Genomic DNA, 72,089 nt, shown 5'->3' on the forward strand with positions numbered 1-72,089 from the left:
GATTGGGCAGGTAGCGCATATGACAGGAGGTCTACTAGTGGATATGCTTTTACACTTGGAAGTGCCGTGGTGAGTTGGAGTAGCAAAAAGCAACCTACAGTTGCTTTATCCAGTACAGAGGCTGAGTACAGGGGTGCTGCCATTGCTACTTGTGAGGCTATATGGTTAAAGAGTCTCTTGGCAGATTTATGTGAGCCTCTTGATGGCAAAGTTGTCATACATTGTGACAACATGAGCAGTATGCAGTTGGCAAAGAATCCAGTATTTCATGCGAGGACCAAACACATAGAGGTCCATTATCACTTTGTCAGAGAAAAGGTGCTGGATGGTACAGTTGATCTTCACTATGTGAAGACTGATGAGCAGGTGGCTGATATCTTCACGAAGCCACTTAGCAAGGAGAAGTTTGAGTACTTCCGGACTATGTTGGGAGTACATGGGATGAGCTTGAGGGGGAGTGTTGAGAGTGTTGATATCCCAAGCTCATCTACATCTTCATCGGCAGTACATCATGAGCTTGAGAGGGGCTGTTGAGATTCAAGCTCGATGTCAGTGTGAGCCAGCTATGCTATGTGCTGGCAGATTAGGTAGGAACATGTGTGAGACATAAATGACCGCGTGTCCAGCTGGTCATAGTGTGTGTGGACATTACATTAGGTTTACTTTGTAGTGTGGACATAACACTATGTTGTGTTCTCCTTTGTGTGTGTGAGAGAGATGGTGACTATGGCTTCTCTCCTTCTTTATGGTTGATGATTATGGATTAGGGTTTGCTTCTCTTGTGTGTGTTACATCCTGCTTCTGTTTTTTATCATGCTGTACCTTTGTTGGAAAGTAGAATCAATGCATTAGAGAAACGGGTACATGTTGTAGAAAGTAGTGAAGAAAATGTGCGAGAGGCTCATGAAGATTTTTCTCAAACAATCATGGAAAAAATTGCTGGGCGATGTTTTAGTAAACCCTTGTTTCATGGGCTGTATAGGCTCAAATCTTATGACGTGTGTGGAAGATTCAGCAAATGTAGTTTTTGATGAAAAGGTAGTTTCAGATGCAAAACTATGGCATGCTCGTTTTGGTCATTTGAACTTTGCTAGTTTGCTGCATTTGCAGAAATTTGATATGGTTGCTTCATTGCCCCCTCTTGAGGCACCATTGAAACATGTTTGTGAAGGCTGTATTTTGGGCAAAATGCAGCGTTTCCAAAGGATGGTTCTGTGCGGGCCACTCGCAAATTACAACTTGTACATAGTGATGTATGTGGGCCTATGCAAACTCCGTCATTTGGTAAACACTTGTACTTCATGACTTTCATTGATGATTACTCAAGGCATGCATGGGTATATCCACTAAAGGCAAAGTCCGAAGTGTTTTTGTGCTTCAAACAGTTTATGCTTAGTTGAAAATGTATCCAATTGTACTATGGGCACCGAGGGGGGGGGGGGAGTACATGTCTAAAGAGTTTGATGCATTTCTGGCTAGTCGTTGGAAAAAACACCAATGTACATTGCCGTATACCCCTCAGCAAAATGGTGTTGCTGAGAGGAAAAACAGGTCACTTATGGAGATGGCACGATGTATGGTCAAGAGCCAAGCTTTGCCACATGCGTTTTGGCTTGAGGCTGTCATGTGTGCTGCATATATACTCAACATGTGTCCCACTAAGGCCTTGCAGTCTATTACTCCATACGAAGCTTGGCATGGCAGGAAGCCCTCTATTAGTCACTTGCGTGTCTTTGGTTGCTTGGCCTATGCTTTAGTGCCTCTACAACAACGTAGAAAATTGGATGATAAGGCTGTCAAAAGCATTTTTGTTGGTTACAGTGCTGAGAGCAAGGGTTACAGATTGTATCATCCGCAATCAAAGCATTTCTTGATTAGTCGAGATGTTGTTTTTGTGGAAGATGCTGTGTAGCCTTTGTTATCATGTACCAAAGAGACAGGTGTGAGCTCACGGGATGTATTTGTTGTTGCCTCTATTTACAGGTGGGAATTCAAATGTAAGTCCTAATGATGCAAATACTCAGCCTATGCAGATTTCAAAAAACGACATCATAGATCAGCCTATTTTTGATGCATATTTACAGGATGTAATTCATGAGGATAGGGCTGAAAATGAGCAGGCTAGAGGTATGCCTAAATGGCTGGTGCAAACCTTGCGTGTGATAGTAAAATTGATACACCTATATCTAGTCGTACTCGTTCAGGTTTTCAGCATGCCTCTTATGCATCAGATTGTTATGCTTTGGCTGTGTCTAGTATGTGTGAAGAGGAAGAACCTCTTTCATTTGATGAGGCACAAAAATCAGAAAATTAGTTGGCTGCAATGCAAAGTGAATATGATGCTATAATGAAGAATGGTACATGGTCTTTGTGTGATTTGCCTATTGGTAAAAAGGCCATTGGATATAAGTGGGTTTTTAAGTTGAAACGAAAGCCAGATGGCAGTGTTGATCGCTATAAAGCTAGACTTGTTGCAGGGTTATGCTCAAGAAAAGGGCATTGATTTTGATGAGACCTTTGCTCCCACTTTTGTATGACTACCATTCGTAGCATTTGTGCATTGGCAGCTCATAATGGTTGGAATGTACATCAGTTGGACATAAAGACTGTGTTCTTGAATGGAGATTTGCATGAGGAGGTGTATGTATCGCCTCGTGGTTTTGTTCAAAGCTGGCAGGAAAACAAAGTGTGCAGGTTGACAAAGGATTTATATGGTTTAAAGCAAGCTCCACGAGCTTGGCATGAAAAGATACATGCATATTTGACTGTACATGGTTTTCAGAATAGTCCAACAGAAAGCACTTTGTATGCTAAACGTGTGGATGATGTACATCTAATCATTGCTCTCTATGTCGATGACATGCTGCTCACAGGACCAAATGAGAGTCATATTGCTGATTTTAAGGCTGATTTGAATGCCTCTTTTGAGATGTCAGATTTGGGGCATTTGCATCATTATTTGGGGATACAATTTAAGCAGTGTGATGGAGATATTGCTTTGTGTCAGACAAAGTATATTGAGAAACATTGTTGCGGAGATTTGGCCTTGAAGACTGCAAGCCTATTGCTACTCCAATGGAGACAGGTTTGAAGTTGAGTCTTCATGATGCTGGAGATCACTTTGATGTCACACTCTATCAGACAGCTATTGGTTGCCTCATTTATGTATGCATTACGAGGTCGGACATTCAATTTGCAGTCTCACAGGTGAGCAGATTTATGCATAGCCCAGGGTCTCAGCATTGGAAGGCAGTTAAAAATGCATCTTTCGCTACTTGAGTGGCACCATACATCTTGGGTTATTTTATCCCAAGGGGGGATCGTTGCCGTCAGATTTACATGCTTTTTTGGACTCAGATTGGGTTAGTTGCTATGACACAAGAGTGTCCACAAGTGGTTTTTGTTTCATGCTTGGTAGCTCATGCATATCTTGGTTGAGCAAGAAGCAACCTACTGTGGCCACTTCTAGTTGTGAAGCTGAGTACAGGGCAGCTTTCACAGCTACGGTTGAGTGTGTGTGGCTCAGACGACTTATGGCTGACTTGGGTGTTGGACGACAGGAGTCTGCCACCTCTATCTACACTGACAGTCAGAGCGCATTGGTAGTTGCGAGAAACCCCAGTTTTTCATGCTCACACAAAGCACATTGAGGTGCATTATCACTATGTCAGGGAGAGACTCTCAGCAGGAGAGATCAGCTTGGTCTATGTGCCAACACAGGACAACCTTGCCGATCTTTCACAAAGGCGCTTCCTCGTGAGAAGTTTGAAGCTTTCCGCAAAGCTTTGGGCTTGCTCCCCTTTGTGGACTGATCTACTTTGGGCGTGGCACTTCCCTATACATGAGTGTCAGCTCTCGTTCACACCATCACTCCCAGAGGGGATTTTGTTGAGATTCAAGCTCGATGTCAGTGTGAGCCAGCTATGCTATGTGCTGGCAGATTAGGTAGGAACATGTGTGAGACATAAATGACCGCGTGTCCAGCTGGTCATAGTGTGTGTGGACATTACATTAGGTTTACTTTGTAGTGTGGACATAACACTATGTTGTGTTCTCCTTTGTGTGTGTGAGAGAGATGGTGACTATGGCTTCTCTCCTTCTTTATGGTTGATGATTATGGATTAGGGTTTGCTTCTCTTGTGTGTGTTACATCCTGCTTCTGTTTTTTATCATGGTATCAGAGCCAAGAGCTCATTAGCTGAGTTGTGAGAGTGAGTGAGAGAAGAGAGAAGAAGAAGAAAAAGCTGCGAAGGAAGCCATTGGAGCTTGGAGCAAAGGAAAAGCTGTGGAGCACACACCGGCATCAGATCTGAGAGCTAAGGACCATTGGTGAGTGTAGCAAGACCCCCTCTGCGGATTGCAGGTACCAAAGAGCAAGTTAAGTGAAGATTGAAGGGCATAAAGCAAAGGAAAAATTCTGTTTTTTTCTCTAAGCTTTCATGGAAAGCTTGAAGTGAATGTATACTCTTGGCAAATGTATACACAAAGGCACATGTATTTGGGCTTGCAAATGTATTAGCAAAGTGGGCACAAGCAACATACAGAATCTTGAAGCAGATTGATGCATACAGATTTGAGCAAAATCAAGTGAAAGTGAGTTTATGCAAAAATTTCTGGTTTTTCACAAAAACAGAAAACATACCCCCCGTGGAGGATCAATTGCAGGAGCTAGAGGCAAAATTGAGCTAAACCCTTCATACCCAAGGTAGATTAGGTCATTGCTAAGAGGCCTATCTATTCAATTGTGATTTCCCCTCTCTCTACAGCCCTCTGGAGCAGGCGGTGCATGAAGATGCAGAATTCTGGACAGTTTTCAAAGATTTCATCCTAATTCACTCATTTGGACACCAAATTGAATGCTTTAAAGCTTGGAGAGTTTAGCAAATACATTGCTAAGGCCTTGTGATGCTTGGTTGCAGCTCATTTCATGTATTTAGAGCTCATTGAAGTGATTTATCAGAGGTGTGCAGGTTTGCAGAAATTCTGTCCAGAAACAGAGCATTTTTAATCAAGGCATTAATCTTTGCCTATATCAAATTGGCCAAATTCCTCTGGTACAAGTAGAGTCCTATGAGTTGCTAAACTTTTGAATCAAAAATTTTTGGATTTGGAGAAGATTTGAAGGAGATAGAGCAATTTTAGTGAGAGGTGGTACCTGACAGGTGCAGAAAAATTCAAACCAGAGGTTACAAAACTTGGTGGTTCTCATTCCCCTTGAAGAATTGGATCAAACCCTTCTAGGATATGTTGGAGCAATGTGTTGGGAAGCTAATGCAAGTTGAATCATTGCATTTGGACAAGATTGGAAGGATTTAAAGCATAATCTTGACTGGTTACTGGCGAGAATTTTCTGGCGAGAAAAAAACCAGAAAATTTTTTGTGAAGGAGTTTCATTTGATTTCAACTTTGATCGAGTGTACATTGTTGGTGAACCATTGTGGGATGTTAATGCACACAATTTGCAAGAATTTGATGTGATTTGGAGAGATTTGGAGCATTACAGGTACTTCGTACATTGTAATCGAAAGGGTACATCTACTCTATTTTTTTGCAACAATGGGAGATGGTCCGATACAGATTGTTGGCGAGAAGCTTGATCGCACTAACTTTCAAGTGTGGAAGTTTCGAATGAAGAGTTTTTTGAAAGGCAAAGGTTTATGGAGTCTTGTCTCGGAGGAAGATCCGGAGCCATACTTACCTCCTCAACCAAATAATGCTCAGTTACTGGCTCACAAGCAATGGGTAGAGCGATCTTCGAAGGTGTTACATTATTTCTCAATATGTGTAACAGATGCCTTGCTTATTCACATCCAAGATGCAGATACACCGAAAGAAGCATGGGGTATCTTGTGCAGAATGTATGAGACAGACACTGGTGCCAGGAAGATACAACTAAAGCAACAGATTCACAGTGTAACACGAAGGAATCGGAGTATACATGAGTATGTTCAGGAAATCAAGGGTTATGCTGATTCCTTGTCATCAATCCATGCCCCAATGGATGATGATGATTTGGTTGCACTCACGTTGCGTGGTTTAGGCAAAGAATACAAATCTTTTGACACTTCCATCTCAGTAAGGTTGGGAGGAATGCCAGACTTTAATGAGCTTGTGTCATTGCTCATTGTGGAAGAATTGAAGCTTGGCCTTGGTGGTATGAGTGTTACAGGTGGTGCATCCTCGTCAAGCAATGATGAACATGCAAGAAATCAAGCTTTTTACTCATCTAGAGGCTTTCGAGGCAGGGGGAGATTCGCATCACGTGGACGTGGTGGTAATGGTCGTGGATGGCAGGATAGGCCTCCACAGCAGAATTTTCAGCCTTCATATGGTGCTCGAGGTGGTCGTGGTTATGCACCTCAGCGAGGCAGAGGTAACCCCCGTGGACGAGGACGTTGGCAAGGCCAACAAAATTCTATGCAAGATGTGGAATGCCATTATTGTGGCAAATATGGTCATATGGCGAGAGATTGCTTTCGCAAACAGAATGATTTGAGAGGGGGAAGAGCACAACGTGGTGGTCATTATGGTGGAAACTATGCACAACATGGTGGCAACTATGCATCAAGTAGCAATGATGGAACTGCAAATCATTTGTTTGCCATGAAGCATGTTGTGGGTTCTATGACAACAAATGCTGAGAATGATGATACATGGTACATGGACTCAGGAGCATCAAACCATATGACATGTCATGGAGAATGGTTTGAGCACATGAAGCCGATGGATGTCAAAGGCTATGTGGAAACAGGTGATGATACCCAGCATGTCATTACACATGTTGGAAGTGTACCATTGGTCATGCATAATGGTCAGACAAAGTCTATGTCAGATGTGCTGTATGTGCCTTCGATCACTAAAAGCTTGGCCTCAGTTGGTCAAATGGTAGAACAGGGATTACAGGTTAGATTCAATGAGCATGGATGCTTCGTTGAAGACTTTAAACATGGATGTAGAGTGATTGCTAAAGGCAAGAAAGAAGGAAGACTGTTTAAGCTGGATGCTGGAATTCCAGAGCTAAAATCAGCCATGTTCTCAAAGAGCAGGAATGTGGTACAGGATATTGATATGTGGCACAAGAGGATTGGCCATGTAAATATACAGAGATTAAAGAACATGCAAACAAGAGGCATAGTCAATGGATTGCCTAGGTTCAAATATGATGGACATATGCATGTTTGTGAAGCCTGTCAGTTTGGGAAGCAGGCAAGATTGAGATTTCCTAGAGAAGGAAATATGAGTAACAGGCCACTTGAGATCGTACATAGTGATGTATGGGGTCCTGCACAAAACCCATCTATCAAAGGCAGTCTATACTATGTTACATTCATTGATGACTTTAGCAGGATGACATGGATATATTTTCTCAAAGAGAAGAGTGAAGTATTGGAAAAATTCATGGATTTCAAAGCTTTTGCAGAAAAGCAGTATGGCTGTTGGATTAAATGTCTGAGGACAGATGGAGGTGGTGAATACACCTCAAAGGCCTTTGAGCATTTCTTGAGGAAGCATGGAATAAGGAGACAATTGACATGCAGGTATACACCTCAGCAGAATGGTGTGGCTGAGAGGAAGAATAGAGTTATATGTGAAGTGGCAAGGGCGATGCTTAATGAAAAGAGCATGCCAGATTACTATTGGGCAGAAGCATGTGCTACTGCAGTTTATATATTGAACAAAACACCTACAGCAGCCATTCATGGAAGCACGCCAGAGATGCGGCTCACAGGTTATAGGCCAGACATTGGACATCTTAAAGTCTTTGGATGTGTAGCTTATGTTCATGTGCCTGATGAAAGAAGACGAAAATTGGATCCTAAGGCAGAGAAATGTGTATTTGTTGGATATGCACAGGATCGCAAAGCTTACAAATGCTATAACCCTCAAACTAGACAAGTAGTCATCTCACGAGATGTTGTATTCGATGAGCTTGCTAGTTGGTATAAAGCCAAAGATGAGGGAGTCATTGACACACTTGAGGCGAATGTGCCTGTGAACTTGCCATCACAAGCAAGTTCTAGTTCTACTACTATGTCTGGGCCAGCAGCAGAAGCTGAGAGTAGTAGCAGTGTACGTCCATGGTCAGGACGTTTGAGGCATGAGAGTGTAAGCACTGGCAGTAGTGCTATGGATAAAGGCAAAAAGAAAGTCGAAGGAATTGGAATCACAGGATATGAGTCATCCAGTTCTGAAAGTTTGGATGAGGAGCTTGGCATACCTGTATTACGCACACCTGGTGCTAGACAGGACAGATATGTGCCACCACATGCTAGAGTTACAGGTGTACAGAGTGACCCGCATGCATTGCAGAGATCCCAGAGGGTCAGATATCCTGTTGACAGGTTGACATACAGAGATTTTGCTATGCACTATGCATACATGACATCTATGGTGAAGCATGTGGAACCTACATGCTATACAGAGGCTGTTGGAGAGCATGTATGGGAAAAAGCAATGGATGTGGAAATGGACGCATTGGTCCATAATGATACATGGGACTTGGTTGCACTACCAAAGGATAAGAATATTATTGGATGTAAATGGGTTTACAAAGTGAAGTGCAAATCTGATGGTTCTATTGAAAGACATAAGGCAAGATTGGTAGCAAAAGGTTATGCACAGACCCATGGATTGGATTATGATGAGACGTTTAGCCCAGTGGCTAAGATGGGCACAGTGAGAGCAGTCATTGCTATGGCTGCAGCTAATGGCTGGGAAATGCATCAGATGGATGTTAAGAATGCATTTCTGAATGGAGATTTACAAGAGGAAGTATACATGGCACAGCCAGAAGGGTATGTACACCCTACATATCCCACTCACGTATGCAGGTTGAAAAAGGCATTGTATGGTCTAAAGCAAGCAGCTCGTGCTTGGAGTGATAAGATGAGCAGATATCTTATCTCACTTGGTTTTCAGACTTCTACAGCAGATTCTTCACTGTATGTGAAGAAGACACAGCATGGGATTGTTTTACTAGTCATCTATGTGGATGACTTGATTATCACAGGTGATCATAGTGCAGATGTGATGCATGTCAAGAAAGCTTTGAGTGGGCAATTTGACATGAAAGATCTTGGTGAGTTGAGATACTTCCTTGGCATTGAAGTGGTGAAAGATCATGGAGGTACTTGGTTAGTACAACGCCAATATGCCTTGGATATGTTGGCAAAGTATGGCATGACAGGGTGTAAGCCTATGAGTACACCATTGGAGCAAAATGTGAAGTTGCGGGCTGATTATGGCGAGGAATTGGATGATCCTTCCATGTACAGGAAGATGGTTGGTAGTCTCATATACATGACTATCACACACCCAGATTTGAGTTATGCAGTGGGGCTAGTCAGCCAGTTTATGCAGAGCCCCAGGAAACCACATTTGGATGCAATGAGACGCATCATGAGATATGTGAAGACCACAGCACATTATGGTTTATTCTATGAGAGTGGTAAAAGCTTGGACATACATGGCTACACAGATGCTGATTGGGCAGGTAGCGCATATGACAGGAGGTCTACTAGTGGATATGCTTTTACACTTGGAAGTGCCGTGGTGAGTTGGAGTAGCAAAAAGCAACCTACAGTTGCTTTATCCAGTACAGAGGCTGAGTACAGGGGTGCTGCCATTGCTACTTGTGAGGCTATATGGTTAAAGAGTCTCTTGGCAGATTTATGTGAGCCTCTTGATGGCAAAGTTGTCATACATTGTGACAACATGAGCAGTATGCAGTTGGCAAAGAATCCAGTATTTCATGCGAGGACCAAACACATAGAGGTCCATTATCACTTTATCAGAGAAAAGGTGCTGGATGGTACAGTTGATCTTCACTATGTGAAGACTGATGAGCAGGTGGCTGATATCTTCACGAAGCCACTTAGCAGGGAGAAGTTTGAGTACTTCCGGACTATGTTGGGAGTACATGGGATGAGCTTGAGGGGGAGTGTTGAGAGTGTTGATATCCCAAGCTCATCTACATCTTCATCGGCAGTACATCATGAGCTTGAGAGGGGCTGTTGAGATTCAAGCTCGATGTCAGTGTGAGCCAGCTATGCTATGTGCTGGCAGATTAGGTAGGAACATGTGTGAGACATAAATGACCGCGTGTCCAGCTGGTCATAGTGTGTGTGGACATTACATTAGGTTTACTTTGTAGTGTGGACATAACACTATGTTGTGTTCTCCTTTGTGTGTGTGAGAGAGATGGTGACTATGGCTTCTCTCCTTCTTTATGGTTGATGATTATGGATTAGGGTTTGCTTCTCTTGTGTGTGTTACATCCTGCTTCTGTTTTTTATCAGATTTGTTGCCATATATATAGGCAGTGATGTGTGTGAACACACTTAGGACCGTCGGGGTACTTTTTCCCTCTTTAGGAGGTTTTTTCCCCCGGCTTGTATATACACCCATCATTCTAGGGCTAACTTATCTTTTGTACATTGACACAATCTAATACATTGTGTGTTGTGTGCATTCTTGCTTCTTCTTCTCCAAGCTTTGTGTGCTTTCCTGTAACCCTAATTCCAACATAATAATGGGCTAGGAAACGTTTTCTCTCTTTAGGAGCTTTTTTCCCTCTCTAGGAGTTCCCCCCCTCCCCCCTCATCGTGTATGTATGCACTCTTATGAGTGTGTGTAAGTGACCTTATCATGTCACTTCACTCATTCTCATCAATCTACTTTGAGTGTTGTGCTTCCATACATCTCTCCTTACTTTTGTTGAAAGAACGGTAGAGGGGGAGGAGACACACACACAGGAGAAAACCCTAATGTATATTGCAAACCCTAACCATAGAGGGAAGCCATCTCCACTCTCACACAAAGCATAATGCCATAATCCATAATCCACACAACACACAATGAGTTGTGTCCACACACATCTAACCCTAGCTAATGTCCACACACTATGACCAGCTGGACACGCGGTCATTTATGTCTCACACATGTTCCTACCTAACATGCCAGCACATAGCATAGCTGGTTCACACTGACATCGAGCTTGAATCTCAACAGCCCCTCTCAAGCTCATGATGTACTGCCGATGAAGATGTAGATGAGCTTGGGATATCAAGACTCTCAACACTCCCCCTCAAGCTCATCCAATGTACTCCCAACATAGTCCGGAAGTACTCAAACTTCTCCCTGCTAAGTGGCTTTGTGAAGATATCAGCCACCTGCTCATCAGTCTTCACATACTGAAGATCAACTGTACCATCCAGCACCTTTTCTCTGACAAAGTGATAATGGACCTCTATGTGTTTGGTCCTCGCATGAAACACTGGATTCTTGGCCAACTGTATACTGCTCATGTTGTCACAATGAATGACAACTTTGCCATCAATAGGCTCACATAAATCTGCCAAGAGACCCTTTAACCATACTACCTCACAAGTAGCAATGGCTGCACCTCTGTATTCAGCCTCTGTTAGATAAAGCAACTGTAGGTTGCTTCTTGCTACTCCAACTCACCACGGCACTTCCAAGTGTAAAAGCATATCCACTAGTAGACCTCCTGTCATATGTGCTACCTGCCCAATCAGCATCTGTGTAGCCATGTATGTCCAAACTTTTACCACTCTCATAAAGTAGACCATAATGTGCAGTGGTCTTAACATATCGCATGATGCATCTCACTGCATCCAAATGTGGTTTCCTGGGGCTCTGCATAAACTGGCTTACTAGCCCCACAGCATAACTCAAATCCGGGCGTGTGATAGTCATGTAAATGAGACTACCAAACTATCTTTCTGTACATCGATGGATCATCCAATTCCTCGCCATAATTAGCCCGCAACTTCACATTTTGCTCCAAAGGTGTACTCATAGGCTTACACCCTATCATGCCATATTTTGCTAACATATCCAATGCATATTGGCACTGTACTAACCATGTACCTGCATGATCTTTCACCACTTCAATTCCAAGGAAGTATCTCAACTCACCAAGATCTTTCATGTCAAATTGCCCACTCAATGCTTTCTTGACATGCATCACATCTGCACCATGATCACCTGTGATAATCAAGTCATCCACATAGATGACGAGTAAAACAATCCCATGCTCTATCTTCTTCACATAGAGTGAAGAATCTGCTGTAGAAATCTGAAAACCAAGTGAGATAAGATATCTGCTCATCTTATCACTCCAAGCACGAGGTGCTTGCTTCAGACCATACAATGCCTTTTTCAATCTGCATATGTGAGTGGGATATCTTAGGTGTACATACCCTTCTGGCTGTGCCATATACACTTCCTCTTGTAGATCTCCATTTAGAAATGCATTCTTGACATCCATTTGATGCATTTCCTAGCCATTAGCTGCTCAGCCATAGCAATGACTGCTCTTACTGTCCCCATCTTAGCCACTGTCCCCATCTTACCCTTCTGGCTGTGCCATATACACTTCCTCTTGTAGATCTCCATTTAGAAATGCATTCTTGACATCCATTTGATGCATTTCCCAGCCATTAGCTGCTGCAGCCATAGCAATGATTGCTCTTACTGTCCCCATCTTAGCCATTGGACTAAACGTCTCATCATAGTCCAATCCTTGGGTCTGTGCATAACCCTTTGCTACCAATCTTACTTTATGTCTCTCAATAGAACCATTAGATTTGCACTTCACTTTGTAAACCCATTTACATCCAATAACATTTTTATCCTTTGGTAGTGCAACCAAATCCCATGTATCATTATGGACCAATGCGTCCATCTCTACATCCATTGCTTTCTCCCATACATGCTCTCCAATAGCCTCTGTATAGCATGTAGGTTCCACATGCTTCACCATAGATGTCATATATGCATAGTGTATAGCAAAATCTCAATATGTCAATCTGTCAACTGGATATCTGACTCTCTGGGATCTTTGCAATGCATGTGGGTCACTCTGTACACCTGTAACTCTAGCATGTGGTGGCACATATCTGTCCTGCCTAGCACCAGGTGTGCGTAAAACAGGTATGCCAAGCTCCTCATCCAAACTCTCTGAACTAGATGACTCATAACCTGTGATTCCAATTCCTTCGACCTTCTTCTTTCCTTTATCCATAGCACTACTCCTAGTGCTCACACTCTCATGCCTCAAACGTCCTGACCATGGACGTACAGTACTACTCTCAGCTTTTGCTGTGCTGGCCCAGACATAGTAGTAGAATTAGAACTTAATTGTGGTGGCAAGTTCACATGCACATCAGCCTCAAGTGACTCAATGACTCCCTCATCTTTTGCTTTGTACCAACTAGCAAGCTCATCAAACACCACATCTCGTGAGATGACCACTTGTCTAGTTTGTGGATTATAACATTTGTATGCCTTTCGATCCTGTGCATATCCAACAAATACACATTTTTCTGCCTTAGGATCCACTTTCCTTGTACATAAGCTATGTATCCAAAAACTTTAAGGTGTCCAATGTCTGGCCTGTAACCTGTAAGCCACATCTCTGGCGTGCTTCCATGAATGGCTGCTGTAGGTGTTTTGTTCAGTATATACACTGCAGTAGCACATGCTTCTGCCCAATAGTAATCTGGCATGCTCTTTTCATTGAGCATCGCCCTAGCCACTTCACATATGACTCTATTCTTTCTCTCAGCCACACCATTTTGCTGAGGTGTATACCTGCAAGTCAATTGTCTTCTTATACCATGCTTCCTCAAGAAATGCTCAAAAGCCTTTGAGGTGTATTCACCACCTCCATCTATCCTCAAACATTTAATCCAACAGCCATATTGCTTTTCTGCAAAAGCTTTGAAATCCATGAACTTTTCCAATACTTCACTCTTCTCTCTGAGAAAGTATATCCATGTCATCCTGCTGAAATCATCTATGAATGTCACATAGTATAAACTGCCTTTGATAGATGGGTTTTGTGCAGGACCCCATACATCACTATGTACGATCTCAAGTGGCCTGCTACTCATATTTCCTTCTCTAGGAAACCTCAACCTTGCTTGCTTCCCAAACTGACAGGCTTCACAAACATGCATATTCCCATCATATTTGAATCTAGGCAATCCACTGACAATGCCTCTTGTCTGCATGTTCTTAATCTTTGTATATTGACATGTCCAATCCTCTTATGCCACATATCAATGTCCTGTACCACATTCCTGCTCTTAGAGAACATGGCTGATTTTAGCTCAGGAATTTCAACATCCAGCTTAAACAATCTGCCTTCTTTCTTTTCTTTAGCAATGACTCTACATCCATGTTTGAAATCTTCAACGAAGCATCCATGCTCGTTGAAACGAACCTATAATCCCTGTTCCACCATTTGACCAACTGAGGCCAAGCTCTTTGTGATAGAAGGCACATACAATACATCAGACATAGACTTTGTTTGACCATTGTGCATAACCAATGGTACACTTTCAACATGTGTAATGACATGCTGGGTATCATCACCTGTCTCCACATAGCCTTTTACATCCATAGGCTTCATATGCTCAAACCATTCACCATGACATGTCATATGGTTTGATGCTCCAGAGTCCATATACCATGTGTCATCATTCTCAGCATTTGTCATCATTGAACCCACAACATGCTTCATGGCAAACAAATGATTTGCAGTGCCATCATTACTGCTTGATGCATAGTTTCCACCATGTTGTGCATAATTTCCACCATAATGACTACCACGTTGTGCTCTACCCCCTCTCAAATCATTCTGTTTGCGGAAATAATCTCTCACCATATGACCATATTTGCCACAGTAATGGCATTCCACATCTTGCATAGAATTTTGTTGGCCTTGCCAACGTCCTCTACCACGGGGGTTACCTCTGCCTCGCTGAGGTGCATATCCACGACCACCTCTAGCACCATATGAAGGCTGAAAATTCTGTTGTGGTGACCTGTCCTGCCATCCACGACCATTACCACCACGACCACGTGATGCAAATCTCCCTCTGCCTCTAAAGCCTCTCTGAGAATAGAAAGCCTGATTTCTGCCATTGTCATCATGGCTAGTAGATGCATCCAGAAATGAATCACTGAGTTTGATTTCCTCAACCAACAAGAGTGAAACCAACTCATCAAAGTCTGGTAAACTTGTACTCCTCACTGAGATAGATGTATCAAAAGATTTGTATTCCTTGCCAAGACCACGCAAGGTAATATCCACCAAATCATCATCAGGCATGGGGGCATTTATTGTGGCCAATGCATCTGCAAACTTCTTGATTTCTTGCACATAATCATGTATGCTCCTTTTATTCCTTTTCACATTGTGTATCTGCTGTCGCAACTGAGACTTGCGGCAAGCACTCGTATCTGTATCAAACATCTTGACCAAAGTATCCCATGTATCTTTGGGATTCTCAGCATCCTGTATGTGTATGAGCATAGCATCAGAAATACATATAGACAGATAATGCAGCACTTTGAATGCTCTCTCTGACCATTGCTTATGAGCAATAAGCTGCTGCTGTGTAGGTTGTCGAGGTAGCTCAGGCTCTGGCTCAGCACCTGTAATGAGATTCCAAAATCCTTTCCCTTTCAAGAAACTCTTTATCCTGTACTTCCATGCCTGGAAGTTCTTCCTACCCAGCTTTTCACCAACAATCTATACTGGATTATCCGACATGTTTACTTAATGTGCACCTTCCACACTCGTCCAAATCTTTAACCGAGCCTTCCTCAGCTCAACCACACTCCAATGAGTGTTCCAGATACTCCAAAGTAACCACAAATCTTCAAATTTGATGTAGAAAATCAACCTGTAATCATCCAAGATGAACTGGCTCACGCAGTCCGAGATACCTTGTTTTGATGCGCTTCCACAGCTCCAAATCACAATGTAGTGGTGCAATTAAGTATGGGCAACTTGCATTGACACCTAAACAACCTCAATGTAGAGTATCAACACCATCTGACATGTGTACATTTCAATTTTTGAAAACCCCTTTCTCTATTTTGGGAAAAACCAGAAAAACCAGAAAAACCAAAAAAACCAGTAGTAATTTGGCTCTAATTTCTTTAATATTTATCCAAATTAAGCAACCAGGTATTCGTTAGCTTATCAATAGTGTCCATCAAGTCCATGTAAGAGGAATTTGTCCAATTGTATAACATCAAAGATTAATTGCTCAATTAAAATTGCTCTGTTTCTCTGCAACCAGTGGATAGCCTGTTTAATCAGCTCATTCCCAGCTCAATTAGGCATAATTCATCAATCCAATCACATAGCCCTCTTCTCAAAAGTGTGTAGCAACCAATTGCTAAAGCAATTGTGAAATATACCAAGTAACCAATGAGTAATTGATCTCCTCGTACCAAAATGATCAAAAATCAGCTCTGTTTCCCTGTTCTGGCTACGCCGCCTGCTGTAGGAGGGTTTGGGAGTGTTTGAAGTATTAATTGATGATAGAACTAAGTGCCCAACACACCTAGGCAAGTGTGTGACCCATCAATGCTTTGATTTTTACCAAAAATATGCTCCAAATGCATCAAATCTTCACTTCCTTTTCTCTGTTTTGTGAGAGCTCAAAAACCAGAGTTTTTCACTCAATCAAATGCATGTAACTTGCTCCAAAATTTGTTTAAGGCTTGCATAAGGGTTGCCAATACATTCCTCTTTGTCAGATACATGTTTGCTTTGCCAAATTTACATGTATTTCCACCATACATCAATGCTTTCAAGCTTTAATGGAAAGCTTCCAAAAACCAGAATTTTGCTTTGCTTTGAGTTGCTCTAAATTGCTTTGTTTTTGCCTGTATCACCTGCAATCTGCTCAAGGATGTTTAGAAGACCGTACCCGGTAGGCCAAGCTCTCAGATCTGATAGTAAAGAAATAAGAACATAAGAATAGTTCTATTAAGAGATAAGTATCCCCAAAAATAGAATTTTGAATTTAGGTGAAAAGAGGTCATATTTAGAGTACTTTTACACATTTAGAGTCCATGCATACTAAAAATATGGAAAAACAACGCGTTTCTAAAGATGGCACATTTGTGGCTATATACAGACGTTTTTGCCTATTCTGCCGACGCTGCCTTTTAGACCAGATGCCTTCCCGTTCTTTTCAGTGGTTACATGGCCATATTCTGAGTTTTTATCAGAGAGTTATGGCCAAAACAATTTGCTGTTTCTGACAGGGTCTCTACACAGAGAAAACTGTGAGAAGGCAGCAAGTAGCCTCAAGGTAATCCTAGAGTTTGAGATGCATATATCCCTTCATTCTTATCTAATATCTCAGAAAATAAGCTTAGATTTCTATGGTCTTTCGGAGGAAGAGACCAAAACTCCATAGCTTTTCTTTTAGAGAAAGAATAGTATCCGTAGCCCTGTAAGAGAAGAAGGCTATTTTGCCATAGACCTTAGAAAGAGAGAAGAATCACAGTATGAGTAAGAGGAGATAAAGCTTGGAGATTATTGGATGATTTCAATCAAAAGACAAGGTATTAGAAGACTCTATTCTTATATGTCAAGTTCTAAAGCTCTTGTTAATATGAGCAAAGACAACGATAAACGACAAATTTCTATAAGGTATATACGTATTTTGTTTTTCAATTATATATCATTCTTAGGGGTTGAGGTATGACCCTGGCTTCTCTATTGATTGTTACAGTGATCTATTTGATTGATTTACCATTTAAAGTTTGTATTCTTTTAAACAACATCATATGCCTTAATAAAGAATGTCTTATTGCAATCTCAAGTTGAAATGTAAAAATCTGTGTGAGAAAAGGATTGTTTTCTTAAGAAGGTAACATGGATTCTAGTCCTATGGTTTAGTGAGTAAATGGATTGTTATCTTGGTTAAATTAAGGTACAAGTACAACTTCTCCCTGCCTTGACACTGCCCCGTTCTTGTGCTTGTATAGCCGGACGGCGGAGACATTAGTAAGGCCCGGAGTTGGCCCATGGTATCCCTCATACCATTGGGATAATGAGGTTTGCCGATTGTTTGAGGCGAGTGATTATGATGCTGGCTAGTTTTGAGGGCCCAGGCTAGTGCGGTGAATTAGCCCACCCTAGTGCGCAGACATCCCTCTGAGGGGCGGGAGGATCGAGCGATGGAGCCTGAGAGGGTGACAGCCGGCTTGAGTCCTCACCACAACGGCCGACGACGATGAGGTGTATGGTCCCGTAGGGTTTTGCCCAGCATGTAGAGACTGGAAGGCCTAATTCTAGATCATCGGCGATATAAAGGAAAAGAATAAGAGAGCCGGTTTGGCTTGTATGAAATTGATCCATGTTTAAACTTTGTTTTTATAAATCTTGTCTTTGGCATTATTGTATTGTGTAAAAAGGCTGTTTTAACAAACCTTGTAAAAAGGGCCTTAATTAAGGAACATGTTTATTTATGTCAAACAGTGTGGTAGGATTAATTAGAAAACAAATTGACGCGTGAGTAGGGTGGAAAGTGGGAGGATGGAATGCCCCGACGGCACCATCCTACGGACGGGTGGACCCGATTAGTCGAGTAGCTTTCCAATAGATTAAGTGAAAGCCCTACGCTAGATAAATAGGTTCTCGGGCAACTCTATTCTAGAAGACTAGGCCAGCTGGGCTGTGCCTTGCATGGATGAGGAAAAAAGCGTTGCCTCTAGAAATCAAGTCTTGTAGTTGCCCAATTTATGTGATCAATTACCCTATGGGTGATTTGATTTTAGAAGACCACGCTCCCCCTGCGGGATAGAACTAGGTCTTACCTATGAATCGTATCCTTGAATCTCTATATGGTCAAGGTGTCGATGAGTAGAAAATTTTCTCTAAGATAAGACTTAGCGGACTATCTTAAGTGTTTCCCCTATTTGTAGAAGGGGGGAACCTTACAAGTGGTATCAGAGCCGATCTTAGTTCCTAAGATTTGTTTTTCAAAGGTTAACTATCAAGGGATTAAAACAAGTGATTATTTATCATATGAGAACGAATCAATCATCTCTACTGGCCATAGAAGTGATTTGAATATCCTCACATGTTGAGACAATCATCTTATGAAATTGTGCTTGTATCTTGGGGGTGCACACGCAAGATATTTATACAATAAATTTGAGAAATGAGATTGGGAAGAAAACCTTTTGTGAGGAAAACATAGGGTGATCAAATTAAGAAACTAGTGAGAGACTGAATGACTAGAAGGATAGACCGAAACTTTGTTTAGAGAAATTTTCAGGATATCTCATTAATTTGTGTATTATAAATTATTAAGACTATAACTCCATTAAGATTTGAATAGTTGACATGTGAATATCATCCATTAGATGCTTTACACTAGGACGATCATCCAAGATCTAGAACCCATCTGAGACAACATGAATCTCGGATGTGTAATTTCCAAAGGATCATGCTCTTAGATGTGTTAATCCCTAGATACTAGGTGTGTAATTTTCAGAAAACTAATCACCTCAGATATGTCAATCCTGATAATCTTTGGATGTGTCAATCCCAAGGCACCAGATGTGTAATTCTCAAGAAAATGAAGATCTCAGATGTATTAATCCTGACTACCTTCAAATGTGGTGCTATGATAAGTATTTGATAGTTTTGAACTTTTAATGGATACAATGAAAGAAGCAAGCTCACTCTTGCTCGCGTCTAAAAATCGTAAGAAATGCTAAATTAGTTGGAAGCATTGTTGTCAATCTAACCATTGGAACTAGAAAGTTAGAAGCATTGTTGTCAATCTAACCACTACTGGAGCTAGAATCACTTATGAGATGCCATGAAAGTACACCTTCATGAAAGGTTTTGTCCTCCAGGATTTCGAGAGGATAAAATGAATGAATTTTTGGAACTAACCCAAGAAGGGAAGACCCTAAAAGAATATCACCAAACTTTTGTTAAACTTCTCCGATTTACTCTAGAGATGGATGAGGTAACTCTTCTCCATCGATTCATTTGGAAGCTTAATCTACCTTTGAATAACCTCATCAAGAATGTGAAACCATCCTCTATTTCAGAAGCCATAATTATAGCCAGAGACTATGATAAAGTATTTATATAGAAAGTGAGATTGTAACGTCCCTCCCAAGCCATGTATGTATGTGTCTCTTTTAATATAGATTTCAATAAGGAAAGAGAGTGTATTTAGAGAAGAGTGAGATAATAAGGCTAAAAACATTAGGAAAGTGTTAGAATAAAAATATTAACTCCAAAAATCCTAAAAGAAATAAGAACATAAGAATAGTTCTATTAAGAGATAAGTATCCCCAAAAATAGAATTTCGAATTTAGGTGAAAAGAGGTCATATTTAGAGTACTTTTATACATTTAGAGTCCATGCATACTAAAAATATAGAAAAACAACGCGTTTCTAAAGATGGCACGTTTGTGGCTATATACAGACGTTTTTGCCTATTCTGCCTACGCTGCCTTTTAGACCAGATGCCTTTCCGTTCTTTTGAGTGATTACATGGCCATATTCTGAGTTTTTATCAGAGAGTTATGGCCAAAACAATTTGCTGTTTCTGTCAGGGTCTCTACACAGAGAAAACTGTGAGAAGGCAGCAAGTAGCCTCAAGGTAATCCTAGAGTTTGAGATGCATATATCCCTTCATTCTTATCTAATATCTCAGAAAATAAGCTTAGATTTCTATGGTCTTTCGGAGGAAGAGACCAAAACTCCATAGCTTTTCTTTTAGAGAAAGAATAGTATCCCGTAGCCCTGTAGAGAAGAAGGCTATTTTGCCATAGACCTTAGAAAGAGAGAAGAATCACAGTATGAGTAAGAGGAGATAAAGCTTGGAGATTATTGGATGATTTCAATCAAAAGACAAGGTATTAGAAGACTCTATTCTCATATGTCAAGTTCTAAAGCTCTTGTTAATACGAGCAAAGACAACGATAAACGATAAATTTCTATAAGGTATGTACGTATTTTTTTTTTAATTATATATCATTCTAGGGGTTGAGGTATGACCCCGGCTTCTCTATTGATTATTACAGTGATCTATTTGATTGATTTACCATTTAAAGTTTGTATTCTTTTAAACAACAGCATATGCCTTAATAAAGAATGTCTTATTTCAATCTCAAGTTGAAATGCAAAACATTAGGACCTCAATGGAAGGCTTCTTGGGCCCTTTTATTTGGCAGTTTAAGGGAGTCAAACCTTTTCTCTTAAGAAGAAACGTTTTCTAATTAGAAGCTTCAAAACGGCTACTTTATTCAAATTTGAATTTTGGAGGGAAAATGGAATTTAAAATCTAGCGAATAAAACCATATCATGTAACATATCTATGGAAAGCTCTTGATGCGTAGATCACGGATCTGTAATCTCCGCTCAAATCGGAGCTTATATGTAGAAGTTATGGAGGTCCAAAAATTGTAAAATTGTCCCTCCCTCCTTTTTGGGGAAAAAGTGCACCCTTTGACCACTCTTACACCTCTCTTAAAAACCCAACATTTCAGTCCACATGGCAACCCCCCATTTGGCTATTCCTTAATCACCTTGATTAGACTTGGGCAAATTAAAGGGCCCAAGAAGACCCCATTCACTTCCTAATGATCTGTGTGAGAAAAGGATTGTTTTCTTAAGAAGGTAACATGGATTCTAGTCCTATGGTTTAGTGAGTAAATGGATTGTTATCTTGGTTCAATTAAGGTACAGGTACAACTTCTCCCTGCCTTGACGCTGCCCCGTTCTTGTGCTTGTATAGCCGGACGGCGGAGACGTTAGTAAGGCCCGGAGTTGGCCCATGGTATCCCTCATACCATTGGGATAATGAGGTTTGCTGATTGAGGTGAGTGATTATGATGCTGCCTAGTTCTGAGAGCCCAGGCTAGTGCGGTGAATTAGCCCACCCTAGTACGCAGACATCCCTCTGTGAGGGGCGGGAGGATCGAGTGATGGAGCCTGAGAGGGCGACAGGCCGGCTTGAGTCCTCGCCCCAGCGGAGTGGCCGATGATGAGGTGTATGGTCCCGTAGGGTTTTGCCCAGCATGTAGAGGCTGGAAGGCCGAATTCTAGATCATCGGCGATATAAAGGAAAAGAATAAGAGAGCCGAGTTGGCTTGTATGAAATTGATCCATGTTTAAACTTTGTTTTTATAAATCTTGTCTTTGGCATTATTGTATTGTGTAAAAAGACTGTTTTAACAAACCTTGTGAAAAGGGCCTTAATTAAGGAACATGTTTATTTATGTCAAACAGTGTGGTAGGATTAATTAGAAAACAAATTGACGCGTGAGTAGGGTGAAAAGTGGGAGGATGGAATGCCCCGACGGCACCATCCTACGGACGGGTGGACCCGATTAGTCGGGTAGCTTTCCAATAGATTAAGTGAAAGCCCTACGCTAGATAAATAGGTTCTCGGGTAACTCTATTCTAGAAGACTAGGCCAACGGGGGCGGCTGTGCCTTGCATGGATGAGAAAAAAAGCGTTGCCTCTAGAAATCAAGTCTTGTAGTTGCCCAATTTATGTGATCAATTACCCTATGGGTGATTTGATTTTAGAAGACCACGCTCCCCCTGCGGGATAGAACTAGGTCTTACCTATGAATCGTATCCTTGAATCTCTGTATGGTCAAGGTGTCGATGAGTAGAAAATTTTCTCTAAGATAAGACTTAGCGGACTATCTTAAGTGTTTCCCCTATTTGTGGAAGGGGGGAACCTTACATCTACCTCATCCTCTTCCTGAACTTATGTAGAAGGCTTGTTGCTTTGAACTATTTTTGTTTTGTGAAGACTGTTGGTCTTCCTGAACTTATGTAGCTCTGAACTATTTTTGTTTTGTGAAGACTGTTGGTCTTCACCCAAGCTCTTCTCTTCTATAATCAACATAGACACCAAATATGTGAAATTGGGAATGTTTTCCCGAGTCTGAATAGACGTCTTGAATGCCTTGTATTGTGGCCCGAGACCACGTAGACAGACTTCCACCTTATCATCCATCATCTACTGAAACACCAATAGATGCAAGGGATTCCACAATACCCTTGATCTTCAATGCATAGTCACTCATAGGCATACTCTTTTTCTCCACAGTATGAAGTTCATTCTTCAACTGTATCTTTCGTGCCTTGGTATTCGTTTCATAGAGTTTTACCAAGGTGTCCCACGCTTCCTTGGGGGACTTGGCATCCTGTATGTGCCTAATCATGGTGTCCTATATACTGATAGAGCCAATACATAACTTTTCTGGCTCCTTGGTTCCAATCCTTGAACTCTTTCACATCTGCAAGCAGTCGGATTGATCTCTGGTATCTCCGGTGCCTCTTCATGCTCACCTTCTATGTAGTCCAGACTCCAGACTTGCGGTGTGCGGTCTTGCAGTATGCGGCCCACATAACAGTGTTCACAACACGATTATCTAAGATAGGTGTCAAGAATAGCTTGATAACCTAGCTTTACCAATTTAAATAGCTTGAACACAAACCTGCATGAGAGACTGCATCATTCGTTTGCCGCTCTTGGAAGGGTTCAAGGAGCTGATACCGCTCCCCAACATCGGTACATGAGATGAAGTCTCGTATTCAAAGGTCGGGTTAAAATAAGACTATGCAATGATTTAAATTGATCACAAATACATAAGCATAAGCACTTGATCCAGTGCCAAAATTGTGTAACAAATCTTTTTATGATGATTATATATTTTTTTAGTTTTTATGGATTTTTATGATCTTTGTTTTTGTATTTGTTAATTATTTTTTAACAAAAAAATAACAAACGTATAGAAGAAAAGAAAGGACCATGTATGATGCATATAAACAATGCAATTATGAATTCTTTTCTTATTCTTTTCACTCTCTAGAATCCAGTCAAACTGGCAATCTAGATGACAAATGGACGATCTAGATGACAAATGGACGATCTAGATGTTAAAACAATGCTGCCACCTGAAAAAGCTATGATCTACAAATCCAACGATCTGAATATCTTGATGAGCCAATGGTTGGATTGATGCTATGATATGGTAGTGATGTGGCTAATATGTTGCCATATATATAGGCAGTGATGTGTGTGAACACACTTAGGACCACCGGGGCACTTTTTCCCTCTTTAGGAGGTTTTTTCCCCCGGCTTGTATATACGCCCATCATTCTAGGGCTAACTTATCTTTTGTACATTGACACAATCTAATACATTGTGTATTGTGTGCATTCTTGCTTCTTCTTCTCCAAGCTTTGTGTGCTTTCCTGCAACCCTAATTCCAACAATTGGTATCAGAGCAGGCATCGGCTCTCCCAGGGCTACGCCGCCGGCACCCTCTGACTCACGTTCTCTGATTGAGGTGAGCTTTCACATTCTCCAATTGAGGTGAGCTTTCACGAGCGCTTGCAGGTCCCTATACTTTGCAAATGAGCTTGTAGGGTTTTGCGTTCTCAAAAATTGCATCTGAGGTCATTTCAGGCTCCGTTTTTGCATTGCAAGTTCTGCACAGGTGCGTCATTTTTTGCAAAAATTTCGACAGTGCAATTTTCTGCAAAACAAGCATACATATTCTATTGTGGACCGTGCTACATAGCACGAGTTGTTCTCTGTTCAGTCTTTGCTTCATTACAGATAGCTTTTACATCAATTTCAGTCAGTGGCCATGGCTGATAACAGCAATGATGTATTTCGCCTGTTGTCCTGCTGATGATAAATTGGATGGAGACAGCAACTACCCTTTGGGCATACATGATGCAGCATGTTTTGGTTGCAAAAGGAGTGTGGAACATTGTGCAGGGTATGGATGTACGTCCAGGTTCTGTGGATGTAGGATCTGTTGAGGATGTTGCAGGTTCTAGCAGCTCTATTGTTGCTGCTGTTTTACCCACTACTGAACAAGCTCGTTGTTGGGATGGTAAAGATGTGCAAGCTCATGCCTTGATTGCACTTTCTGTCAAAATGTAACATCACCCCACATATTCGTTCAGCTAAAACAGCAAAACAGGCTTGGGATATTCTAGCTGGTTTGTATGCAGGTCGTAAAACGAGGCAAAAATCTCTTACCTGCATAAAGAGCTACAATCGAAGATTATGCAAGAAGATGATGACATGAATGTTTTTCTTGCTGAGATTAAAGATCTCAAGGAACAGTTGATTTTTGCAGGTGAGATTATTCCTGATGATTCTCTTGTGTAGACTGTTCTTGATGCTTTACCTGAGTCATATCAGACTTTTGCTTCCACGTGGAGACTTGTTATTGAGGACAGACCTAATGTTGTCAAGTATGATACTTTAGTCAACAAGCCCTTGCAAGAAGAGCAGTCCAGGCAAAATAGGGCTAGGCAGCGTGCAGTTGATCAGGCATTTGTGGCTGCCCCAGCAGAGAAGAAGTAGTAAGGCAGCCCCTTCCACTGTTTCTTCTCCTATTAGTAGGTTTGCAACTTCTTCTCCTTCCACAGGTAGCAACAATAGGTTTGAGAAGGCTCTTGATAAAGGCAAGAAAAAAATGAGGTGCAACTATTGTAAGGCAACTGATCATGTCATTAAGATTTGCCCTAAGCTAAAGGCTACAGAGACAAAGAAGAAAGAGTCAAATGTAGCCACAATAGTGGATGCTTCTACAAATGCAGATTCTGCAAATGTTGTGCAGGATACAGAATGGGCATTTAGCGTGTATTGCCAGTATGACCCATCTGTACATGATGCATGTTTAGCAGTTTCTGTTGACTCTGATGTTTGGTATTTTGACAGTGGTGCTACAAAGCACATTACCTCGCATCGTGATATGTTCACTTGTCTTGAGGATGTTCCTAATGGGAATACTATCACATGTGCCAATAATGCTTCTTACCCAGTGAAGGGCATTGGTAAAATTATGCTTACTGCTGTAATGGTAGCGCTTTCACACTTTCAGATGCTTTGTATGTGCCAGGGATAAAGAAGAATCTATTGTCTGTCTCTGCGCTTGCTAGACTTGGACTTGAAGTCAAATTTGTGGATGACAGATGTACTGTTCATGATTTGGCTTCCGGTGATACGATTATTGATGGAAGATTTACAATCCTTGGTAGTCACTCTTTGCCTAGAATTGGCTCAAAGCAGTGGGAGGAACAGATTTCCCTATGGCGTAGTGTAGGGGTAAACAGGCCTGCTAGCTGCCTTCCTGAAGAACTTGCTTCTACACAGGTACTGGATGTTGTTGATTCACAAAGTGACAGGTAAACAGATGATTGTTGAAGACAAGGCCCTGGATATTTTGATGCAGATATGGCCAAGATATTTCGTGAATTTGTTGAAGTAGTTCAAAAGAGGAAACACATTACACAACAGCATTTAACATGCAGAAGGAGGTTAGTCGTAATCTCTGCTTATGGCTTGACATGTGCTCCCATGGCTTTGCCCTGAATTTGTCTCCTTAACCTCCATGGTGGAATGCGGCCAATGAATTTTTGTCATGCCACTATGATAGGCATGTGCCTTTTGCACAATTGCCCTGCAGCTCTCCGAAAACGCGCACAGTTTTGATGGAGCCAACGGAGGAACAAGTGCTGGTGTTCAAGGATTGGTGGAGCAAGTGTTACCAAGATCGCAATGGCCAAAGGCTCGACCAGTACTACCTACTGAACAATATGAAGACCTATTTTGGGAAGTTCAGCAAAACACATGAAGGATCGTCAAGTCATGCAAACACTTCTATTTTAGATTCCAGAAGGCATCGACATGGTGTAGATCGGCCATGGTAGAAGTGTTGCTATTGCGGATTGGAGCAATTCTTTTGTGGGTTCACACAGCCCCCGTGTGTGCCAAGTGTTATGTGGTTGCACACTGTAAGACCGCACACCGCAAGTCTTCTAGAGTCTGGACCGCAAGTGTAAAGCCGCAGTGCGTACCCTACATGAATAGTCATTATTGGATCTCAAGGGGTGTAAATGAGAGGTCACGCTTGTTTGAATCCCGCGACTATGTAAATCTTTAAAAGGCTATATGCCCGTGTATTCAGTGCAATTAAGCAATCAAGCAATCCGTGTTTCATGCGATAATTCTGTAGTCTGTGGAACATTAACCATGTGGCACTGTGTATAATCGTTTCTGTATTCATTTAGCATTATAAGTCATCTTTTGAAGAGCGGTTCTCTCTACCGTGCAATATAGTGCTCATAGAGTACTACACCGATCAACAAATGTGTTGAGAAACACAATGTCAATCCGAGGACTCGACCCCATTAGTGCATGAAGGCTTATCCTTTGCGGGAGAGCTCACATACATGAACCACCACTTGTTGACGATTCAACCATTCAACACCTCAATCAATCTCTCAATCCCTTAAACCCACTACACCAATGAAGAGAACAAGAAATGCATGACAATCTCTTAATCCCATTCAAACATTGATATAATCTTAGCTTTCCCTAATGCCAGCAAGCCCATAAGCGTGCATCTACTAACCCACAAGCTCAAGCAAGCAGAGAATGTAACATTCACAAACCCACAGCTCATAGAGAGAGTCTCTCCATGAATAACTCATTGCCAATGAAGTGGGCAAGAGCTTGCATCAATGGAGACTACACACACACACACTACAAGCATGCATACACAAGAGAAAGAAAGAAGCATTCAACTAATCATAGATTAATCTACTTCAATGATGCTAAAGCAGATTAAAAGAAAGAAGTGGAGCTATACTCATTGGAGCTTGATGCTCATTAGAGTACAATAGAGAGAGTTAGAGAGTTGCCATAGCTTGTGAGCTTAAGAGCTTCACTCAATAGCTTATGAGAATGGCCAAAAAACGTACTCTTTCTTTAGCTAACATCTCTTTTATAGAGATGTCACTAACCCTAGATCTCTTTCACACATGGGCGGACAACCCCTTAAGTGAGCCTTGCTTAATACACTTAGAACTCTCATTTAGAACCCACATTGGCCTAAAACAATTTACATTGCACTTCGACACAAAAATATGAAAAAATTATGTGCGTCTTTATGTTCCCATGGCTACAATCCCGCTCTCTGGCATTAATTGCTTCCGGCCTCCTTCCATAATCCGTGTTCCTGTGAGTGAACATTCCCCCCTTCCTAAATCGTGCATGTCCTCGGGTGCGGTAGAAACAAAAGCTGCAAAAAACAATGGAAGACAAGTAAAGTCTTTTATTGAAAAAAAAACAGCAATGACTATCTCACACGTGAGCATGCAAGTGAAAGGCCGATTAGAGTTTTAAAGAGTGCTAAAAGAAGCGAGTAAAGACTAGTCAAAGTGAGACTAAGTGGTAGATAGTGCTATGCAAAGGCAAGTGTGCTTGTACACCATAGGTTATGACCGCAGTCTCAATGTCCTACAAGTGTTTAAGTTATTCCTAAGTGGCAACCCTACTCCTAAATATAAGCCATGGTGATTGGACCTTTCTTTCTTTCTTTCTTTCTTTCTTTTTTTTTGTGTGTGTAAAGAGAAGAAGATTAAAGAGAATTATTATTTTTAGCTTGATAAAGAGGAAGGTTCCATCCCAATGAGACCCAAGCAATGGCCAAGAGACCTCTGCTAAGAGAATCTAAAGGCCGCTAAGTATCTCAAGGGCAACAGACCCTTTTCTTTCTTTTTGACATAAAGAGTACCTCATGAAGATGAGGGCATTGGTCTCGAGGGCCCATAATGTACCCAAGAGTCCTACCAGCATCTATCAAGGCGATAGAGTCCTTGTAGGTCTTCTTCTTAATCTTTTAGATGTCAGTGTTCACCCCATGGAAACCAAGGCATTGGCCCCAAGGTGCTAAAACAACCCAAGGTCCTACCAAGCATTCCACATGGCCGTAGACACGTCATGTCTCAAGTCACTTCTATATATTTTTTAGGGCATGTGTTTCGTAAAACTTTTTATTAATCGTAGCACCTAGCCCATACCTAAGAGGTAGCTACCACTAGGGATAACTAATATACTTCGAGAGCATAAGAACTTGGCATACTCCGTTGGCATATATCTTACACCATCTTCAAATAGAAATACCTTCTATGAAGTCCTCTAAGAATCTAGAAATCACTCACCACATAGTAACAACTAATTTAAAACTTAAACCAGCCAACTGTGTGTGAACATGCAAACAATATATGCAAAAGTGAAAAGCACATAAAGAACAAAAGATTATGATTTGAATACACCTGTTGTAGTGCTCGTTGATGTTTTGTGTTTGTCTTGATGCATTGCTGATGTGCAGATTGCTTCTCTTTGCTCTTTGTAGGCATTGCATGTCTCCCCCCTTCCTAATTTGTGTGCACGATAGGTGGACTATTGGAGCGTGTTTGTATGCTCTTGTTTAGGTGAGATCTCTGCAAAATGTCTTATTAACAAACAAGAAAAGAAAAGAAAAGAAAAAAATTTGTTATTGGTGCCAATCATCGAATATAGCCGAGGGAAAAAACCCAGTGGGAGAAAAGTGCCCTGGCTTGTTAATCTTATTATGGAGTTGATAAGCTTACCCTTGCACTGGCAGTGGATCCGTGTCCACTTCTGCTGGAAAGATGGTATCAATCACTTCAAGATGCAAGGACAACCCTGTACAAAAGCCGGCCTCTGGAGAAGGTGGTAGAGGAAGGAGTGCTTCCTTGCTAAAATATGGCATTGGTTCTATGGGAAGGTTAAGCAGACAATTCTGATTTTGGAATTGCTCAATATAGGTGCTCATAGTGATCAAAAATTGACATGTTGAGGCTGGGGGAAGAAGGGCTTGCAAGATAGGTGGTTGCAAGTCATTTATGCATGTATCCCTCCATTGTTGTGCTTGAACCTCCTCACGTAATCTACGTTGATTTGGTCCTCGGTTTGGTACTCTCACATCAAGAAGGTTATGGCGTTGGGGTGTAATTCCCACAATTTATTTCATTAAGCCCGTGCCATATCGTCGAAAGTAAGAGCGGCATAGCCAACAAATGTGTGAAGCTTCCCCTACTAATACGAGTCGTGCACACTCTTGACAATGTGGAAATGGATGATGCTGTTGATAGAATAAAGTGACAAAGTGATACCCACAGCAAATTTCACCTAAGGGAGTATAAAAGCACCTAGAATGAGTTTGAAAAGGAGGAGCACTATAACCCCCGCGATGTTCAGGTTGAGTACTATCAGGGTCAATGTATCTCACATTGACCTTGATAGTACTATTCTTCCAATCTAATGAACAATTGGTAGCACTTAACCATGATCGACCAAGAACAACCTCTACCATTGCCTTGGACATATTAGCCACATATAAAAGGGAACTGACATCTGGTGATCTTGAATGGACATCATAATGACACATTTTTCCTCTATGGGGTTATCTTTACCTGAGAAGCTTCGTAAGTCAATAGGAATGTGCACAAGTGTTGGTTGTCCCAAGGCTACCCATGTGTCAAATGAGAGAACATTATAATCTACACCAGAGTCAATTAAGGCAGAGACAAAGTAGGTAGTCTCATGAAGATGAAGACACACGTGAATATTGAAAGGATCGACATATTGTTCTCATCAGTAGCCAACTGTAAGGTCAACACAGAAGCCTTGTGATGCTCCTTGGCTATTGCAACTCTAGCTTTAGCTTCTTCTTGAGCCTGACATTTAAGTAGGTCATGTGCTTCTTTCCGTGTGTGGGCAGCATGCATTTGTTGAAGCATGGCTTCAGTTAATGGTTCATTGTACTTCTTGAGAGGACTTCCATTAATGAAGTTAGACATTTGCTCACCTTCTAGTGTCTCTAAACACACTGCACCACTAGGAGTAAGCTCATTAATCACAAACGGTCCTAGGCCACGTTTCTTGGGCTTTCGCTTATGCTTCTTAAGTGTGTACAAGAGCACAAGGTCCCCTTTTTTGAATCGGCCAGTTGTTACATTTCGATCATACCATTGCTTTTGTCTCCTCTTCTTGGCATACATCCCCATTACCACCAATAAGCGGGTCTCATCAAGCTTTTCCAATTCATCAATGCGTTGAGAAAGCTCATGACCAGTCCAGTCCAATTGTTTAGCAACTCGTAGAGTAGGTACAAGAAATTCAATGGGAAGAATTGCATCTAGCCCAAAAGTAAGCTCAAATGGGGTTGTGCCCACAGATATTTTGTAGGCTGTTCTATATGCCCAAAGAACTGAGTGCAACTTTTGTTCCCAATCAGTCCTATGTCCCTCAACAATCTTTGTGAGTGCTGTGCAGAGAATCTTGTTAGTACTCTCAGCTTGACCATTGGTCTGGGGATGATATGGTACAGAACGTTTGTGAATTACCAGAAATTCTTGAAGTAAAAACTCTATGACCTCATTCACAAAGTGCACACCTTGATCACTAACAATTTCAATAGGTAAGCCATAGCGTGTAAACACGTACTCATACAAGAACTTGGCTGTGGTTCTGGCATCATTTTTGACTGTAGCCTTTGCCTCTACCCATTTGGTCAAATAGTGAGTTGCGACTATAATATATTCGGCATGCATGTGACGAGCTGGAGGTTTAATGGGACCGACAAAATCAATACCCCATTTGGCAAAAGCACGTGTGCTTAACATAGGCCGCAATGGCATATTGTCCTTTGTGATGGGAGGTTTGGCCCTTTGACAATCGTCACAACGTTTTACATATTCTTCGGCATCCATTTGTAAGGTTGGCCACCAAAGCCTAGACCACCTAATCAACTTAACTGTGGTATTGCCAGAAAAGTGTCCACCCCCAACGCCTGCATGTGCATGAGTCAAGATTTTCAAGTAGTCAGCTTCACATACACACACGCGCAAGTTGTCATCCTTGCCGCTCTTGTAGAGTTGGCCCTCTATCAACATATAGTTGGCCGCTTCATTATCACATCATCATCAAAATCAGAGTCCCATCCATCTTCCTTACTCCTTCCTTATCAGCATCATTAGTAGCAGATCCACTGAGACTTCCTCTACATGCAGTGCTGTTGTGGATGCATCCCCATAGTACAAATCATCTAGAAGGTCACGTGGTTGTACCATTTGTATAGGAATAATGTCATATCCATCTGAGTCACAAAATTGAATTAGCTTAGGTAAAGCACATGTCGATAGCACATGTCGATAATGTTGCAAGGACATGACTCCATTCTAGGGGATCAATTAAGTGCTCAAGGAAGAGTTGTGGAATGTATGCCTCATCTGATACACCTCGATTACTCTTAAGTCACTCAGTGTTGAAATCCTTACATGAGGCTCCACACATCCACAGATCTTCTCATCCATCTGACAATGTAACTCTTGAGCCCTCAGATGAAGCAGAATCAAACTCATCTATTGGAGACCTTGTTACATCACGATATGAGTGATTCTTTAGGTTGACCCTTGTGATGACAGAATCATGTCGGAGGTACAAATAATTGTATCTCCAATCTTGAATCATTTGAAATTGTCGCATGAATGGTCTACCCAATATCACTTCATAGTTTGGATGCTTTCCAAAATCCACTATTGCAAATGTGTGCTCATATTCAATCCCACATGTGGTGACCAATATGTTCTCTAGCAGCCCAATGGGATGTTCTAAGCTTTCATCTACTAGCTGCAAGCACATCCTTGTACCCCTAATAGCTGGTTTGCCCCACTTTTCCCAAATGGACCTTGTCACAATGCCCAGTCCTGCAGGCACCACTATCAAGTATTGTAGTTGAAGCTACTTTTTGCACTTGTAATGGGAGGGTAGCATTTCCCTGATCGTCCTCACAAAATTTTCCTACTTTGTTGATAGGAACTGGCATAACATGCTTTGTCTCAGGGTTGCATGGACCATATTTTGCTACACAGAAGGACCCCTTGCAACATGGAACACACAAGGAATGGAAAAGTCTCACTATCAAGCGATAACTTCCTTTTTTAGATGTACCAGAAGAGGAGGTGGTCAAAGAAGAAGCAATGCACTTAAAGAATTATTCAATTGGTTCTACAACAGGCAATTACAAAGGATGAGATCAAAGAACCAGCAATCTGAAACGACACAAACACCTCAAGATAGAGACTAATGATTTACTAACACATTTGTACCTCTTACAAAATATTTGCTGAAATATAATCAGTCCTTGCAAAATATTGTGTGTACATTAGTTTTTGATTCTCTTGGGACTATTTGGCATGTCACCTCTGTATCTCAAAAATTTTCTCCTTCTATAACCTCCAAGAAGATTGATATCCGACTCCTCAGCTGCAGTTGCATAGCTAGAGTAGCAAAGAAAGTATCCTACTCTTGAGGCATTGAAACCTGCAGCATATCCAAAGATTCTAAGAGCAGCAGCTCTCTCTAGAAGCAAAACCTTGTTAGCATTTATTTGAAGAGGAGTGTATCCCATGAACCTTGACAACACCTTCAAGGCAAATATTGGCAACTCAGCATCTTCAGAGAAGTTCATGTGGAATGCACAGAACACAGCCTTATCCAATGTAGGTAAGTAGTGCATGAGAGCAGATGAAGGCCTTATTGACCTAGTGTCTGTAGCTTTCACTCTGCTGCCTTTAGCTCTTCCTAGAAAATCATCCTTATCAAGCAATTCAATCTGCAAGACAGAAACCTCACTTTATAAAAAAATTACAATCACAATAATATTTTACAAAAGATTAAATGGAAGCTACCTTCTGCAACTCATCCTCAATTACTACTTTGTCTTTCATCAAGTTGCATGAGCCAACCCTTTCCACTTTATCAGAATCTGCCTAAAGCTTGAAATCTCTGCCAAAAGACTCTATACCTAACTCAATAAGCCTGTTCTCAAAATCCTCATCTCTAAGGGAAGGTTTCTCCTCATTCACTCTTTTAAGGCACAAGGCAAGTGCATCAGTAGCAGGGATAAATGAGTGGTCAGATGTTTGCAAATCAAGTGCCAAAAACTCTTCCTTTGACTCTACTTCTGTATCAATAAAGTCTTTGGTCACCTTACAAGCTTTTGAAATTGCTGCAATACAGTAGTCTTCCGTGATATTGAAGAGACATTGAAGATAGGACAGAGGAATAAAATCTTTCTCATTGATATAGAAGAAAGGAAGGTTTGGAACAGTAACAGAGGATTCAGATATGCTTGCTTCCTCTGAGGGCTCTTTAGTAATAGTGAAAGCCCTAAATTCTGCAACATCAAGATTGGCACTTTCTTTCTCCTCAGCTTGAACATCAATTTCTTCCTCAGATTCTAAAATCTCACTTTTCTCTAGCTTAGAGACTGTGGTGACATTTAAGTTTTCTTCCTCATTCTCTGCATCAATTTCTGATTGTTGCTCTTTATCTTGTATTTCTGCTTTCAAAAATAGGAAGAAAAGAAAGGAGACATCCTTGGGGACAAGGTTGCAAACCTTTTTATGGATTGGACAAGAAATGGATGAAGGGCATGTGAAAGAGATTCTATTTGAAAATCTACTGAACCTCTTTGTAACTTTGGCTTTCTCCACTGACAACTGTGTAAAATCGGTAAGGTGACAAAAATCATTGTCTCTGATATGAAAACAATGAACTTCAATTTTTCTTTCAATTTGTTTGTACTTCTCTTCAAGAATGTCCTTAAGCCTCAACAAAACATCTGAAAGAGCAAACCTTGGATTGAATATCTCCACTGCATCTACGTATATCTTCATGTCATGACCATCTTGCAAAATAGCATTCAAGAGTCTTTCACTTGGGCTTTCTTCAACAAGTTCATGTCAACCCTCAACACTTTTACTCATTGTGATATTTGAAAAAACGCTGGAATAATTTTGAAGAGCCCGAACGAAGCGAAAATGAATGGTCCAAAAGTTGTATCCTTAGATTAACAAACAGCCCTTTTCTAGCCGTTTTTGGCCCTAATGATAGGTGGAGGTGGGCCCTCAAGTATTGTTTGAGCTTCCCTAATGAGTTGCTGATGTACAGCTAGATTGATCTTCTCCTCACTCACGAGGGTTTGGGTATTCTTGAAGCTTCTTGGGTAGCTCAATGCGACTTCTATGAGCATCAATGATGGCATCTAGAGTCTCGTTCACCTTATCCACAAAAACAGAACCCCCTGAACTATCCTCGGTTGAATAGCCTCATCTTGTTTAGCGCTAGGCCCAGGTTGAGGTTGATGCTCTTCATGCACTTCTTGTTGGGATGTAAAAGCTTGATCCTTCATGTTTTGTTTAGAGACTTCTTGAGAACTAGTGGATGCACTCTTAGTTTGCTTGTTGCGGTTCTTTTTCCTCCTAGTGGTCCTTTTTCTATTGGAATGTAGGGTCTTGTCCACTAGATTTGCCTTGTAAGGTCACTCCCAAGCCACGTATGTATTTGTCTCTTTCAATATACTTAGAGAAGAGTGAGACAATAAGGCTAGAAACATTAGGAAAGTATTAGAATAGAAATATTAGCTTTAAAAATCCTAAAAGAATTAAGAAGACAAGAATAGTTCTATTAAGAGATAAGTATCCCCAAAAATAGAAATTCGAATTTAGGTGATAAGAGGTCATATTTAGAGTACTTTTACATATTTAGAGTCCATGCATACTAAAAATGAGAAAAAACAATGCGTTTCTAAAGATGGCACCTTTGTGGCTATACACAGACATTTTTGCCTATTCTACTCATGCTAGCTTGTAGACCAGATGCCTTCCCGTTCTTTTGGCTGGTTATATGACCATATTTTGAGTTTTTAACAGAGAGTTATGGCGAAAATAATTTGCTGTTTCTGTCAGGGTCTCTACACAGAGAAAACTGTGAGAAGGCAGCAAAGTAGCCTCAAGGTAATCCTAGAGTTTGAGATGTATATATCCCTTCATTCTTATCTAATATCTTAGAAAAGAAGATTAGATTGCTATGGTCTTTCGGAGGAAGAGACCAAAACTCCATAGCTTTTCTTTTAGAGAAAGAATAGTATCCCGTAGCCCTGTAAGAGAAGAAGGCTATTTTGCCATAGACCTTAGAAAGAGAGAAGAGTCACAGTATGAGTAAGAGGAGATAAAGCTTGGAGATTATCAGATGATTTCAATCAAAAGACAAGGTATTAGAAGACTCTATTCTCATATATCAAGTTCTAAAGCTCTTGTTAACGAGCAAAGACAACGATAAACGACAAATTTCTATAAGGTATATACATATTTTATTTTTCAATTATATTATATATATCATTCTTAGGGGTTGAGGTATGGCCCCAGCTTCTCTATTAATTGTTAATAGTGATCTATTTGATTGATTTACTATTTAAAGTTTATATTCTTTTAAGCAATAGTATATACCTTAATAAAGAATGTCTTATCGCAATCTCAAGTTGAAATGCTAAAATCTTTGTGAAAAGGATTGTTTTCTTAAAGAAGGTGACATGGATCCTAGTCCTATGGTTTAGTGAGTAAATGGATTGTTATCCTGTTTAAATTAAAGTATAGGTACAACTTCTCCCTGCGTTGATGCTGCCCCGTTCTTGTGCTTGTGTAGCCGAACGACGGAGACGTTAGTAAGGCCCGGAGTTGGCCCATGGTATCCCTCATACCATTGGGAGAATGAGGTTTACCGATTGAGGCAAGTGATTGTGATGCTGCCTAGTTCTGAGGGCCCAGGCTAGTGCGGTGAATTAGCCCACCCTAGTGCGCAGACATCCCTATGAGGGGCGGGAGGATCGAGCGATGGAGCCTGAGAGGGCGACAGGCCGGCTTGAGTCCGCCAGCAGCCGACGATGAGGTTTGTGGTCCCGTAGGGTTTTGCTCACCATGTAGAGGCTGGAAGGCCGAATTCTAGGTCATCGGTAGAATAAAGGAAAAGAATAAGAGAGCCAGTTTGGCTTGTACAGAATTGATTCATGTATCAACTTTTATATATATATCTTATCTTTGGCATGATTGTATTGTGTAAAAAGGCTATTTTAATAAACCTTGTGAAAAGGGCTGTAATTAATCCTACCACACTGTTTGACATAAATAGTCAAATCACCCATAGGGTAATTTATCATAAATTGGGCAACTACTAGACTTGATTTCTAGAGGCAACGCTTTTTTCCTCATCCATGCAAGGCACAGCCGCCGCCGCCGCCGACCTAGTCTTCTAGAATAGAGTTGCCCAAGAACCTTATTATCTAGCGTAGGGCTTTCACTTAATCTATTGGAAAGCTACCCGACTAATTAGGTCCACCCATCCATAGGATGGGTGGCACCATCCATAGGATGGTGCCATCGGGGCATTCCATCCTCCCACTTCCACCCTACTCACGCGTCAATTTGTTTTCTAGTTAATCCTATCACACTGTTGTTGACATAAATAAACATATTCCTTAATTACAGCCCTTTTCACAAGGTTTGTTAAAACAGCCTTTTTACACAATACAATCATGCCAAAGACAAGAAATATATAAAAGTTGATACATGAATCAATTCTGTACAAGCCAAACTAGCTCTCTTATTCTTTTCCTTTATTCTGTCGATGATCTAGAATTCGGCCTTCCAGCCTCTACATGCTGGGCAAAACCCTACGGGACCATACACCTCATCGTCGGCGGCCGCTGGCGAGGACTCAAGCCGGCCTGTTGCCCTCTCAGGCTCCATCGCTCGATCCTCCCGCCCCTCAGAGGGATGTCTGCACACTAGGGTTGGCTAATTCACCGCACTAGCCTGGGCCCTCAGAACTAGGCAGTATCACAATCACTTGCCTCAATCGGCAAACCTCATTCTTCCAATGGTATGAGGGATACCATGGGCCAACTCCGGGCCTTACTAACGTCTTCGCCGTTTGGCTACACAAGCACAAGAACGGGGCAGCGTCAAGGCAGGGAGAAGTTGTACATGTACTTTAATTTAACCAAGATAACAATCTATTTACTCACTAAACCATAGGACTAGGATCCATGTCACCTTCTTTAAGAAAACAATCCTTTTCACAAAGATTTTAGCATTTCAACTTGAGATTGCGATAAGACATTCTTTATTAAGGCATATGCTATTGCTTAAAAGAATATAAACTTTAAATAGTAAATCAATCAAATAGATCACTATTAACAATTAATAGAGAAGCCGGGGCCATACCTCAACCCCTAAGAATGATATATAATTGAAAAACAAAATATGTATATACCTTATAGAAATTTATCGTTTATCGTTGTCTTTGCTTGTTAACAAGAGCTTTAGAACTTGACATATGCGAATAGAGTCTTCTAATACCTTGTCTTTTGATTGAAATCATCCGATAATCTCCAAGCTTTATCTCCTCTTACTCATACTGTGACTCTTCTCTCTTTCTAAGGTCTATGGCAAAATAGCCTTCTTCTCTTACAAGGCTACGGGATACTATTCTTTCTCTAAAAGAAAAGCTATGGAGTTTTGGTCTCTTCCTCCGAAAGACCATAGCAATCTAAGCTTCTTTTCTAAGATATTAGATAAGAATGAAGGGATATATACATCTCAAACTCTAGGATTACCTTGAGGCTACTTGCTGCCTTCTCACAGTTTTCTTTGTGTAGAGACCCTGACAGAAACAACAAATTGTTTTGGCCATAACTCTCTGTTAAAAACTCAGAATATAGTCATATAACCAGTCAAAAGAACAGGAAGGCATCTGGTCTACAAGCTCACGCGAGTAGAATAGGCAAAAACGTCTGTATATAGACACAAAGGCGCCATCTTTAGAAACGCATTGTTTTTCTCTATTTTTAGTATGCATAGACTCTAAATATATAAAAGTACTCTAAATATGACCTCTTATTACCTAAATTCGAATTTCTATTTTTGGAGATACTTATCTCTTAATAGAACTATTCTTGTCTTCTTCATTCTTTTAGGATTTTTAGAGCTAATATTTCTATTCTAACACTTTCCTAATGTTTCTAGCCTTATTGTCTCACTCTTCTCTAAGTATATTAAAAGAGACAAATACATACGTGGCTTGGGAGGGACCTTACAATCTCCTCCACTTAAAAGATTCGAGATGTCCTCATCTCGCAAGCTGGGGTAGTATCTAAGTAAATCCTCCTGTCTCTTTCAAAGTGGTGTCCCCACTAGGTAAAAAACTTCTTTTATATAAACATTGTTCTTAAAGAGTCCTTTATTTTATGTGCTTGGCTCGTTTTGTTGTGCCTCTAAAAGGTCTTTATTATTCTAAAGTTAATTGGCCTTATTATCCTAATTTCATGCATCCATATACCTCTCATATGATATGAACCTTCCAATTTCTTATTCTATACTCCCATGTAATATGGTACTTAACAAATTATCATGGAAAAACATAAGGGAATCAATTCTTTACGCAATCTAATCTATGATAGCAATTTCATAATCTTAGTATCGTCTTGTAGAATACCTCTATTCATCATGCACATTACTTCACATGAATCTTGCACAAAAATCCTCTTCTATTTACTCATAGAAATACTTGTTGAATTTGGTTATCTTTAACCCTACTATCTTTATTTCTATATTTACTCATAGAAATACTTGTTGAATTTAGTTATCTTTAACTCTGCTATCCCTATTTCTTGACCTAATTTTTGCTCTAGCTCATAATTCTTTGTAGCCAGGGGTGGTGGGCTTGACGTTTCTCTTGAATTAGGAGACCTCTTCTTGATTAATATGGAAGGACTCATGTCCTTCTTGACACTTTCTATAAAAAAAAACTATTATAGTCTCTGGCTATAATTATGGCTTCTGAAATAGAGGATGGTTTTACATTCTTGATGAGGTTATTCAAAGGTAGATTAAGCTTCCAAATGAATTGATGGAGAAGAGTTACCTCATCCATCTCTGAAGCAAATCGGAGAATTTTAACAAAAGTTTGGTGGTATTCTTTTAGGGTCTTTCTTTCTTGGGTTAGCTCCAAAAATTCATTCGTTTTATCCTCTTGAAATCCTAGAGGTTTCACGAAGGTGTACTTTCATGGCATCTCATAACTGATTCTAGTTCCAATGGTTAGATTGACAACAGTGCTTCCAACTAATTCGGCATTTCTTTCGATTTTTAGACGAGCAAGGGTGAACTTGCTTCTTTCGTTGTATCCATGTAAGTTCAAAACTATCAAATACTTATCATAGCACCACATCTAAAGGCACTCTGGATTAATATATGTGAGATCTTCATTTTTTTGAGAATTACACATCTGATGCCTTGGGATTGACACATCCAAAGATTATCAGGATTAACACGTCTGAGATGATTAGTTTTCTAAAAATTACACATCTAGTATCTTGGGATTAACACATCTAAGAGCATGATCCTCTAAGAATTACACATCTGAAGTTAGACCCATGTTTGTCTGAGAGATGGGTTCAAGATCTTGGACGATCGTCCTAGTGTAAAGCATCCAATGGATGGCATTCACACGTCAACTATTCAAATCTTAATGGAGTTATAATCTTAATAATTTATAATATGCAAGTTAATGAGATATATCTTGAAATTTTCTCTAAACAAAGTTTTGGTCTATCCTTCTAGTCATTCATTCTCTCACTAGTTTCTTAATTTGATCACCCTATGTTTTCCTCACAAAAGGTTTTTCTCCCCAATCTTATTTCTCAAATTTATTGTACAAATATCTTGCGTGTGCACCCCCAAGATACAAGCACAATTTCATAGGATGATTGTCTCAACATGTGAGGATATTCAAATCACTTCTATGGCCAGTAGAGATGATTGATTCGTCCTCATATGATAAACAATCACTTGTTTTAATCCCTTGACAGTTAACCTTTGAAAAACAAATCCTAGGAACTAACATCAGCTCTGATACCACTCTTAAGTGTTTCCCCTATTTTTGGAAGGGGGGAACCTTACATGCCTTTGCATCCCTAGTTCGAGGTGTCTCATCAGTCTGCATTTTGGCATTTCGTGTCTGTGATCTAGTCATGACTCTAAGTGGCACGACATCCTCATTCTCTGATAAAGGTGGCAATGGAACTGCCTCTACAAAGTTGAGTGAGACCTTTGGTTGAGAGGTGCCTTCCTCATGTGGTTTCAGCAAACAATCCTTTGGAAAGTGTTCTACACAACACCCTAGACAATATCTTTCAATTGGTGGAAACTGTGGTACTATTGTATTGGATCGAGCTGCTTGCCTTTGGCGATGTGGACAATCCCGAGCCCAATGGGCTTCTCCGCACTCATAACAGGGGCCCATTAGTTTGGCTTCTACTTTCCTTTGCTGCCATTGACCTGAGGGGCCTGGAGTCCTAGGTTGGTAGCCGCCTAGTAACATCAAAGAATTGTGCTTGGCTTGGATATGCGGGACTTTCAAAGAGATTTTCCTTGGATGAAGAGTCCTTTTAAGAAGAGAGAAATTAATCGACTCTGGGTGGGCTTCTCATCTTCTGGGCAACGATTAATGTACTGTTTCATCCTATTTACACAGTCTCTAACACTCTCAGTCTCGCCTTGCTTGAAAGAGTAGATGTTTGCTACTACTGTGTCATGCTGAATCCCCATCAAGGAAAAAGCAGCAATGAATCTCTCTTCCAAAACTCGTAAAGAAGATTTGTCTGAAGCCTCTAGTGCCTGAAACCAAGCAAGGGCCTTTCCCTCAAGAGTGAGCCCATATCCTTCAATTTGCGTATGCTTGTCAGTCACTTGCTCAGCTCGAACTGCTTGCCTAAATGCTGCTACATGGTCATATGGATCTCCCAACCCTTTGTACTTCTTTACCAATTTCTGAAGAGTTGATGGCCTTACTCGTCTTGAATACTCATCATCAGGCCTACGGCCTCTCACTCTCAGTGGTTCCTCTCTTTGGTAAGGTGGTCCATATGCATCCCAAATTGGTGTGGGTCCCCTACTACCTGCCTCACCAACCCTCTCCGAAGATCTTGTTACCCGCATTTTAGGAGGTGCATTTATGGGAGGCCGAGTTGGCTCCCCTACCCTCCAATTGTCATAGTGAGAGAAACGTTGTTGTGGTGTGATCTGTGGTGGTCGCACTTTTGGTCTAGGATAATATCTTGGTGGTGCTAGAGTTGGGCTACTTATAGTGGCCCACTTTGATGTTGAGGGTCCCTCTCTAGTGAACTCTCGTAGGGGAGGAGCAACAGTTTCTCCAAGAAAGGCTGTCTCTCCTGGTTTAGCTGTATTAGTTGTTGAGAACACTTCCATGAATAATGGTTGTCCTCTCCACGTGAGCTCACGAATCTCCTTCCAATCTAAGGTTTGGTATTCATTGGCCCATTTATCAATAATTCGGTTCTTGTATCCTGCAAGCTTCTCGACTACCACCACAAGTGCTAGAGGAAGATCTAGCTATGGCAATCTAGTTGTGGCATAATATCCTTCTAAAGAGTCCTTATAGACCTCTTGAATTGGGTCATCCTGAAAGACCTTTGTCACTGGAATTTGTCGTACAAACTCCCATTGGTTCTCAGCCCCCTGACCCATTTTGCTCTTGCCTTTCCTGTCCCTTTCCAAATTTAGATCTACAAAAAGTAAATCATCTATGGATGGCTTTGAGGACTGGGCATTTAATGGTCTAGGCATGTCCGGCTCAATGAGCCAATCATCTCTAGACTCCCTTGCTCTGGAAGGCTTTGATAAGTCTAGGAACTCACTCTTAGAGAGCCCCCCTAATTTGTCTACATCCTCTGGATGATAGGTGACTTTGTAGCGAATACCATCTCCGCCCATGTACATGTTACCCTGGTCATTGACTAGAGGTGCTCTATCAAGCTCTGAGAAAAAGTCTGCAATCTTAACGAGATACCGTTGTTGTGGATCCCTAAAGATCTCAGCTCCTTGAGCATTCGTGTAGACATATTGAAGTCTCACATTGAGTGGTAACCCCATGGTGTCGGCTTCAAATGGATTAAAAGATCTTGTGGGTATCCTATTTGGGGCTAAGGGATGACTATTTGACGGCCCTAGATTGTCCATAGACAATGAGCTAGTTGTCCTGGAAAGGGTATCAGATTGGGATTCGAAAAAGGTTTCAGCAATATCTGCCAAATTTCCTACCGATTGGGTCCCACTTTCTTGCGTAGGCACTCTAGACCCTATGGCAGTGTCTATATGACGTCTCGACCGCAAGTGCATAAGATCAAATTTTAATTTTTTTAATTTTTTTTTTCAAAAAAATCTAAAAATTTTCAAGTTGGCTCAAACTTTGCCAGAACCCATTTTGAACCCCCTCGAACACATTAGGCCAAAAAAATAGCGTATTTTTCAGAATAAAAAATTACCTAAAATTTACCAGTTTCCCATACTCACTATGGGAAAATGGTTCCGGGACCAAAATTTTGACGATGGGTGTTTTCTAAATCCTCTCGAAAAGTTAGAAAACCTCCCAATTTTTACGGGCAGAAAATGGAAAATTTTTCACTCTTTTTTTTTTTGCATCCCTTTATCCGGTACGGTGGCGGTCTTTATGGTGCGGTGTGTGGGTCTCTTCGCGTGGTGCGCTGTTCATGCACAGCCGCCTTCTTTTATTATTATTATTTTTTTCTTTTTTGAAGTGCGTGTGCAGTGAACTCAATGCGTGTGCAGCTGTGAGATTTGCAGAGCGAACTCAATGCGTGTGCAGGGAACTCAATGCGTGTGCAGCTGTGAGATTTGTAGCAAATTCGAAATGTTCAATCTTCATGTGTGTGTACAGATTTCAGTTTCTCTACAGGTGTAGGTTTAATAGAGAACTAAAATGCACAAAATTAAAGATGCAAAAAACTAAACTAAGCGAAGAACAGAAAATAAAACGAACATGCAGAAAATTGAAAATGTAAAAATTAACCTCAGACAGCAAAAATTATCCTCAAACAGAATGATAGAAATGCAAATCAGGCCTCTCTTTCGCACACAAATTGAAATTGGCAGGTTTAGCGCCTACCTCCAATCCTTCCCGTGTGTTGAATCCTTGTCCTGACCTCAAGGGAGAGGCGTAGCTAGCCAATCGCACTCAAATTGCAAGACAATAAAGAGAATTTAACAATAGATTAGTCTTAAATAAGTACCAAAATTAGTCCCAAAGCCTGCTCTCCTATCCAATGGTTTTGCAACCGATTGGAGCTTAACAAGGAGTGGTAGTGTGTGTATGGTGCTCAACTAATGTAGGCACTCGTTCCCCGGCAGCAGCAGCGCCATTGAAGAGCGGTTCTCTCTACTGTGCAATATAGTGCTCATAGAGTACTACTGATCAACAAATGTGTTGAGAAACACAATGTCAATCTGAGGACTCGACTCGATTAGTGCATAAAGGCTTATCCCTTGTGGGAGAGCTCACATACACGAACCACCACTTGACGATTCAACCATTCAACACCTCAATCAATCTCTCAATCCCTTAAACCCACTACACCAATCAAGAGAATAAGCAATGCATGGCAATCTCTTAATCCCATTCAAACATTGATTAAATCTTAGCTTTCCCTAATGCCAGCAAACCCATAAGCATGCATCTACTAACCCACAAGCTCAAGCAAGCATAAAATGTAACATTCACAAACCCGCAAGCTCATCGAGAGAGTCTATCCACCATGAATAACTCATTGCCAATGAAGTGGGCAAGAGCTTGCATCAATGGAGACTACACACACACACACACTACAAGCATGCATACACAAGAGAAAGAAAGAAGCATTCAACTAATCATAGATTAATTTACTTCAATGATGCTAAAACAGATTAAGAGAAAGAAGTGGAGCTATACTCATTGGAGCTTGATGCTCATTAGAGTACAATAGAGAGAGTTAGAGAGTTGCCATAGCTTGTGAGCTCAAGAGCTTCACTCAATAGCTTATGAGAATGGCCAAAAAACGTACTCTTTCTTTAGCTAACATCTCTTTTATAGAGATGTCACTAACCCTAGATCTCTTTCACACATGGGCGGACAACCCCATAAGTGAGCCTTGCTTAATACACTTAGAACTCTCATTTAGAACCCACATTGGCCTAAAACAATTTACATTGCACTTCGGTACAAAAATATGGAAAAATTATGTACATCTTTATGTTCCCATGGCTACAATCCCATGGCTACATCTTTATGTTCCCATGGCTACAATCCCACTCTCTCGCATTAATTGCTTCCGGCCTCCTTCCATAATCCGTGTTCCTGTGAATGAACATCTTTCTTATTAATGCTGTATGCTAAGAGGGTAATCATTCCCGTATTACTATACTGATGTAAGTACGTACTACAAACACTAGTTCTAAGTCATCCATGGTTTTCTCTTTGGGAATTTTCTCACAATTCAAACTAGAGCAAAGCGTTATTTTCTAAAGTTAAACTGAAAGCATCAATCTTGGCTCGAGGATCACGCACTCCTTCTACAGTATAGATATGTTTGAATGCAGCTAGATAGCTATAGGGATCTCCTAACCCATCAAACTTTGAAATCAGCTTGTTAGTTATGAGAGAGGGTCTTATCCTAGGATGACTATATTTCACTTCCTCCCTCAATCCTCTATTTGTTTGATTAATGCCTGAATGGCATTGATATTTCTCCTTGTTTCTAGGGTTATGTGAGTTCTAATCCCGATCTCTATTGGCTATATAACTAGCTTTTAAGCCATTATGGTCATGAGCCTGGGTTCCATTCTTGGGGGTACCTATAGGATGGTCCCATCTATCCATAGTCTGGCACCCCAAAAGATACTTCTCTTGGTTGTCCCAAGGGGTATGAAAGTTGAATGTGTCATTGGTGCTCCATGAGCTCTTGGTATGCTTGAGGTCCTATTGTCTTGGCTCTCAACTCTTGAAGTTCCCTGTCCTAACTGTGTTGGTACTACGAGTTCAACCAGGGTTACCAACCAGGTTCTTTCTAAAGGCTCTTGCCTATAGTTCTCATCCTTGTTGTGGAAGCTAAACGTTCCTCCCCCTAATCAACGAGTCTAATTGGAGGGAAGTCTCATCTCTTCTTTGGGTTTGCAATTTGTTTCCCTTGTGGAATAAAAAGAAAATTCCTTGTTGTATGCTTCTTGGTCTTGAGCTGTTTTCCTCTAGAGAGGTCCTCACTTCACTTGGCCTCAAAGTCCTATGTTTGAGGACTGGGGAAAGCTCTCTCTTGCTGAGACCTTTTTTTCCTTCTCACTTTCTTGGCCACTCTAAGGATGTATATATTACCTTCTCATTCGCATCTGTAATTTGATCATTGGCAAGATGATAACATTTATTGACTAGAGGTGCATTCAAAAACTTTTTGTTTCCCGCCATCTCCCTTTGTGTGTTGGTGATGCTGCTAAAGAGGTTGCCTTGGGTATCCTCGTACTAGCTTTTATATTGCCTTGATTGGCTCTAACTCTCCTTAGGAAGAATTTGTTTATCACATTTGGAGGTGGAGTCATAATTGGCTCCATGCGAGCTCTTGAACACTCGAGGACTCTAGAGGTCCTTGTATCCCTATTAACACACTATCCTTGTATCCCTATCCTTGTAAATGATCGGATACTAGAGAAGTCCCACATAGAGATGTACATATTTCCATTTGGATCTACATAAAAATCATATCTTGATATCGCACAAAGTGGCAAATAACTTTTGGGTTACCTAAGATCTTTGGTTAACACCCTGGCATAGCCAGACGTGACCATTGCTCTAAGAGCACCCCATTATGGTATGTAGATGCCATGAACCTTTATAGTTTTATGATACCCATAACGCTACACATAAGTCTCACTTTTGTAGTTTAAGTGCAAACTTGCTCCCCAACATTCTCATTGATGGTTCTTACCTCTCTCTAGTAGGACGAACTTCTTGAGCTCTTTGAGCCCTTCTTGATTCATCCATGAATATATGATGCTCATCTGGCTTCATTCTCACTTACAGTCTATAGGGTTTATATCCATAGTATTAATCTAGTCTCTTTGATTGTGAAGGACTCTTGGTCTACTTTTGAACTAGTGTCTGAAGTAATAAGGGAGATTAATTCTACTCATGGTCCAATACCACTCCCTATAACATCAGTGCTACATGCGATGAAGTCTTGTACTCAAAGATCGGTTTAGAATAGGACTGGGTAATGATTTGGCCTGATCCCAAATGTATAAGCACTTGATCTAATGCTATAATCTCTTGTGAAAGTTCTTTTTCTAACGATTTTATGGTTTTTCGAGTTTTAATGTATTTTTAATGGTTTTTGGGTAATGTTTTTGTATTTTTAAAGATTTTTTATAAGAAAACAAAAGGGAAAGGAAAAACATGCAAAATGCATATGCATAATTTGATTTTATGAGTTCTCTTTGTTTTTCTTATTTTTTCCACCCTTTAAAATCTAGTCAAATGTATAAGGGAGAGATAACAAATGCACATTTCCTCAACCATCTACCAAAGATTTGCATCGAATCAACTAAGGGAGAGATAACTTACCTCATTTACACCTAGAAGAGCCAATTCTTGATTCCACCACTCCCATGAGACAAAGAATTGAGCAAATTAAGAAACACAAAACATAAAAGAGGTTGATGCTAGAAGCAAAACCTTCTCTAAGCACATAAATCTACTCATGATCACACCAATAACACACACAATCACACAATGTAGCTCTAATCCTACAATAGAACACATTTCCTCAACCATCTACCAAGGATTTACATCCAGGGATAAGATAGAGTGGAAAAAATTGAATATTGTTTAGTAGAAAAAATAGCTCTACTTCCTTACCTCATCCAAGATTAGTTTTATCCTTGGCAAGCGGTGCCATTTGTTAATATGTCAAGAACCTTCCATAGTTCTCAGGCAATTCTATTCTAGAAGACTAGGCCTGTGGCTATGCTTTGCATGGATGAGGAAAAAAGCATTGTCTCCCTCTAGGAATCAAGACTAGTAGGCTGCCCAAATTATGATCAATTACCCTATGGGTGATTTGATTTTTAGAAGACCACACTCCCCCTGTGGGATAGAACTAGGTCTTACCTATGAATCATATCCTTGAATCCCTGCATGGTTAAGGTGTCGATGAGTAGGAAATTTTCTCCAAGATAAGACTTAGTGGACTATCTTAAGTGTTTCCCCTATTTTGGAAGGGGGGAATCTTACAAGTGGTATCAGAGGCGATCTTAGTTCCTAGGATTTGTTTTTCAAAAGTTAACTATCAAGGGATTAAAACAAGTAATTGTTTATTATATGAGGATGAATCAATCATCTCTACTGGCCATAAAAGTGATTTGAATATCCTGACATGTTGAGACAATCATCTTATGAAATTGTGCTTGTATCTTGGGGGTGCACACGCAAGATATTTGTACAATAAATTTGAGAAATAAGATTGGGGAGAAAACCTTTTGAGGAAAAACATAGGGCGATTAAATTAAGAATAGTAGTGAGAGACTGAATGACTAGAAGGATAGACTAAAACTTTCTTTAGAGAAATTTTCAGGATATATCTCATTAACTTACATATTATAAGTTATTAAGATTATAGCTTCATTAAGGTTTGAATAGTTGACGTGTGAAATGCCATCCATTGGATGCTTTACACTAGGACGATCATCCAAGATCTTGAACCCATCTTAAACAAACATGGGTCTAACTTCGGATGTGTAATTCCCAGAGGATCATGCTATTGGACGTGTTAATCCCAAGGTACTAGATGTGTAATTTTCAAAAAACTAATCATCTTAGACGTGTTAATCTTGATAATCTTTGGATGTGTCAATCCTAAGGCACCAGATGTGTAGTTCAAAAAAAAATGAAGATCTCAGATGTATTAATCCTGACTACCTTCAAATGTGGTGCTATGATAAGTATTTGATAGTTTTGAACTTTTAATGGATACAATGAAAGAAGCAAGTTCACCCTTGCTCGTCTAAAAATCGCAAGAAATGCTAAATTAGTTGGAAGCACTGTTGTCAATCTAACCACAGGAACCAGAATCAGTTATGGGATGCCATGAAAGTACACCTTCAAGAAAGGTTTTGTCCTCTAGGATTTTGAGAGGATAAAATGAATGAATTTTTGGAGCTAACCCAAGAAAGGAAGACCCTAAAAGAATACCACCGAACTTTTGTTAAACTTCTCCAATTTGCTCTAGAGATGGATGAGGTAAATCTTCTCCATTGATTCATTTGGAAGCTTAATCTACCATTGAATAACATTGTCAAGAATGCCAAACCATCCTCTATTTCATAAGCCATAGTTATAGCCAGAGACTATGATAAAAGTTTTTTTTATATAGAAAGTGTTGAGAAGGATATGAGTCCTTCCATGTTAATCAAGAAGAGGTCCCCTAATTCAAGAGGAACGTCAAGCCCACCCTTGGCTACAAGGAATCATGAGCTAGAGCAAAATTAGGTCAAGAAATAGGGATAGCAGGGTTAAAGATAATCGAATTCAACAAGCACGGTGAAAGATAATCGAATTCAACAAGCACGGTTTAAGATAATCGAATTCAACAAGTATTTCTATGAGTAAATATGTAAGATTCCTCCCCAGCCTCTCAAGATGTCCAGCATCTTCCCCTGTAATCAAATCCCTCTTCAGAAATATAAAAGATCTTGTTTCTACCAGTTTTGGCCTAAAGAGAGAGAGTATTTAGATTTTAAATATTTTTAGATGGAATTTCTCATCTTATTAAAATAAGTTCCCTTGAAACAAAAGTTCAAAAATATTTTCAGAAGGTGCATTAGAAATTAAGTATAATCTGTTCAAGAGGCATTATCCTGAGGGTCAAGATTTTTTTAAAATTTTAAATTAAGGTTCCTATGGACCAATAAGATTCATCCAAATTTAGGGAGGAGATAAATAGAAGAATAAAAGGAAAATCCCCCAAAAATGAGTAAATACTCACATAAGATGAAGAGTTGACTAAGGACAAGGTTAATAGTTAAAAAAGAGAGATATTTAGATGAAATGATGCATTTTTGACACCTCAGTATGGGGGAACTCCCCTCATGAAGGAGGTGCCTATTTCACATGCTTGAATGAGTTTTAAACTCCCAAATAATGAGATATTTTTATCTCTCCTCTCTCCTGTTTCAACTAGATCCAAAAAGTGAGCAAAACTGACCCAAAAATGGTCAAAAATTGACCAAACTGATCGCGAAAATTCTAGAATCAGTTGGCTTGGTTAGTGTTGGAGCTCGATATATGGCTCACTCTACCTAACTTGGTCTCACCTATATATATGTATCTTGTCCTCAATATGAATCAGTCTTTGGGAGCGTACATGATGTGTCTCTTGTCTCGTCTCTTTCTCTCTACATTTCAACATGGTATCAGAGCATCTATGAGGGAAGCATCTATGTCTTCTTGTTAAATTCATGATTATAATTTCATGTCTTACAAGATTGTTCTTTGATTATGTGTTGTCTACATGATTTTATAGCTTAACTTGTTGTAATTAGAGTTGTTTCTTAATCGCGTCCTTAAAGCCAAAACCAGTATTGTATTGTGCTGGTGAATCCTATCAAAAAAGTTTGTCAAACGGAGTTGTGAGTCAAAAGTTATGACAGTTCAGGCAAACTGCATCTGTAAAACAGCAAAACAGGTTCTTTGTGTGAGCACACAGGTTTCGTCTTCATCAAGTGTCTTTGTGAGCACACAGGTTTCGTCTTCGTCAAGCGTTTTTAGCAACCCGCCCAAATCTAGCTTATTTGTCAAGCGTTTTTAGCAAACCGTCAAATCTAGCTTTTTCGTCAAGCGTCTACCAATGAATCTTACGTCCCACGTCTCGGATTTTGCTATTTTTAGCAAAGCGACCAATCTAGCTTTTTCATCCAGCGTCTACCAATGAATCTTGCGTCCCACGTCTCGCTATTTTGAGGACTCTTTTCTTATTGACGTCTCTTATCTCTTGCAGTCGTCCTTGTCTATGGTGTGCAAATTTTGTGATTTTATCTTATACGTCTTCTCACAGATAGATATGGCTATGACTGTTCTCGTCAATGGTTTTCCTTCTGGCCAACGTTCTATTCCTTCTTTTCAAGGCCAAGGGTTTCCCGGTTGGAAAGCAAATATGCTGTTAATTCTTGAAGGCGATGAGCTCTCAGATGTTGTTATTCGCAATTCTCTATGTCCGTCTCAGCCTATTATTCCAAATTCTGACAACGTTCTTATCACGGAAGGCCCTGTTTTTGATGCATGGCGTCTTGCTTATATGGATTGGCAGAGGCGTGATAAAGCAGCTCGTCGGTATATTCTTTCTACTCTTAGTGATTCTCTCATGCTTGATGTGTATGACTTTCCTACTTCCCATGACGTATGGGAGTATCTTATAGCAAATTTTCAGAAAAAGTCTGTTACAGAAACACTTTATTTGAGAGGTTTGCTTTCAAAGTTACAGTATGAAGTTGGTACTGCTATGACGGGACATATTGATTCTTTCAAATCTATTATTAATCAACTTGCTGCTGCGGGTGATCCTGTTCCACGAAAGCAACTTATTACAATTCTTCTTGATACAATAAAGGATCCGTCTTATGACAACATTGTTACCATTATTTCTAACAAGGACGGTCTTGATTTTGACCAAACTTGCATATCTTTGATTGAGTATTCTCAACGTCAACAACGACGTAGTGTTGGTCATGATGCAGTTATGTTTTCACAACAAGAGGAGCCTGAGTCACAACAGTTGGAACGGGCCTTTAATGTGCGAAGGCGTTCTTTTCAACGAGGCAACCGTAGAGGTGGTCGTCGTGGTGGTAGTTTCTCTCGTCTCCAATTTCCTAACAAGCATTGTTCTTACTGCAATAGGAATGGTCATACTGAAGATGACTGTTGGGCACGTCAATATGATGAAGAACACAACATTACCACAAAACAACCACGTTTATCTAGAGATTCTTCTTCTTGTGATTATTGTGGAAAATCTGATCATCCCTCTTCCATGTGCTTTAAGCGTCGATTTGATGTAGATCGAAATCGAGCATATGCAGTCGAGCATCATGATAATGTTATGCCTGAAACAAGTTGTGTTTTATGTTCAGTTCCCCCAGACAGAATACTTCATGTACGTGATGGTTCACTTTTCATTATTGATTCTGGTGCTACAGGAAATATGACATTGTGGACCTTTGCCTCCATCGAGAACACAACATCGTTATTTCATTACGTTTATTGATGATTACTCATGGTATACAGTTGTTTTCTTGCTTCAACAAAAATCTCAGGCGTTATCTGTTTTTAAGCAATTTCACAAGGCTGCCGAACTTCAAACCGGACGTCGCCTCAAGAAACTTCGCAGCGATAATGGTGGAGAATATGTGTCTCATGAGTTTGAGAGTTATTGTACGGACCATGGTATTCATCATGAACATACAATTCCATATTCACCTCAACAGAACGGTGTTGCTGAACGTAAGAATCGCACTATTATCAATGCTATACGATGTATGCTGATTCATTCTGGGTTATCTTGTGTCTTCTGGAGTGAAGCTCTCTTGACAGTAGTCTTTGTTCAGAATCATCTTCCTACTACTGCTCCTTCTGGTAAGATACCCATCACAGCATGGACAGGTGAAATTCCTTCTGTATCTCATTTTCGAACCTTTGGATGTATTGCTTACATTCATGTTCCTAAAGAAACACGAGCAAAGCTTGATGCTCCTGGCCTTAAAGTTATTTTTATTGGGTATTCTGACACTTCCAAAGGCTACAAATTCTATGACCCGTCCTCCAAGAAAGTGCTTGTGAATCGTGATGCTATTTTCAATGAACAGCTTATGGCCGGTACATGGTCCATGGATGATTCTGATGATACTAAATCTTTGCTTCAAGCTTTTCCATTCTTGTGTGATGATGAATCTTCTTCTATAGAGCAAATTTCCTCTTCACAACCATCTAAAGAGCAACTTTCCTCTTCCCAACCATTGATTCCGAATGCTATCATTGATGATGTTGACATTTTTATTGATCTACCTATTGATTTTGAGCATGGTTCTTGTCATGTTTATGATGAAGATTTTGAGGCTAATGTTTTCTCTACTTCTGAAGATCCAGCCACGTACAGTGATGCTATATGTTCTCCACAAAAGGATCAATGGCAAGAGGCTATGGAAGCAGAGTATGATTCTCTTATCTCTAAAGGTACATGGATACTCACTGAGCTACCTCCTGGCCGTACTGCCATTAAGTGTAAGTGGATATATAAGACAAAATTTAAAGCAGATGGATCCTTTGACAAATTCAAGGCACGTTTAGTTGCCAAAGGTTATTCTCAAGTTGCTGGCGTTGATTATCACGAAACCTTTTCACCAGTTGTTTGCATTACTAGTATTCGGATTTTATTGGCATTTGCTGTTCAATTTGACTTAGAAATTCATCAGATGGACGTGCGCACAGCTTTCTTGAATGGAGATTTGAATGAAGAAATTTACATGGAGCAGCCAGAAGGATTTGTTATTGCAGGGAAGGAAGATCTTGTTGCTCGTCTTCATAGGGCTTTATATGGTCTTAAACAAGCTTCACGGGCCTGGTACATCAAGTTTGATCTTTTTCTTACCTCCCATGGTTTTCTCTCTTGCTCTTCTAATCCCAACTTATTTACCAAACACCAAAATGGTAGTTTTGTAATCCTTGCCCTTTATGTGGATGATACAATCCTTGTTTCCAATGATTTGGGATTTCTACACCAAAGTAAGCAGTTGTTATCTTCGGCATTTGATATGGTGGATCTTGGAGAGCTTCACTCGTGTCTTGGCATTCAGATTCAAAGGGATCGCAGTAAAGGTATTTTATTACTTCGACAGTCAAAGTTTATTGAAGATACTATTAAGAAGTTTGGTTTGGAATCTGCACATTCAGCAACTACTCCTTGTCTTGCGAGTTCCATGAAAAACACTTCTGATGGTGGTGGCCAGCTTGTTACAAATCAACCATATGCTAATTTGGTTGGTGGATGTCTTCAAGTTGTTGGTTTGAACACTCGTCCTGACATTTTGTTTATTGCTAACTATCTCGGGCAACACCTTACATGTCCTTCTCTTAAGCATTGGTCTTCACAAAGCGCGTGTTGAAATACTTGAAAGGCACTATAGATTATGGTTTGGTTTATCAACGACAATTCACATCCGACTCCATTCCATCTCTTTCTCTTTTGGGTTACACAGATGCAGATTGGGCCAGCTCACATTTATCTATGCGATCTACTAGTGGCAATTGTTTCTTCATTAATGGTTGTCTTATTTCTTGGACCAGCAAGAAACAACGTTGTGTTGCAGTTTCTACAACCGAATCTGAATATGTTGCGGCATCACTTGCAGCTCGTGAACTCATTTGGCTTCGACAAGTGTTGACAGATATCGGCCATTCTCCTCTTTCTAGTACACCCTTGCAGTGTGATAATCAGAGTGCTATTAGTCTTGCAAAAGACTATGTCCAACATAACAAGTCAAAACATATTGCTGTGCATTACCATTATGTTCGATACGAAGTACGCAAAGGCACTATCATGATTGAACATTGTCCAAGTGACCAGATGATTGCAGATATTCTTACCAAAGGTCTCAATGAGTCACGCTTCATTCTCTTGCGCTCAGAGCTTGGAGTTGCCTCGGGCTCGCTCTTTCTAGATTAGGCTCTTTACTCTTATGGTAGCTTTGTACATATATCGTTGTAATCTTCTAGACACCATGCACTTTGCACATTCCACAATTGCTCACTATGACCTCTTGGCCCTTTTGTATATTTGTACATAGATGTACAATGCACTTTCACATCATTACTTTTGGTTCATATTTTCACATTTGTATAGGGGCTTGGGTTTTTCCCTTGTACTCCCCAAGGGTTTTTTCATCCATAGCTAGAGACCCTTGTTTGAGTGGGGGTGTTGAAGCTCTATATATGGCTCACTCTACCTAACTTGGTCTCACCTATATATATGTATCTTGTCCTCAATATGAATCAGTCTTTGGGAGCGTACATGATGTGTCTCTTGTCTCGTCTCTTTCTCTCTACATTTCAACAGTTAGAAGCTCACTTTTTCCTATAAATAGAAACCTTCCCCTTTGTTGAAACTCAATAGTGTTTTGCACTGTTACCCTGCCTCTCCCAAGTACCAAAAAACTGTTAATTTTACTCATAACTCATTAGTTTTTGACCTTCCATCTTCTAAAAGATTGGTGGCCACTCTTGTTTCAAACAAGAGTAGAACCCTCAAACCATCAAGCCAAAGGAAAGCTCTCAAATTATCCATGTAAGTTGGAGATTCTTCTCTTTTCTATTTCTTTTATGGTTTTTTATGATTTTTGTCTTCTCTAAATTGAATGGATGTTATGCCTCATTGAAAAAAAGGCATTCCCCTCTCTTCTTTAGTAAATCCAACCATTCTTTATCCTAGATGATTGATTATTGGATAAAATCAAGTTTTTCATAACGTTCTCTTAAATATGTAGAAAATATTTACACTAGAATGATTTAAATACTCTTGGTGAACTTCTAATTAATTTTTAGTGAGTTAAAAATTGAAACATGGTCAGCCATACAAAGGAGGTTATGGTGGTGAAATTTTCTGAAAATTTGTGAAATAAATTTCATCTTTTATTAATCAAAAAGAGTAATCCCCATCGTTAGAGTATTCTAAAAGTGTCATTTTTATTCATGCATAGAAAGATACATATTGATTATTTTTTATAAAAGAATGATTTTTAATAGAATTAAATTCTATGAAAGATACTTATTGATAATTTTCTTATTATGAAAGTGTTACTTTCTTCATTATGGATTTTTATGCATAAAATAATGCATAAAAGTGTATATTTTTTAATTATAAAAGTGTTACTTTTATCATTATTGATTTCTATGAAAAAAAGTATGCATAAAAGAATATTTTTTTATTATAAAAGTGTTACTTTTATCATTATTGATTTCTATGCATAAAAGAATATTTTTTTAATATTATAAAAGTGTTACTTTTATCATTATTGATTTCTATGTATAAAAGTATGCATAAAAGAATGATTTTTTAATTATAAAAGTGTTACTTTTATCATTATTGATTTCTATGCATAAAAGAATATTTTTTTATTATAAAAGGGTTACTTTTATCATTATTTATTTCTATGCATAAAAGTATGCATAAAAGAATAAATTTTATTATAAAAATGTTACTTTTATTATAAATGATTTTTATGCATAAACATATGCATAAAAGATTATTATTTTTTAATGTTAAAAGTGTGATTTTTATCATAAATGATTTTATGCATAAACATATGCATAAAATATATTTTTTATATTAAAAGTGTGATTTTCATCATACATGATCTTATGCATAAACATATGCATAAAAGATATTTTTTATATTAAAAGTGTGATTTTCATCATAAATGATTTTTATGCATAAATGGATGCATAAAAGAAATTCTTTTATATTAAAAGAGTGATTTTATTATAAATGATTTGTATGCATAAACATATGCATAAAAGATATTTTTATATTAAAAGTGTAATTTTCATCATAAATGATTTTTATGCATAAAAGAAATTCTTTCATATTAAAAGAGAAATTTTCATCATAAATGATTTTATGATGATAAAAGTGTGACTTTCATCAGAATTAGATTTTATGCATAAATATATGCATATAGAATGATTATATTTAAATAAGGGTTCTCTTAATCCTCTATTTAATTTTTGTAAAAATTAGAAAAATGAATAAGTAGATAATCTGTGAGAAGAAATGCTACCGTTTCATATTCACTAAGATGGTAATGAGAAAATTCAATTAAACTATCGAAGTTGGAGATCGAGATAAATGATTATTTTATTCCTCCATAAGAAATTCATGTTTTAGAAATCTGTAAGCAAATATTCGTCAAATAAAATTTAGAAAAAGAGAAATTGAAATAGTACCTTTCGAGAAAGATAGTTTAGGAAGAACCTTTCCCCAGACCTAACTCTGATTCAGACTATTGACCAAGACCTAATTCCTTCGTCAATTTCAATCAATGACGATGTGCCCAGTTCAAGAAAAATGTACTCAAATTCCCCACCGAATCTGAAACTAAGTTAAGACTTTTGATTTTGATCTGAGGATCAAGTTAACAGAATTCGAGGAATTCTGTTTGGAATTTAGACGTGGATCTAGAAGTATTTGGGATACGGATTTAAGATTATTCATGGTTTTCAAACAAAATCAAAACTAAAAACTTACATAGAAACCATGTTTTCTTAAAGGACTGTCTTACGCCAGAATGCTGGAGGGAGCATTTGGGATTTATGTTTATCTAAGGGAAGTTCGGTTGCAACAACTGGCGGGGAGTGTTCGCCGAGGGACAGCTCATGCGGCAAAAACCTGCCCAGGTCTTGACCAGCTTGGGTATGGTGAAAAATGGTGTGCTTCCAGTACGATGGGCGAGGGGGACCGACGAAGCGGTCCCTGAGTGAAGTACCAGAACACCTAAGGAGGATCCTGGAGGGTTCTGACCAGGCGATGCACGGGCTTGCGGTGCTTAGGACACCCATACGTATGTCGAGAAAGATTTATATATATGTATGTTGACGAAATGATTATTGTAATCTGTTACTGGATCTCGTTGCTGCTGACCACCAGCACAGCTGGTCCCAACGGAGAGTCCAGAGTGGTACTGTTTTTGTGAAGAAACAAGGGATTGAATGAAAATTTTGAGTTATGAAATCTGTGATCATATCTGTTTTGTCAATGGATTATTTTTATATTAAAGTTTTAAAGAGGAGTGTGTGCGTATCTGTTTTCTAAAGCTAAAGTTAAGAAAGGAATTTCAATTATGGGTGGGTGAGTACTTGTTTGGATCTCGGCCGAGGGGGGTCACTATATGTAAAATATCCCTATCGTGTGCGTTCAAGGCCTATATTTTAAATCCCTTATTTGTGAATTTTTTAATCTATATAATATCCCCTTTTCTTTATGAATCTGTAAATTTTTTTGAAAAAATTTTAAATCATACTCTTATGTACATATATTTCTGTAAGTTTCATAAATTAAAATTATGCTTCTGTTGAACGCACGTGATATTCACATTTTTTTGTGAGTGACCCCCCCGAGGTTTGGATCTACCAATTCTAGTGCCAGGGTGGTGGCTAACTCATGGGCCGGATGGGGTTAGGCTGGAATCAGTGGAGTTTTAGTAATCAAACTGAAAAATCTTAGGATTACGCTAGGATTCGAGTAGCTAGTTAATTCCCTGATAAATTTCTCAATTGAGTGGATCAACGGATGTGCCTAATCTTGATTAGAAAAAAAGCGTTGAAATTACTCAAATGATCAAATTATATCAGTGATAGTTTCCTTCTATCTGGTTTATTCAGGTGAAGGATAGTTTAGAATTGATCTCGTTAGAAAATTCGTTAAGAAAATCAAAAAGGTGGAATCATCCCTGCTTTTCGAGCATGGGAAATTTTCCCAGTTTCGGTTTTCGGAGTGGCCACTAGCCTAGTCTCGTGCCCAGACATTCATGGGCGAAGCCCCGAGTGAGAAACCCTGCCCCGCGCATGAGGGGGCTGCTTCCGCTCTGTCAGCTACTACCGGGAGTGCGCGGAGGGGGCAGAGAGATCTCACAGTTGGTATCAGAGCAGAAATTACCTAAATTTTTAATAGAAATTTGGGAAAGAAATGTTTTTCACTTGTTAATACTATGTGAATTAACTTCAAAAATTGAAAACTTATAAATTGAATTGGAAATTTATAGATGGACACCCCGAACCTATTTGGAATTCTTGGACTCTCTCAGAGTCAGGATATGATAGCTTTTGCAATTGATCACCTCATCAACTCTGCTACATCAACTCTGCTCTACGACTCGAATGAGCAGAGTGAGACTCGCTCGCCATTTTAAGAGTCTTTACTTTCGTGATCCTCTTGAGGGATGTCGGTATATGTGGTTCAATGGAGGACGGTGTATTAATATCAGTACGTCAGCGTCAGAGGCTCATGCAAAATATTTCTTTGGCCATGATTCTGATAAGACTAGGGCTTGTTCAGCATGTTCAACTCTTTATCGTGTGTACCATGGTATGTATTCTTCACAGTTTCACTTCTTTATGCGATTTTGACTGAGGCGGTGATTCTGGAGCCGAGCTGCTCTATGTACATATTGTAACTTTTATGTAAATATAGAAATGTTTTCTGGAGAAAAATTCCCTGTTGTATAAGTGATCGTTTATGGACGATTTAATAAAGAAAAATCTATTATTGAACATATGTCATAGATCTCCAATAAGATCATTGTCTTGTTTAAGAAGTTGTTTTTCGAACCTCTTAAGTCTTAGGATCTCATGGATGATATCAAAATAAAAATTTAATAATATATAAATTTTTGGCAAAATCATGAGACGAGGAAACCGTGGCCGTCAGCCGGACCCTCTCTCTGAAGATGACGAGTGTAAGATTCCTCCCCAGCCTCTCATAATGTCCAGCATCTTCCCCTGTAGAGCATCTCGCGTTTTTCAAGTGGGAGAGAATGTAAGATTCCTCCCCAGCCTCTCATAATGTCCAACATCTTCTCCTGTAATCAATCCCTCTTCAGAAATATAAAAGACTTGTTTCTAACTGTTTTAACCTAGAGAGAGAAAATATTCTAGAGAGAGAATATTAAAATTTTTAATATTTTTGGATAGAAAATTATCTCATCTTATTAAAATAAGTTCCCCTGAAACAGAAATTCAAAAAGAACTTTCCAATGTGCAATTGGAATTAATTGGAAATGGGTATAAAGGACCTTAGCCTAAGGGTCTAGATTTTCAGAAATTTTTGGATTATGGTCCAATTAAGGTTCCTATGGGCCAATAGCATCAATCCATGTGTAGGGAGGAGATAAATCCAATTTGTAAAAGAAGATACCCAAAAATGAGTAAATGCTCACATAAGATGAAGAGTTGAAAATGTACAAGGTTTATTAGTAAAAAACTATGAGCAATATTAAAAATATGAGATATTTTGGGTATCCAAAAATGAGTAAATGCTCACATAAGATGAAGAGTTGAAAATGTACAAGGTTTATTAGTAAAAAACTATGAGCAATATTAAAATGATTCCATTATGACACATATGTAAGGAAGGGGAGTTCTTTAAAGGAGGTGCATATTTCACATAAGATGAAGAGTTGAAAATGTACAAGGTTTATTAGTAAAAAAACTATGAGCAATATTAAAATGATTCCATTATGACACATATGTAAGGAAGGGGAGTTCTTTAAAGGAGGTTCATATTTCACATGCTTGAATGAGTTTTAAACTCATAAAAATTGAGATATTTCATCTCTCCTCTCTCCTAATTCAAGTCTAGTTCCAAAAGTTAGCTTAACTGACCTAAAAATGGTCAAAAATTGACCAAACTGATTTGGAAAATTCTAGAATCAGTTTGTTTGGTTAGGAGCTCAATTTTTCCTATAAATAGAAGCCTCCCCCTTGTTGAAAAATAGATAGTGTTTATGCATCGTTACTCTACTCCACCTAAGCCAAGAACTGTGAATTCGTTTAATAATTCACTAGTTTTTGGAGCTTCCCTCTTTCTTCAATCCCCATTAGTGGCTCCATCAACATACTTAACCAATTGATTGGTTGGGGGCCTCTACCGTGAACAAAGAATAAAGCAATTTGTAAGGTAATTAGTGAATATTGATCTTTTCTATAATTTCTCAATGTTTCTCTCTTCTCAACCCCTCTCAAGCTTGAGAAGCTTAATTGGTATGGTTTTTTAAATGCTATTAAAGTTAATTGGTGAATAGTAGTGAAGAGTTACATAATTTAATAAACGCTATTGAAGTTAATTTCCATTTATGTTTAAATTCTAATGGTTTTTATGTAATTCCTCTCTCTCACTCAAGAAATGGTCATACTCATGACCCATTCTCAATCCAAATCAAGCTTTTCATAAAGCTTTTCCTTAACCCAAGATTAAGCTATGCTTGAGGCTAAATTTATGGCTTTTTTCTATGCTTTTAGTTTATGTATATTGATGATTCAATCCATTATGGATTAATGATCCAATTAGAGATCATTTTAATTATTTCCTTAATGATAAGCTTTATCCCTTAGAAAAATTGAGATTTATCAGTCATAGCAGCGGAGCTATGGCAAAATTTTTATAAAAATTATGCATAAAATAATTTCATTCAAAGCATAAAAAGAGGACTTTCTACCATATTCTAGGAATTATCATCCTAGATTAATTGAAAGATATTCATTGTAATCATAGAGAAATTAATTTTTATACTATGCATTATTGATTTTCATGCATAGAGCTATGCATAAAAGATTATTATTTTAACATAAAAGTGTTACTTTTATCATATTTGGATTTCATGCATAGAGGTATGCATAAAAGATTATTATTTTAACATAAAAGTGTTACTTTTATCAAATTTTAATTTTCATGCATAGAAGTATGCATAAAGGATAACTTTTTTATATTAAAAGTGTTACTTTTATCATTCTTAATTTTCATGCATAGAAGTATGCATAAAGGAAAATTTTTATATCAAAAGTGTTACTTTTATCATTTTTAATTTTCATGCATAGAAGTATGCATAAAGAAAAATTTTTATATCAAAAGTGTTACTTTTATCATTTTTAATTTTCATACATAGAAGTATGCATAAAGGAAAATTTTTTATATCAAAAGTGTTACTTTTATCATTTTTAATTTTCATGCATAGAAGTATGCATAAAGGAAAATTTTTATATCAAAAGTGTTACTTTTATCATTTTTAATTTTCATGCATAGAAGTATGCATAAAGGAACATTTTTATATCAAAAGTGTTACTTTTATCATTTTTAATTTTCATACATAGAAGTATGCATAAAGGTAAAATTTTTATATCAAAAGTGTTACTTTTATCATTTTTAATTTTCATGCATAGAAGTATGGAAAATTTTTTATATCAAAAGTATTACTTTTATCATATTGGATTTCATGCATAGAGGTATGCATAAAAGTTGATTATTTTATTATAAAAGTGTGACTTTTATCATAATTGAATTTCATGCATAGAGGTATGCATAAAAGTTGATTATTTTATTGTAAGAGTGTTATTTTTATCATATTGGATTTCATGCATATAGGTATGCATAAAAGATATTCTTTTTATACTAAAAGTGTGATTTTCCTCATAAATGGATTTTATGCATAACTTAGATGCATAAGAGAAATTCTTTTATTCTAAAAGTGTAGTTTCCTACCAAATTGAATTTATGCATAAGAAGATGCATAAAAGAGTGATTTTAATTTCGAAAGTGTTAGTCTCCTTAAATGGAATTTATGCATAAATAAATGTGTAGAGAAATCTTATATCATATATAAGAATTCTCTTAAAAAAAGATATGAAATGTGATAAGATATGATAAGAGGTGTATGAGATGTGATAAGATTTGATAAGATGCGTATGGAAAGTGATAGGATGTGATAAGAGGTGTATGAGATGTAAAAAGATGTGATAAGATGTGTATGAGATGTGATAAGATTTGATAAGATGCGTATGGAAAGTGATAGGATGTGATAAGAGGTGTATGAGATGTAAAAAGATGTGATAAGATGTGTATGAGATGTGATAAGATTTGATAAGATGCGTATGGAAAGTGATAGGATGTAATAAGAGGTGTATGAGATGTAAAAAGATGTGATAAGATGTGTATGAGATGTGATAGAATGTGTTAAGATGAGTTAGGATGTGTTAAGATGTATATGGGATGTGTTAGGACGAGAATGGATGTAATATGGTTGTATGAATGTGATGTGGATGTATACATGTAGATGTATATGTATGAATGTGAATGTTGATGTGGATGTGGATGTATGGATGTAGATACAGATGTGGATGTATGTATGTGAATGTGGATGTATGAATGAGGATGTGAAAATGGATGTATGTATGTAGATGTGGATGTATGGATGTGAATGTGAATGAAGAGGTGGATGTGGATGTATGGATGTAGATACGGATGTGGATGTATGTATGTGAATGTGGATGTATGAATGAGGATGTGAAAATGGATGTATGCATGTGAATGTGGATGTATGAATATGAATGTGGATGTGTGGATGTGGAAATGGAGGTATGGATGTATGAATGTGGATGTGGATGTATGCATGTAGATGCGTATGTATGAATGTGAAATTGGATGTATGATGTGGACGTACGAACATGGATATGTATGTAGAATAATGAATATGAAGATGTATGTGAGATAATGTGTAGTCTATATGAGTGAATGGATGAGAACGAGTACACACTGAATGGAATGTGGAATAAGTAATGTGGTCCGAGAGTGGATAATATGGAAAGACAAGAGTTCGTTATAGAAACTGTATTTTGTGACTGTTTGTAAATGACTGTTTTATGTCAAGAATGCTGGAGAAGCATTTTGACCGTCTTGAGGATTAAGGTCATGAAGACTGAACTGATAAAGTTGTAACTGCTGACGGAGAGTCAATGGAGGACGTCTCGCATAGCAAGGTCGATCGAGGTCTTGACCAGCCTCGGTTCGATTTAAATGGTGAGCTTCCGGTACGGTGGATGAGGGACCAAGGAAGCGGCCTATGAGTGAAGCGCTAGGTCACCTGCGAAGGATCCTAGAGGGTGCTGACCATACGGTGCTCGGGCTCTGGGTCGCCGAAGATACTCACACGTGCGTCGTGGAAGATATTGGAACAAGGAGTAAGAGTTGTTTTTCTGAAATCGGGCATGGATCTGGTTGATTGACCTTGCTGGTCCTCAACAGATGAGTCCATGGCTCTTTTATATGGATCTGTGGGTTGATCTTGCTGATCTTCCACGGAGATTCCATTCTATTATATGAATATATTGCCGGTTACTATGAGCTAGGAACTACGGAAAAGGCCCCTGAGAGAACAGGTGGTGAGCGTTCTGGTTGCCAATGATACCATAAGTACACCGATGAAAGAATGACTGGAAATAAGGATTCAACCAGAGACTTTGAGGATTGTCATCAGTGACATAATGGTTTTATTAAAGGATTGTTTTAAAGCTAGTTGATGCTAAGAAAAAGGCAATTTCATATTGGGTGTGTAAATGGTATGACTAGTTTTATGTTTGTATGAACTTCCGGCTAGGGGGCCTTGGAACTCTTTTCCTTGGTACCCAGGACAAAACCTAACCAAATTATTAATTGGATCCCATCACTACAGTGGTTGGGCAGTTGGCTAACCCATGGGACTGGATGGGGTTAGGCTGGACTGATGGATCCGTAAATCGAGATTTTAATTTCTATTATTACGATAGATGAAGTAAATCCCAGATAGAAATTGTTCTATGGATAGGAATCAACGGCTGTGCCTCTTGATGGGGAAAAAAGCGTTGATCCCAATGATCCAAGTGCAAGTTTCTTCCTTGAATTGACCAAGTACCGTTAAAGGTGCAGCCAGATCAGTTGATCCGTAATGATCTTGACTACGCTAGAGTAAAGAGTTATCCTGGTGGAATCGCCCATGCTTTTCGAGTAAAGGGAGTTTTTCCGGTTTCGATTTTGGACAAACCGATGGATTAGTCTCTTGTCCGGATATCCGTGGACGAGGCCCCGAGTGTGGGTCCCTGCCCCGCGCATGAAGTGCTACTTCCGTTGCTAGTACCCCGAATCCGTCGCATGGTGGGGACAGGGATCTCACAGTTGGAATGAAAATACATTATGAAAATGCTGTTTCTGAATTCTTATTACCAATTTCAGATAAGAATTTAATTATCTTTATTAGCTTTCAAAACCTGCTCTGATACCAACTGTGAGATCCCTGTCCCCACCATGCGACGGATTCGGGGTACTAGCAGCGGAAGTAGCACTTCATGCGCGGGGCAGGGACCCACACTCGGGGCCTCATCCACCACGGATATCCGGACAAGAGACTAATCCGTCGGTTTTTCCAAAACCGAACCCGAAAAAACTCCCCTTACCCGGAAAGCACGGGCGATTCCACCAAGATAACTTTTTACTCTAACGTAGTCAAGATCATTATTGATCACGCTGATCCGACTGCACCTATAAAGATACTCGGTCGGATCAAGGAAGACACTTGCACTTGGATCATTGGGATCAACGCTTTTTTCCCCATCAAGAGGCACAGCCGTTGATTCCTATCCATAGAACAATTACTATCCGAGATTTACTTTATCTATCGTAATAGCAGAAATTGAGTCTCGATTTACGGATCCATCAGTCCAGCCTAACCCCATCCGATCCCATGGGTTAGCCAACCGCCCAACCACTGTAGTGATGGGATCCAATTTGGAATTTGGTTAGGTTTTGTCCCGGGTACCAAGGAAAAGAGTTCCAAGGCCCCCTAGCCAGAAGTTCATGCAAACATAAAACTAGCCACACCACTTACACACCCAGTATGAAATTGCCTTTTTCTTAGCATCAGCTAACTTTAAAACAATCCTTTAATGAAACCATAGTACCACTGATCACAATCTTCCAATTTATCCGGTTGATTCATAATTTTCCATCATTCCTTCATCAGAGTATCTATGGCATCATTGGCAACTAGAACGCTCACCACCTGTCCACACAGGGGCCTTTTCAATAGTTCCTAGCCCATAATACTCGGCAATATAATCACTTATAAAAATCAAGATGGACTCTCGTTGAAGATTAGCAAGATCAACCAACAGATCCATAAAAAGAGCCATGGACTCATCCATTGAAGACCAGCAAGGTCAATCAACCAGATCCATGCCCGGTTTCAGAAAATAACTCTTACTCCTTGTTCCAATATCTTCCTCGACGCACGCGTGGGTATCCTAGGCGACCCAGAGCCCGAGCACCGTATGGTCAGCACCCTCTAGGATCCTTCGTAGGTGACCTAGCGCTTCACTCATAGGCCGCTTCCTTGGCCCCTCATCCACCGTACCGGAAGCTCACCATTTTAATCGAGCCGAGGCTGGTCAAGACCTCGGTCGACCTTGCTACGGGAGACGTCCTCCATTGACTCTCCGTCGTCTCAGTAGTTGCAACTTTATCAGTTAGGTCTCCACGACCTTAATCACAAGACGGTCAAAATGCTTCCCCAGCATTCTTGACATAAAACAGCCATTTACAAATAGCATTTACAATAGTTTACAAATACAGTTTTTATATTAACTCTCATTTTTTCACATTATCCCTCATTAATCCACATTACTTATTCCACATTCCATTTATATATGTACTCATCCAATCACATCATTTTCCATCTCTTCACTTCAGATTCCTTCACATCACATATCATATATTCACATCCATATCCACATCCATACATCCACATCCACATCCACATTCACATCCATACATCCACATCTACATGCTTACCTCCATTTTCACATCCTCATTTATACATCCACATCCCGTATCCACATTCATACATACACATCCATATCCACATCCATACATCCACACCCACATGCATACATCCACTATCACGTCCTCATTCATACATCCACATCCACATACATACATACATCCACATCCACATTCCCATTCACATCTATACATCCACATCTACATCCATCCACATCCACATTCCACATTCACATCTATACATTCACATCTACATCCACATTCACATACATCCACATCCACATTCCCATTCACATCTATACATCCACATCTACATCCACATACATACATACATCCACATCCACATTCCACATTCACATCTATACATCCACATCTACATTCATCTATTTCTACATTTCCATTCATATGGCCTCATACGCCTTCACATCTATTCTTTTACATCACATCCATTCTCGCCCTATCACAACCCATATACATCTTATCTCATCTCATACACTTCTTATCTCATCCCATACACATCTTAACTCATCTTATCACATCCTAACTCATCCCATAGGTCTCTTATCACATCTTAATTCATCTTATCACATCCTAACTCAGCCCATAGATCTCTTATCACATCTTAACTCATCTTATCACATCATAACTCTTCTCATATACGTCTTATCACATCCTATCCCTTCCCATATCTATTTATAGAATATAAGAGAATTCTTATATTTGATATAAAATTTCTTTACGCATCTAATTATGCATAAATTCCATTTTAAGGATACTAACACTTTCGAAATAAAAATCAATCTTTTATGCATCTTCCTATGCATAAATTCATTTTAAATGAGAATGACACTTTGAATTAAAATTCAATCTTTTATGCATCTTCCTATGCATAAATTCATTTTAGATAAGAATGACACTTTTGAATTAAAATCAATCTTTTATGCATCTTCTTATGCATAAATTCAATTTAGATGAGAAAGACACTTTTGAATTAAAATCAATCTTTTATGCATCTTCTTATGCATAAATTCAATTTAGTAGGAATTACACTTTTAGAATAAAAGAATTTCTCTTATGCATGTAATTTATGCATAAAATCTATTTATGATGAAAATCACACTTTTAGTATAAAAATATCTTTTATGCATAACCCTATGCATCAAAATCAATTATGACAAAAGTAACATTTTTACAATATAATAATCATCTTTTATGCATACCTCTATGCAATAATTTCAAATGTGATAAAAGCAACACTTTTACTATAAAAAAAATATCCTTTATGCATACTTCTATACATGAAAATTAAAAATGATAAAAGTAACACTTTTGATATAAAAAAATTATCCTTTATGCATACTTCTATGCATGAAAATTAAAAATGATAAAAGTAACACTTTTGATATAAAAAAATTATCCTTTATGCATACTTCTATGCATGAAAATGAAAAATGATAAAAGTAACACGTTTAATATAAAAAAATTATCCTTTATGTATACTTCTATGCATGAAAATTAAAAATGATAAAAGTAACACTTTTGATATAAAAAATTAAAAATGATAAAAGTAACACTTTTGATATAAAAATTTTCTTTTATGCATACTTCTATGCATGAAAATTAAAAATGATAAAAGTAACACTTTTAATATTAAAAAAATATCCTTTATGCATACTTCTATGCATGAAAATGAAAATTGATAAAAGTAACACTTTTATGTTAAAATAATAATCTTTTATGCATACCTCTATGCATGAAAATCAATTATGCATAATATCAATTTCTCTATGATTACAATGAATATCTTTCAATTAATCTAGGATGATAACTCCTAGAATATGGTAGGAAGTCCTCTTTTCATGCTTTGAATAAAATTATATTATGCATAATTTTTATAAAAATTTTGCCATAGCTCCGCTGCTATGACTGATAAATCTCAATTTTTCTAAGAGATAAAGCTTATCATTAAGGAAATAATTAGAATGGTCTCTAATTGGATCATCAATCCCTAATGGATTGAATCATCAATATACATAAACTAAAAGCATAGAAAAAAAACCATTAATTTGGCCTCAAGCATAGCTTAATCTTGGATTAAGGAAAAGCTTTATGAAAAGCTTCATTTGGATTGAGAATGGGTCATGAGTATGACCATTTCTTGAGTGAGAGAGAGAAATTACATAAAAACCATTAGAATTAAACATAAATGGAAATTTATGTAATTCTTAACTATCATTAATCAATTAACTTCAATAGCATTCATCAAATTATGTAACTCTTCACTAACATTCATCAATTAACTTGAATAGAATTCAAAAACCATTCCAATTTAAGCTTCTCAAGCTTGAGAGGGGTTGAGAAGAGAGAAACATTGAGAAATTATAGAAAATGATCAAAATTCACTAATTACCTTACAATTTGCTTGATTCTTTGTTCACGGTAGAGGCCCCCAACCAATCAATTGGTTAAGTATGTTGATGGAGCCACTAATGGGGATTGAAGAAAGAGGGAAACTCCAAAAACTAGTGAATTATTAAATGAATTCACAGTTCTTGGCTTAGGTGGAGTAGAGTAACGATGCATAAACACTATCTATTTTTCAACAAGGGGGAGGCTTCTATTTATAGGAAAAATTGAGCTCCTAACCAAAACAAACTGATTCTAGAATTTTCCAAATCAGTTTGGTCAATTTTTGACCATTTTTAGGTCAGTTAAGCTAACTTTTTGGAACTAGACTTGAATTAGGAGAGAGGAGAGATGAAATATCTCAATTTTTATGAGTTTAAAACTCATTGAAGCATGTGAAATATGCACCTCCTTTAAAGAACTCCCCTTCCTTACATATGTCATATTTTTAATATTGCTCATAGTTTTTTACTAATAAACCTTGTACATTTTCAACTCTTCATCTTATGTGAAATATGCACCTCCTTTAAAGAACTCCCCTTCCTTACATATGTCATATTTTTAATATTGCTCATAGTTTTTTACTAATAAACCTTGTACATTTTCAACTCTTCATCTTATGTGAAATATGCACCTTCTTTAAAGAACTCCCCTTCCTTACATATGTCATATTTTTAATATTGCTCATAGTTTTTTACTAATAAACCTTGTACATTTTCAACTCTTCATCTTATGTGAAATATGCACCTCCTTTAAAGAACTCCCCTTCCTTACATATGTCATATTTTTAATATTGCTCATAGTTTTTTACTAATAGACCTTGTACATTTTCAACTCTTCATCTTATGTGAGCATTTACTCATTTTTTTGGGTATCTTCTTTACGAATTGGATTTATCTCCTTCCTACACATGGATTGATGCTATTGGCCCATAGGAACCTTAATTGGACCATAATCCAAAAGTTTTTGAAAATCTAGACCCTTAGGCTAAGGTCCTTTATACACATTTCCAATTAATTCCAATTACACATTGGAAAATTCTTTTTGAATTTCTGTTTCAGGGGAATTCATCTTAATTATAAGATATATTTTTCTATCCAAAAATATTCAAAATCTGAATATTCTCTCTCTAGAATATTTTCTCTCTCTAGGTTAAAACATTTAGTAACAAGGTCTTTATATTTCTGAAGAGGGATTGATTACAGGGGAAGATACTAGACATCAAAAAGGGTTTGGGAGAGGAATCTTACATTCTACCCCACTTAAAAAACGCGAGATATCCTCATCTCGCAGGTGGAGTATGATCTCTTTCATCATCTTCTTCTTCTTCAATCATTCAACGTTACGCCTTGGAAGTGGACGGTCGATTTTTCCCTGGTATTCTACTGGAGTATGGATGACTTGAGAACTGTCGGTTAAGCCCTTGGTTTTTCAATTGCAGTAAAGATGTGCCCTTCTTTCCTCTTCTATTTCTTCTGAAATTGTGACTGCCCTGGCTGCTGCAGTCTGAGGTGGAATTCTTTCTCTGGCTTGGGCGAGACGGACCCTGATTAGTGGATGTATAGATGTGAATGTAGATGTGGATGTATAGATGTGAATGTGGAATGTGGATGTGGATGTATGTATGTATGTGGATGTAGATGTGAATGTGGAATGTGGATGTGGATGTATGTATGTATGTGGATGTGGATGTGGATGTATGTATGTGGATGTAGATGTGAATGGAAATGTGGATGTCGATGTATGTGAATGTGGATGTAGATGTGGATGTATAGATGTGAATGGGAATGTGGATGTGGATGTATGTATGTATGTGGATGTGGATGTATGAATGAGGACGTGATAGTGGATGTATGCATGTGGGTGTGGATGTATGGATGTGGATATGGATGTGTATGTATGAATGTGGATACGGGATGTGGATGTATAAATGAGGATGTGAAAATGGAGGTAAGCATGTAGATGTGGATGTATGGATGTGAATGTGGATGTGGATGTGGATGTATGGATGTGGATATGGATGTGAATATATGATATGTGATGTGAAGGAATCTGAAGTGAAGAGATGGAAAATGATGTGATTGGATGAGTACATATATAAATGGAATGTGGAATAAGTAATGTGGATTAATGAGGGATAATGTGGAAAAACAAGAGTTAATATAGAAACTGTATTTGTAAACTATTGTAAATGCTGTTTGTAAATGGCTGTTTTATGTCAAGAATGCTGGGGAAGCATTTTGACCGTCTTGTGATTAAGCTCGTGGAGACCTAACTGATAAAGTTGCAACGGCTGACGGAGAGTCAATGGAGGACGTCTCGCGTAGCAAGGTCGACCGAGGTCTTGACCAGCCTCGGTTCGATTAAAATGGTGAGCTTCCGGTACGGTGGATGAGAGACCAAGGAAGCGGCCTATGAGTGAAGCGCTAGGTCACCTGCGAAAGGATCCTAGAGGGTGCTGACCATACGATGCTCGGGCTCTGGGTCGCCTAGGATATGCATGAAAATTAAAAATGATAAAAGTAACACTTTTAATATTAAAAAAACATCCTTTATGCATACTTCTATGCATGAAAATGAAAATTGATAAAAGTAACACTTTTATGTTAAAATAATAATCTTTTATGCATACCTCTATGCATGAAAATCAATTATGCATAATATCAATTTCTCTATGATTACAATGAATATCTTTCAATTAATCTAGGATGATAATTCCTAGAATATGGTAGGAAGTCCTCTTTTCATGCTTTGAATAAAATTATATTATGCATAATTTTTATAAAAATTTTGCCATAGCTCCGCTGCTATGACTGATAAATCTCAATTTTTCTAAGAGATAAAGCTTATCATTAAGGAAATAATTAGAATGGTCTCTAATTGGATCATCAATCCCTAATGGATTGAATCATCAATATACATAAACAAAAAGAATTGAAAAAAAACCATTAATTTGGCCTCAAGTATAGCTTAATCTTGGATTAAGGAAAAGCTTTATGAAAAGCTTCATTTGGATTGAGAATGGGTCATGAGTATGACCATTTCTTGAGTGAGAGAGAGAAATTACATAAAAACCATTAGAATTAAACATAAATGGAAATTTATGTAATTCTTAACTATCATTAATCAATTAACTTCAATAGCATTCATCAAATTATGTAACTCTTCACTAACATTCATCAATTAACTTGAATAGCATTCAAAAACCATTCCAATTAAGCTTCTCAAGCTTGAGAGGGGTTGAGAAGAGAGAAACATTGAGAAATTATAGAAAATGATCAAAATTCACTAATTACCTTACAATTTGCTTGATTCTTTGTTCACGGTAGAGGCCCCCAACCAATCAATTGGTTAAGTATGTTGATGGAGCCACTAATGGGGATTGAAGAAAGAGGGAAACTCCAAAAACTAGTGAATTATTAAATGAATTCACAGTTCTTGGCTTAGGTGGAGTAGAGTAACGATGCATAAACACTATCTATTTTTCAACAAGGGGGAGGCTTCTATTTATAGGAAAAATTGAGCTCCTAACCAAAACAAACTGATTCTAGAATTTTCCAAATCAGTTTGGTCAATTTTTGACCATTTTTAGGTCAGTTAAGCTAACTTTTTGGAACTAGACTTGAATTAGGAGAGAGGAGAGATGAAATATCTCAATTTTTATGAGTTTAAAACTCATTCAAGCATGTGAAATATGCACCTCCTTTAAAGAACTCCCCTTCCTTACATATGTCATATTTTTAATATTGCTCATAGTTTTTTACTAATAAACCTTGTACATTTTCAACTCTTCATCTTATGTGAAATATGCACCTCCTTTAAAG

The sequence above is a fragment of the Cibotium barometz genome, chromosome 1 (genome assembly GCF_041138505.1).
Source record: "Cibotium barometz isolate CiBa-2024 chromosome 1, ASM4113850v1, whole genome shotgun sequence".
Taxonomy (NCBI): domain Eukaryota; kingdom Viridiplantae; phylum Streptophyta; class Polypodiopsida; order Cyatheales; family Cibotiaceae; genus Cibotium; species Cibotium barometz.